General features: G+C 40.9%; 1 protein-coding gene across 4 annotated transcripts; it reads right to left on the reverse strand.

The window, feature by feature from the left end:
- Positions 1 to 26,904: 26,904 nt before the first annotated feature.
- On the reverse strand, positions 26,905 to 57,193 carry kiz (kizuna centrosomal protein). Of its 4 annotated transcripts, XM_010879202.3 has the most exons (15): positions 57,013 to 57,193; positions 56,364 to 56,426; positions 53,617 to 53,779; positions 52,111 to 52,188; positions 49,516 to 50,125; positions 49,025 to 49,304; positions 45,474 to 45,593; positions 44,312 to 44,476; positions 42,880 to 43,030; positions 40,219 to 40,390; positions 39,769 to 39,819; positions 38,351 to 38,440; positions 37,991 to 38,060; positions 30,590 to 30,636; positions 26,905 to 28,393 (listed from the first exon to the last, which is right to left on the reverse strand). In XM_010879202.3, the coding sequence occupies exons 1-15, from the start codon at positions 57,075 to 57,077 to the stop codon at positions 28,290 to 28,292; spliced, it is 2,229 nt and encodes a 742-aa protein (XP_010877504.2). In that variant the 5' UTR covers positions 57,078 to 57,193; the 3' UTR covers positions 26,905 to 28,289. The 4 variants fall into 4 exon arrangements, 3 of the variants coding, with proteins under 3 accessions (XP_010877504.2, XP_019909337.2, XP_019909339.1); XM_020053778.2 differs by lacking the exon at positions 56,364 to 56,426; XR_828404.3 differs by lacking the exons at positions 26,905 to 28,393; positions 30,590 to 30,636; positions 37,991 to 38,060; positions 38,351 to 38,440 and having other exon boundaries at positions 40,091 to 40,390.
- Positions 57,194 to 72,089: the final 14,896 nt, after the last annotated feature.

The following is a 72,089-nucleotide window of genomic DNA, read 5'->3' on the forward strand; positions in this document are numbered from 1 at the left end:
GTGAGTTTGTGTGTACGTGGCTGTGTGTGTTGGTGAGTGCGTGTAGGGGGTGTGTATAGGTGGAGGTGTATAAGTGGGTGTGTGTGTAGGTGGGTGTGTATAAGATGGTTCATATGACATAATAAAATAACTATAAATCTTAGCCTCTTCAACACACATACACACACACACACACACATACACACAAACACTCACACACACACACACATACATGCACACACATACAAACATAGATAAGAGCATGAGGACTAACTCTCAATAGAAAATGTCTGGCAAATTAATTGAAGAAGGACCTAAGCGTTTCTGCAAATTTGACATTTGGTAATCTCCTCAGCCAACAGAACGGAAGAGTCTTAATACTGGAGGCCAAGGAGCCAAAGAGGACCACCCACTTTCTTTTCAACGATCATCTTGCAGCAACCTGTGTCCTCTCCGGCATTCACCAGAAGACACTGCTCTCTAGAGGGAATGGCAATTAGACACCCGTTGTCCTCCATAATAAACTTCCAGACTAGCTTACGATCCACAGTGTAAAGACCATGTGACTCCTGGAACAAACAGGATTACACGTGGAATCTCCATGTTCCATTTTTCTGTCCTACTGCAGAACCACTCCAAGGGTGAAGTCATACAACACAGTCATCTACCCCAAACCGTTCTTTGTTCATTTGTCTGTGAGTTTTGACAGTACATGATGCCGATTCCCACGGCTTCGCTGCTTTGACAAATTTTGTATATTAATATTGATTGGACATATGCTTTGTAATAAAACTATATATTTTTTTTATATTAAAGAACATCTTGAATCTACCAAAAATACGACCCCCCCCCCCCTTCAAAAGATATCCCTCTTTTGCCCATGACCAACAAGGAAGAAAGGACTGTGTCATGGGCCGCCAATTAGGCCAGGAACCACAAAGAAAAAAACATGTTTCAGACAGCATGCAGACAGTTTGGTTCCTGAATGCTGCTGGAGTGTTTACTTGCCCTGCTTTAACCAGCTGGCCACACGAGAGGCAGAAAGGACACACTGACTCCACCCCACATGGGGTAGTGACACAGAAAGGGAAACCGAACTCTGTTTTAGCTCCCTTGTCACAATGCACTGCATCCAATCAAAGAATACCCCAAAAGTCCTTTTGTCCTATTGTGCGTGGGTGGACAGGGACGAGGGGGAGGCTAAGGTGCACCCCTCCACCCCTGTAGATATACTGTCCGGCTGGCCAAGCGGCCACACTTCACAGCTAATTACCAGACTGATTCAGTGGCCAGTTGTAATCAGCAGGACTGACAGTTAAAACTGCCCTAATCAGATGTAATCCTTGCTTTGTGTCACTAACCCCCCTAACCTTTCTCCTGCCCAACTCCCAAAGGCTTCTTGTCCGCTCTGTCTGTATTGATACGAGGAAGGGGGGTATGATTTGGGTTTTTGTTAATCAATACTTGGCCATCTATGGCCAAGGTACTGTTGTGATAAAGCTTCTGTGACTGGCATAATTGTACAACTTGTTCGCATTTATTTATTTTCGTGGTCTCTGTATTGACTCTGTTGTCCTTGATTATCATCAGTAATAATACATTAGTGATATAATGCATTGCAGTATACTACATGTACAACATAGTTTTCAAAAAAGTTGGGACGCTGAGTAAAATGTAAAGAAATACAGAATGCAATCGATTGTAAATCATTTAAACCCTATATTCAATAGAAAATAGTACAAAGACAACATGTCAAATGTTGAAACTGAGAAATGTCATTGTTTCCTGAAAATTAAAAACTTTGAATTTGATTCGAGTGACACATAAAAAAAAAGAAGAAGCTAGGACAGGGCCAACAAAACACTGCAAAAGTGTCTAATGCAAATAAAACATGGTGGAACGGCTCACTATTAAGTGAACCTGTAACAGGTGCATTAAATGGAACACGGAGGCAGTAAAACCTGAATCCAAGTGCAGAGGCACAGAACAAGGGGCAGGCAAAAACGTTGTCACTAATACAGGCAGAGAGCATCCAAAACACACAGGTAGGCAAGCAACATGGCAGAGGTAACCAAATGAGGCCGGCTGCCAAACGTAGCCGGAGAAAGGCAGGCAGAATAGTCAAAAATACAGGTGGGTCAAAAGCAGGCTTAGAATTACGCTCGGTACATAGCAGAACTAACAAAACTTTGCAAGGGCAAAAGGGGAACATAAGGCAATATATAGGAATGCTAATGACGAACAACAGGTGATAGGTGAAACAGGTGTTATGGTACATAATATCTAAAAAGACTCGGAGAATCCAGAGCAATCTCTGTATGCAAGGGACAAACCAGTATCGGATGGCCGTAATCTTCGGGCTCTTAGACAGCACTGCATTAAAACAGATACAATTCTGTGGTGGGCATCACTGCATGGGCTCAGGAACACTTCCAAAAACCATTGTCTGTGAACACAGTACGTTACAGCAACCACAAATGCAAGTTAAAACTCTACCATGTAAAGAAGAAACCTTATATAAACAAGATCCAGAAACAAGATGGACTGAGGTGAAGTGGAAAACTGTCCTGTGGTCTGACAAATCAAATAATATTTTTGGGAATCATGGATGCCGCGTCCTTCAGATTAAAGAGGAGAGCAACCATCAAGGCACATTTCAATAGCCAGCATCTGTGATGATATGGGGGTGCATTATTGCACATGGCATGGATGACTTGCACATCTGTGAAGGCACTATTAATGATGGACAATATGTACAGGTTTTGGATCAACGTATACCAGATGATGTCTTTTTCAGGGAAGGCCTTGCTTATTTTAGCAAGACAATGCCAAACCACATTCTGTACATATTACAACAGCATGGTTTCGTAGTAAAAGAGTCTGGATGCCAAACTGGTCTGCCTGCAGTCCAGACCAGTCACCCACTGAAAACATTTGGCACGGTATGAAAAGCCAAAATAAGTGGTAAACATGCCCCTGTCCCAATTGTTTTGAAACGTGTTGCTGGCATCAAGTATTTTTCCAAAAACAATACCATTTCTCAGTTTCTCAGTTATGTTGTCTTTGTACAATTTTCAATTAAATACAGGAATAAATTATCTGGACATCATTGCGATCTGTTTTTATTTGCCGTTTATGTAGCATCCCAACGTTTTTGGAAACGTTGTTGTATGAATCATGACCACTGAACGAGGCAACTCAAATTGTACATGTTTTATATTATTAATTACCAGGTCGGTCGAACCCTCAAAGGTGATGGGTTATGTTGTTTCCAAAAAAGTTGGGATGCTGTGTAAAATGTAAAGAAATACAGAATGCAATCATGTGCAAATCCTTTAAACCCTATATTTAATAGAACTATGTTGTTGGTTAAAAGCAATGGTATGTGAAAGAGTAAACAACAGGTATGACACATTTTTTATTGAGTTTGTAACTCCTTTATAATATGAATAGGATATAGATATAACATAGCTAAGGATTAGTCCAGACACTACATCACATGCCCTGGTGCACTATTGCTTAATTAATTGATATCTGGCCCTCTATTTCAGGAACTGTGAGTAGACTTATCCAAGTTTAATAATTTCAATCTTAACATTGGTGGTTTAGCATTTTACAAAGTACTTGAGATTATGGGCAGGATATGGTATATGGACATCTCATGGTTTTAAATGGAGCTATTTGTAAATTGAAAGCTATGACTGGCTTATTACTTAAAGCTTTTAGGAATTTCCGTTTTATGGCAGTCATTGTGCCTGTTTCATTACAACCAGTAGAGTTAATTGTTAATGCACAAACACTCAGAAATGGGTGTGAGTAAAAAGATCCTTATGCACAAATTGGTCTAAAGTGATCATTCAGAAAATAATCTTTACTTTGTAAAAGAACAAGAAAAAAAATACATTTATGAGGCATTATCACAACCCGGAATGAATGGGAAAAAAAAGACAGAATCTATTAAACAATACAAACTCTACCGTGTTATTTTACTCAATTGACTATAAGGGCTGGTTTCCATAGAGGGGCTAATGGAGGTGGATGTGCTGTAACAGTCACACTACATTGCTTTTGGAAATGTACTAAAATCTAGATGTTTGCTACATCCATTCTCATAAACTGGCAGCATACTCCAGATCCTGACCAAATATAAGAGCCCAATGCTAATTCCCTCCCTCTGTGACTAAACGATGAGCCTGACATTTGCTTTCTGCAGTGGGAGAAACACTACTCAGACACCTTAAGAGGAAAAATTAGGTTGTAAGAATGTACAATGCGATTGAATTTTAATCCGAGTGCTGAACTGCAGAAAATGGATTAGGTAATTACCGTACTTTTCAGGACTATAAGGCCATAAATTAAAATCTCCAACAACTTCTCAAGTGACAACTCATCTAATCAGAAGGACAATCATGGAGAGGCCTAGCTGTTTACTGATTGCTCTAATCAAAAATGCCTTCTTCAAACACTAGCTAATTGGCGAGTTTACCCACGGAAAGGGAAGGCAGACATGGAGGGGATACTGTCGTGATTTGAGGAACCCAAATATCCCTATTTGCATTGAGTGCCACCAGAATGCACTTGACTCCCACAAGTTATCAGCAAACCAGACAATTATTCATCAGCCACAAATTGGCACATCAAAGTCAAATCAGAGAATTACCGCCAGGAACACCCCAACGCCAACGGCTGAGAGAGGAAAGGTAGCCTTTGATTGACCGCATTGCCCTTCCTGAATCTTTGGTCCACATTACCGTACTCAACACCCAGCACAGACTCAATACTTCACCACAGCTGAACTCACATTATGGTTATTTCAATGACAAATGGAGATTTTTCAAAGATAACACACAAACGAAACCAGGTCCTTCAACAAACAACATGAAGGCATTATAAAGCATTCATAAATGCCCTAAATCACAGTGAATCATGCGATAAACAGAATTAAATAACGGATCTCCCGATAATAATGAAGCAACAATAATGTCAAAATAACAAAGGGTTCTCCCCACCTCCCTTTCTGAAAGCTATTCAAGCTGGAAATATGTGACTCGTCTCAAATTCCTTGCTGATGCTCTTAATGCATGAACTAACCATCTATGACATCAAATTAATAGTTTTATCCACAAGGCTCCCTCTGTGTTTGTTTGCATTATAATGGTTAACAAACGTTAGAGTAAAACAAGCTTATTTGTTGTTCCTGATAGGGTACAACAAATAAGGTATTTAGAAGTAATATTCTCCAAGAAGCAACGGTGCACGGCATCATTCGTTTCTAAGTAAAACAATGCAGTTAGCAACTACGGATTGCAGTAAGAAAGAGCCATTATTTGAAGGGTGAATACAGTGGTCCCCTGGTGGTAGTTACAGAGCATTAGATGACAGGTGCACAGTTTAGGAGTCCTGGTGCATTGTTATTCAAGCAGTAGTCTCCCCCATGTGTTCCCCACACAGTTATTTGGCCTCCAAATGTAGAGTATTGAATACATGACATCCAAGTAAAGTTTTAAGAAATAACAATACTTACATAATCTCCCAATGCCTTTTAATAATATAAGAAGGCACCACAGACCATAGCCCTGGAAAGCAATGGTGCTGGGTTTTCTGCTGTGCTGCTGTAATTAGAAGCATTTAAAATTGGCATAAAATGGGCTCAAATGAGAGCCAGGGGGATACAAAGGTTACTATTCAACGTGTTCATGCTTCTGGGTCAATCAAGCTATCACACCAACATTTAAATCTTAAAGCTTAAAATCGTTAAGGCTATCCTAGTAGATGTTTTTTTTATCTGCTGGCAAAGGATTGGTGGTTTAGGGGTTTTCTGTGGCTTGCTACTCGGTCTGGATTTGTGAGGCTCTAGTAAAGAGGTAATTTGTTAGTTAACCAGGCAATTATGCTTGTAAACTTTCTTAATAATCTATATTACCTGTCTGGTAAGCTAACCTGAAGACTGCATAAAAAATATTTTGCAGTAGAGTTAAGGTGGAGCTATGTGTAGTGTAAAAAGGTTTGTTTCAAGCATCAATACCAGTGCATGTCTGCATGTTTCTAAGTAATTTTTTGGTGTAGCCTTGAATGTTCAGTGATTAATTAACAAGAATTCAATTCTACCTTATTAGGCACGTTGAAAATTGTTCACAGCGTATAAAAGGTATCAAAAAGAAACATGTAGTAACCTATTCCAAACCAGTCTGTAACTTAGTCTGGAAGTGACTATTGCAGGGCTTTTAGGACATTAACTGGCTTATATTCCATTGCACAGCATTATAACGTTTGCATAATGACAGACCCTTGGAAAGGTTTGAGTGTGAATGGTTTACACCTTAAACCATCAGTGATAGCTTGCACAAACATGTATATGTCATCTCTTTTGTTCTATGATATTTATAAGCCCCACAGGGTCACGCCCTCCGCATCCACCTCCTCATAGTCCGGGCCAGGCTTTCTCTCTCCCCTGTCTGTCCATGTATGTGGGGCTTTCCCCCACTGCCCCTCAAGTCTCCACACCTGCTATTCATTCCCTCATCAGCCTGCCTATATATACCCTGGTTTCCATCCGTCCGGTGCTAGATCATTCACTGCTAGGTAGTAACCTTCACAGCCGCTCCAAACCATAGTTTGAGAACCCAGTTTAGTGGTTCCTTCCTACTAACCCTGTTTGTTCCCCGTTACCAAGACCCACCTTACCCAGCCTCCAAACTCCTCCACCTGCCCGCCTGTCAACCACCTGCTCTGCCTACCCGCTGTCCTGTCTGCCTCGCCCTACCTACCCACCTACCTACCTACCTACCCACCTACCTACCTACCTACGTGCCCAGCCCCCACGCCTCCGGCCTGGCCTCAGTCCTTCCATCCCAGCCACCATTAAATCAACCTTTTCGTTTCCCTGATTGTGTCTGGTGTCGTGCGCTTGGGCCCACTCGCGGCTGCCCCCGTAACACACAGGACTAGTTTAAACATATTTATTTTATAACAGAAAATCCCAGGAAAGTCTCTGTTATATTGCATTTAACTCAAATATTGTACTTGCTGTAACAAACTACACACAGATGTGTCTGTCTAGGTGTACTATACTGCTGAGACAACATTTGTACACATAGGATCAATTAAAAAAAAGTAAAGAATATTATTTTTTTACTAGCTTATAGTTTGGCAGATCACATTTTGATGTGACCTTTCAATATCACTCATGAATGCAACCGATTATGTCAAATTGTTTTTTGCAAGCAACACAGCCCTAGTTTTCCTGGAAAGAAAACGGCTCTGGGATTCAAAGCATTAAATGTCAACAGATAAACAGAGCCTCCAGTAGAGCAATACAGTCAGCTTCTGCATTCAAGTCGGTGGACATCCATGTGCGCAACTGTGTGTATTGTGTAACGGGATATTGATAGCACTCATGTTTGGATGTCTAGGGAAAAACACATTTATAAGGCTAATTATCAAAATGCCTCTTCCTCTGGAGCGCTACAAGCTAAGTGCACTTCTTCGGCCCTTCCGCTTTGATGATACAATAAGACCAAACTAGTTTCCCGCCTCAGGAGCAATTGCTTTCCACTGAAAGCACTGTGCATGACGTGTCTGTTGTGAGCACAATTTCAGAGGACTTTGTGACTTTCCTGCCTGTTACCTGTCTTACGACCACAACTTTATTAATGTATACAGTACATACAGGAACAATACTGTGTGAGACCCATCAGCCCCTCTATATTAAAGACCAGAGGAACACAAAGTTTGGGAGCGCCGGGGGTTTATCTGATGACTTTTTAGGTTAGTACACCACGCAACTGATAGTGAAGTTGGATTCGGGATATTCTATCAGTTTTTCCAAAATTCGCACCAATTGCGTTTTACGCTTAATTCACCAGGTAAGTTAAGTGGGAACTTGTTGTCATTTAGAACATCTATAGTTTTGTGGCTGCATCAATCAGGAAGAATACATACACCTTCTCATGCCATCAATTGAGCTCGCAAACACCCAACCTGCAGTACCACAAGGGCTTACTAGATTGTGACCACACGAAACAGCCTAGCCTGACATCCTGCTAATCCACCCATGAAACGCTTGAATCCAATTTGATATGCCCATTGTCGGAACCTTGGGAACTGTCAACATGCCCTAACAAGGATTTTAACTTCTGGCTGAAACAAAAAAGCTGTACTGAAAAGCTCAGGGTCTTGCAGCTAGAAACTAATTTTGAAGCCTGTCTGTAAAGTTGGGACTCAGGAGTGTGCTCAGGATCAGAACGTTTTGATTGGAGTAATTGCTCTTTAATGCTAATCTTCTTCAATGTGGAGTTTAATGCGATGGTGGCACATTTCTGGTGACATTCACTACAATAACTGTGGTGTAACCGTAAACCTGGCACGGCAATGTGGTGACTACTCTATGCTACCATGCTTCCTTGTTCTTAGTGCATGACAGGATGACTCAGCAACCAAGAGTCAAAATATTGCTGGCTCCCCAGCAGTTGGTAAGTTGAAGGGACATTTCAATCACCTTGACATAATGTACACTAATAATATTAAATTTGTATTAAAATATTTTCCAACGAAGAAAACATTGTTCTGAATTTAATGTAATAATAAAAAATTATGTCGAGATACAAAATATGAAAGTATTATAATGCAAATAGAATACACATTTGATTATAATCAGTATTTGTCATACTGCTTCAATTAAAAAGAAAGGGCAGCTTAATAAATGCAATTTAAGTTTTAATAACAATTTTTTAAAAATAAATTATAACAACAACTTGGCTGTTGTGTTTAGTTTCACTAACCTCAGTCATAGGGGACCTGTCATTCTACAAATACGTCATTCAGAAAATAGCTGGCATACACACTAGTTCATCATAAGGATTAAATATTCTAGTTCAGACTCCTGTGAAGTCAAACCGCTGTTAATATACCTCTTCTTACAACTCATTCCATCTCTGAACTGAATAGATGCCCTGTGCGATGTAGCTGTGGACATCCACTCATTCAGAGTTGTCTGCATCATGCTTCAGAATGCCCAGATTTACCACAACATTCCATGCATGGTTTTGGTACTCAAGTTGAAATAGTTGGTTTCAAGCGAACTTGAACTAACTTCACAACATCATAATGGCTTGAGGACAGACTGGGTTCAGATCAACACCAATATAAACTATTAAAAATAAATCCATAAAATAGACACCTCCACCTTAATGGACACTCACTGACTGGGAGGGAAAATGAGCAGGAGCTTGTGTTGAGGTTCACCCCTATCTAAGCACATGCCTGCATACCAGTGGTGGGTTGGCATTGAATTAAGAATCCAAGGAAGATCTTTAAGATAAAATTGTGAATGTATGATTTCATGGGTGTATGTTCTTCCACTAGTCTTATGAACATTACCTATAACCAGGATTCTATAACCAGGATTCTATAACTAGGATACCATAACCAGGATACTGCAGCCAAATACTTGGTTGCCTCCAGACAATCCATGCACATAATACCTTTTCCCCAACATTTTCATTATTCTTTCCTCAGACATAATCCAGAAGTAATCTTCACAAGTTAGCACCAAACTGCTGTTGCCTGCAAGACAGCGTAAACTAACAAACATGAAAGGACTTAAAAAGGAAAATGACTGAATCAGCCAAATCTGCACTCAATTCTCCACTGAGCAACATATGTCATATATTTCTTAGCCAGACATATCCGCACAACAACCTTAGTGTCATGGGCTAATAATAATTTTAGCCATAGCGGGTCGATAAACCCGGCCAGGCTATATGGGCCAGGTTTTTCAAGCATGGCATTAGCATTTCAGAGCCATGTAAACGGCTGACCCCTATTCCCCTGGTAGAAAGCAGTGAGCTCTTGTGGCTTTCAGACAACACAGCATGTTAATATCAGTGAGCCCTCAGTCCCCCCCCCCCCCACTATGCTCTGGCTAATCTGCTTTCGTCACCTTTGCTAACATCTCTATTATCAACAGATTTGTGCCACCAAAAAGGAATTACATTAAAGTCACATCTTGTCACCCAGTTGTCCTGGGCATGGACTGGTGTATGTCAACATTTGTATTCCCACAGGGCCAGAGGGGGAAAGGGGTTTGGCTGAGGGACGTCAGTAATGCAATTAAAGGTCACCATCATGCACTATGCTGACGTCAAATAACATCTCTGTTGCATATGTTCGACACAGACACAGAGAGCATTCAACTCCCCAAGATCATTTAGTGTTATTTGTGCATTAAGGGAACTCTGAGCAGGGGTGTGAATTTGTGGCAGGCGGGGAGAGACACGTCTCCGTGGCAGTGGGGACTGCACCATGAATACATTTGAGCCCCTCTCCCTTGAGATCGCCTTCAATCACAGAGCATAAGGTGTCAATGCATTCTGCACAGTGTGAAAGCAGACTGCAGAGATGAGTTGGATCTAATAGGACACTGGAAGAGGCGGAGGACGGCCGACTACTTTTAAACCAACCCAGAGTCAGGGCTCACGATCTGGGCCATCTTACCACAATTTGTGCCTTGGAACCATATATACAAGATAGGAAATACATTATTTAAGGACTGAGCTGTGTAGAAAGTACATAAAAAATGGGAAATTATTTTAATTCATATCAATACAATTGCTCAGTTGCAACAGTATAAACTCACAGAAATCAACAAAAAAAAAAAAAAGCAGAGATTTGGCATCAGAAAGATAGAAAAGCTATTGATTTGACTGCTTGGGCCCAATGTTAAAAGAGTTGAGTAAGCTAACAAAGGCAGAGAGAGAAGCACTAGTACAGCAGGTTAGACTTAATCCATGTCTGCTAATTCAGTGCATTACAATGTTAAAGGCAAACTCCATTGAAAACAAACACCTTGCTTCCACATACTGGCTAAACAATACAAAGCAAACAAGACAACAGTAAACATCTAGACGCCAACGGATGACGAACAGAACCTTGGGCCAAACAACAGTGTACTTTTCAAAATGGTGGATCTCCGTTACAACACATAGGCAGTGGAGAGCGTCATCCCGACGTGTGTGTAGCTGCAGCCACGGAACTATGAATGAAAAAATGGCAAGAAAAATTGACACCATTAATAACCATCAATATTATATCAGTTGAAAATATAACACTTCGGCCCACAATGCCCATTGTCAGATGAATTATACAAAAGCAATATGGAAGCATTCACAGTATCCCAAGGGGGCCAATCAGGTCAGAGATGGCCAGAAACCTGTAGTCTTAAAGAGGTTCGGTAGATTACCTCATATGAGTCATCTGTTTTAGTGGTGTACTCAGTAACCTCACCTGTTGGATGAATACAGCACAGATAGAATAGAAAAGTGGCAGAGGAAATACAATTGCGCCATAGAAAAGATGTGCTGTACAATAATATGTAAGATTCTCAAGTACACTGGTTACTATAGCCTGCTGGCCGTGACTGGGTTAGTGTCTTGGAAGTGGATCCAGAAAGTCTCTCTGGACCTTCAGTGTTAGTCGATATCACCTCCAGTTTTGTTTTTGCTGACTTTCTCAATATAGAAATCACATAACAACAGGCCTCTTTGTTTAAAATGTAGATCCACGCGTCGATTAGGATCTGATTCATAGTAGATTGGGATGTAATGCCGTCGCTGTCATGCCCGAGGGCCAAAGCCCAATGGAGCCACCCTCAGCTACTATTGCAGGGATGTCCATGGCCATCGGTACTCTCATACGATGGCAGGCCTTACAGTCATCCTTGTGGGCTTTTTTGTCTTGTTATGTTAGATACTCGATGAGTTGAAAATAAACAATGTAAGTGTTCTTTTTGGGAGTCTATTCTATACTGGAAGGCTATTTAAACTTAGTAGTAGTATAAGTACTCATGGCAGAATTCAGGCAGGGCACACATTATTTTAATATTTTTTTGTCATTCCTCATATTAAAATGGCATACACCATTGGCAACATTTGTAGATTTGCTTGTCACTTTCATAGAATTGCTTACTGTATTTTAAAATTGCAGAAACTTGATTATCTCCACTGTCAAGAATAGTCACAAACAGTTGCTTAAAAAAACAGTTACTTCAGAGTTTCCCAGAACCATAAAAATCTGGTATTTAACATGTATCTCTTGTATTCCAATATGTTTTCCTTCAATCAGTACATATTAAGTGCTAGTATAATGAGTGTAAAGAGTTCTACCAAAGTACATTGTTGTTCATGAGATTTCTGAAGATCTGTTTTGGACTATATTCTATGATGGGTTGGTAAAGACCCTGTGAGTGCAATGAGGCATACATCATTTCAGAGCCTACAGTGTCTAATAATATAAAATGTACCCAACAACTCAATTGCACATATCTATGGAACCAGGCAGGATGAAAAGCCATTCCAAATACTTATTACATCCCAGAATATTCAATTCATAATTTACATATCAATTTTTATGCATCTAAAAGCAAAAACTCTTCGCTAAGGCATTTTCCATTTGGAATAATAGGGGGTTTCTGAGATCTATTTTAATTGGCAAAACAAACACATGACTAGTGCATTAAAGCAATTGTTTATTACCACTGAATCATAGGGTATGTATAATTTTGCCGTAAATGGTTATTAACTGATACAGAAACCATGGATTTGTATAATAGCCAGTAATCATTCCACCTCAGAATGTGTTTTTCCCTGATATACAGGGTTAAAGAATGACTCCGTAGTCAGTTCCATTTAGTAGGTCACAGAAATTGATTTGCTGCCCAAGGAATGTTTTTTTTTCCTTTTTTTGCGGTACTCTGGCATTCTGCTCACATAATCAAGGATGAGCGCTGCCTGTCTACCCAATCCACTGCTTCGTCCCACAGGGAAAACTGACTTGTAACAGGAAAACCTGCATGAATACTAATTAGTCTACTTGGCTTTAACAGCTTTGGTGTGCCCATCTCATAGGAATTTGCAGAATGTGATGCCTTTCCATGTTAATTACCCCATCTGAACATAGGAATAGGGAGGAGTGAGAGAGAAAGAGGGGGAAATAGAGAGAGTGGGGATCCTGGGAATACCTATATGCATGGACTCTGCTCAGTCTTAAATACAGTTAATTATAATGGGATTTTGAACATTTCAAGCAGGAATCAGGTGGTCGGGAGGCACTTTTCAGGGACTAAATCCCCAGACAAGGTCTCACAATTACGGCTGTCCACTTTGACATTCCTGCCCCAGATTCAGGAGAGTGAAGGAGTTGTGGAGAGTGAGGGAGGAGTGTAGAGAGAAGGAGTGGTGGAGAGAGAAGGAGGGGTGGAGAGTGAAGGAGTGGTGGAGAGTGAGGGAGGAGTGGAGAGTGAGGGAGGAGTGGAGAGTGAGGGAGGGGTGGAGAGTGAGGGAGGAGTGGAGAGTGAAGGAGTGGTGGAGAGTGAAGGAGGGGTGGAGAGTGAGGGAGGGGTGGAGAGTGAGGGAGTGGTGGAGAGTGAAGGAGGGGTGGAGAATGAGGGAGGAGTGGAGAGTGAGGGAGGGGTGGAGAGTGAGGGAGGAGTGGAGAGGGAAGGAGTGGTGGAGAGTGAATGAGTGGTGGAGAGTGAGTGGGGGTGGAGAGTGAAGGAGGGGTGGAGAGGGAAGGAGTGGTGGAGAGTGAAGGAGTAGTGGAGAGTGAAGGAGGGGTGGAGAGTGAAGGAGTGGTGGAGAGTGAGGGAGGGGTGGAGAGTGAGGGAGGAGTGGAGAGTGAAGGAGGGGTGGAGAGTGAGGGAGGGGTGGAGAGTGAGTGAGGGGAGGAGAGTGAGTGAGGGGAGGAGAGTGAAGGAAGGATGGAGAAAGGGGGAGGGGAGGAGAGTGAGTGGGGGTAGAGAGTGAGGAACAAACAGAGAATGCCAAACCAACAGTGAAATAGGGTAAGCCACAACAGAACTGAAAATGCAGTCTGCCGTGAACCCACAGCTTTACTCAGCGGCCAAGGAGTTTTATTACTAAACCAAAATAGCCCACAAGCTTTCAGCTCCAATGAAAAGCTATTGAAGGTGAGTGGGCAGAACCTGGTTAGGAAGGTGGGCAAAGCAAAGCACCACCTAGGAAAATCATATTGGGCTGTAACGGAGGTCATCTCTGTTACCTAGACTCCCTGGCTAATAATGCATATTGTTGGGTCACATGCATGAAGTTAAATCATTCGTACTATTTATAGCATACAGTGGTCGCTAACAGCGATTAATAATGTTCAGACTTAGAACACAGTGGATTTAGATTATTTATTGTATTTCAAATCTGTTGTGTTGGTGTTGCAGGGTGGCCACGTCTGCGTTGGCTGGTGGATTGGCCTGCAAGGAGAACATAACATTACTGTTGTCATGCCAGATTGTAATGTGCAGCATTCACATTGTGCCGATGTGCCGTTTGCGGGATGTTTAGAAGTGCCAATATAGTTGGGTGAACTAAATGTTCAACGCATGTACTTACTGTGTGTTTTGATCCTCCAGAGTGACCGGTAGTTCAGCAGTGTTCGGGCATAGATTCCCCAGGAGCCAGTGCATTGAAAAAATGGGTTCCACGTGCGACCAAAGGGGATATATTCAGGGGGATGTTTTGAGATGTGATTAATTAATGTAATGTTGATGCAGATTTATTTTGGATAACGTGTGGGGGTTAAGATATTAGAGGAATTATTTATTGACCAGTGTAATCATTATTTAAAACAAAACCTGTAAATGTTTTAAATAATTATTGGTGTGTACATTGTTGTGACCCAGGCGGTTCCCTCTAAAAGAAGGCAGTTTTTTGTGTTTGGTGTGTATGTGTTTGGGTTTAAAATGTTGTGACCTTGTTCGGTGTTAAGTGAGGTGTGTAAATAAATGCCCCTGGTGTATTGTGCCTGATTCTGTAAGATGTGTACTTATATGATAACAAAATTCAACCTTCATTCTTTCTAAACCGCACAATGCTTTGAAACTTTGGTAACGGGAAGTCCACGAAAAAGTAGTCCGCCCTGTTAACAACATTTGACCTAGTGGAACCGAAAACTGTATGACGATCCTGTGTTTCTTATATAACCAATAGGCTGAATGTAGGCCAAGTTTAATCTTGTTTGAAAGACTTCAACTGCCCTGCCACTGGGCGTCCTCTTCCCATGGGGAATAGAAATGATGACCTGATGATACGTTGATATTCAGATTGATCAATCTGTCTCTGTGTCCATCTGTGAGTGCATCATTTAATCTACTGCCTTAATATTCAGCACAGACAAGTGCACAAAGAAGTCCCGTGTGGACTCAACCTGCTTTGAGATAAGACTTCTTTGTGTTCAATGACCGACAATATATGGAACCCATGACCACTCGCCATCTGATAATGAGGTATATATTGGTTAGAAGAGAATATCCCACTTTTATGAATCCCATTCAAACCTGCTCATACATCATCCTAGGCTTTGCTAATCGGATTTTCATTTGGCCTTTTGTGTTTGAGGATCTCACCTGGACTTTCCCGAGCGAGCTGAGCAGGCCGCGGTATCCATCCGCCCAGGGCCGGCACGCCTAGCTGTGCAGAAGGCCCTTCTCTGGAACCCACGCTTTCATTCACAGACATCATTCATGTGCAAATCACCCCACAGGCCATTATCCCCCTAGCTTGCGCTTTTTAGATACTTGTGGAATAAAACAATAATGTTATGGTGATGTCACGCTATCTTGATATTTTGTTCTGTGACAAGTGGTAATAAGTCTAAACCAGATCAATACATTTGTCAGGTACAGGATGCAAAAATACAAGCCTTATTTCCATACTTTAATTTAAGAAGTGAAATAATATTTTCTTTGACTTTTTTATTGATTACAATAAAGCATTACAATGTTGTGCTATATTCGAAAAAATAATAATTCTTATGCTAAAGACGTGGATCCTTTGTAAGAAAATACCTTTCTAACATAACCCAATCTGTACAATGGGGGGCCTGAAATCAGTTCAGACAGCTAACAAAAAGAATCCCCCAAATGTTCCATGTTTTTCCATCATTGATAAACTATGCACGCATAAAACCACAGCTGTGTACTGACTATGGATCTGTGTATACCTGCCATTCCAAAATTTGCAACTGGCTTTTCAACCGGACGCTTGTGCTAAATGCCAGCAAGACATATGTTATTTACATAAGCCCAGCACTCTGGTATACTGAGTGATGTGTTTCATGTCGGGAAACAGGATTTACAAGCCAAACATAAGAAAGCACTCGGCAGGGAGCATCTTGTACAGTGAGGGGATGCCCATAAGTGGTGCAAAACATCTCAGAAGAGATAACCCTTAATGACAATCATGCCACATTCCTCTCAGGGAGAACCAGATGCAGACCCTCTACAAAGGTTGCCAGAGCATTAATTTAATTTACTGCATTCAGGACCCGATTATCTATTGCCCAAGCAATTCCCCTTCCTGGGGAATACCTAGTAAGGAAAGCCTTATCCCAGGAAGACAGTAGTGTAAAGAAGGCAATCTTCTCCTCAACACGGTCAACGCCAGAAGAGAACAAGTACAGCCCATGTCTCTCCTGGTCTCCAACAGTATATGTGTTAAAATGACCAAAAAGACACCCCACAGCTTTGTGCTTAACTGGGGGCTAACAAGTTGAATAGCGGACAGGGACATGTGTTCCACGGTCCTGGTCCTCCTAACAGAGATGCAGACCATTATTATAGCTCAGGAAAATTGTATTCTCTCTCTCTCGAGTTATGATGACATTAACTCATCCCCAGGCTCGAATTTGCCGGCGCACGAGGCCAGCGGGACTGTCAGGAACTTGAATTGTGTCTAAATGGAGGCAGGAGAGTCAGGGTCGTCACTAAACCTGTCTACAATCTTAACAGTATTGAAAGCACGGTCCAGAGAGCATCACGCACACACCATGAGGCAGGATGGACTAGGCACCCAGCCTGTAATCTGTGTCCGAATCAGACATTACATTCTGGGGCAGATTCCTGCTCTGTTCTCGCATATCATATCAGGGGTCTGCCCCATTTTTAAGAACATTCAAGGGTCTGTTCCAAGACCAGAGGTTGAAGTGAGTTTGCATGAAATTCTACAATCTTATCCACATTTCTGGGCCATTTTACACGACTGAAGAGCAGAAATACACTCACCTAAAGGATTATTAGGAACACCTGTTCAATTTCTCATTAATGCAATTATCTAATCAACCAATCACATGGCAGTTGCTTCAATGCATTTAGGGGTGTGGTCCTGGTCAAGACAATCTCCTCAACTCCAAACTGAATGTCAGAATGGGAAAGAAAGGTGATTTAAGCAATTTTGAGCGTGGCATGGTTGTTGGTGCCAGACGGGCCGGTCTGAGTATTTCACAATCTGCTCAGTTACTGGGATTTTCACACAACAACCATTTCTAGGGTTTACAAAGAATGGTGTGAAAAGGGAAAAACACCCAGTATGCGGAAGTCCGGTGGGCAAAAATGCCTTGTTGATGCTAGAGGTCAGAGGAGAATGGGCCGACTGATTCAAGCTGATAGAAGAGCAACTTTGACTGAAATAACCACTCGTTACAACCGAGGTATGCAGCAAAGCATTTGTGAAGCCACAACACGCACAACCTTGAGGCGGATGGGCTACAACAGCAGAAGACCCCACCGGGTACCACTCATCTCCACTAAAAATAGGAAAAAGAGGCTAAAATTTGCACGAGCTCACCAAAATTGGACAGTTGAAGACTGGAAGACTGTTCCCTGGTCAGATGAGTCTTGATTTCTGTTGAGACATTCAGATGGTCAGAATTTGGCGTAAACAGAATGAGAACATGGATCCATCATGCCTTGTTACCACTGTGCAGGGTGGTGGTGTAATGGTGTGGAGGATGTTTCCTTGGCACACTTTAGGCCCCTTATTGCCAATTGGGCATCGTTTAAATGCCACGGCCTACCTGGACATTGTTTCTGACCATGTCCATCCCTTCATGACCACCATGTACCCATCCTCTGATGGCTACTTTCAGCAGGATAATGCACCATGTCACAAAGCTTGAATCATTTCTATTTGGTTTCTTGAACATGACAATGAGTTCACTGTACTGAAATGGCCCCCACAGTCACCAGATCTCAACCCAATAGAGCATCTTTTGGATGTGGTGGAATGGGAGCTTCGTGCCCTGGATGTGCATCCCACAAATCTACATCAACTGCAAGATGCTATCCTATCAATATGGGCCAACATTTCTAAAGAATGCTTTCAGCACCTTGTTGAATCAATGCCACATAGAATTAAGGCAGTTCTGAAGGCGAAAGGGGGTCAAACACAATAATCCTTTAAGTGAGTGTATATTTTTAAATAGCCTACCATAGAAAGTGACTGGACACTATGACACTTCAATACTGGGATCAATAAAAAAAAAAAAATCCTACCTTAAATAAGACCACTGAAGTGGAGAAAGAAAGTTATTGTCAGAAATATTTCCAATGGTGCTGACTCATCCAACATTATCATAGGCCTGCAGTTGCGAAGGTCTCCACCAGCGGTCCATCCTCTTAGGTTTTCTCATTGCATTTAAAAGTAAATCCTTTGGTGACATTCCTGACAAGTCATTGATATGAGTTGATTGCCATAATTTGTGAAGTTAATCCCTATCGTTTTTTGTGTTTGTTTTTAATCTGGGATTAACTGAAAACTTAATCAGACAATGGCTGTCGCCACTGACTATGTATCTGAGCATAATCCCTAAAATTCATAAGACAAGGGGCACCATTCTTGAGTTCATTGATGCCATATTATGCAAGATTATGCAAACATATTAACAAAGTCTATTAAAAAGTATTGCACTCCATGAAGATTAAAAAAGGAACAGGAGCAACAATATGAATCCATTAATTGACTTTAAGGAATTGGTCTGAGAATTTGAATCACTGCCAGATAACATGAATAAAGCATCGTTTTAAATGAGAAGATGGTGCTTATATATTAACAATGGATAATTAATCAAGGCATTATCAGAGCGCAATAGTCTCATTAACTTACTTGAAGGATAGAAACAGTATCTTTTACCACAGTTGCCAGAAACCAGGATAGATAAAATTTGATCTAAGATCATTTAATGTGAATCAATAATGTTGAATGAACACTGCAGCAACCACAGTCAATACTGGGCTCTTATTAGCCAAATTGTTCTTTTCTGTGAAAACGTAAGGTCAGGAAAAAGGCAGGTTATGGCTGAGGGTGGGCCTGAAATATATGTAGTGAAAGGAGAAGAATAGTAGAGTAGTTAAGAACAGGTCAAAATTTAAATTATTTTCCAATTGTTTTGTTTTTTATGAAACAGATTTATTTTTTATTCTGAGCAGGAAAAGTTCTTACCTGGCTTAAACTCCCAAGAAAATGGTTTATGAAATTCCTTTCTTTCCATTTATAACCTATGAAATGATCAGTGTATTTTTTCATATAGCTCATTACATTATTCCTGGCAATGTGGATAGAACAGCCTGCTATGGAATGGGCAAGCTAGCTAATTCAAATTTTTTGACATGCTTGAAAAGTTTGACATTGGAGATTAGACTGAAATTCTGCTGGAAAGGAAAAGCAGGAAGGGTGGACATGAATGATGCTTGGTGTTATTTGTATATATTACTTAACTAAAAGGCAGAATTATACACTAAATATGAACAGATGAACTTTGCATGTCATTTGTTTCAAGGATTATTTGTCAAATGCACTGAACAACACAGTGTCATCATGTACAATGATATTCTTATGACATAGCACCTAAAAAAAAACTAAGTAGTTAGAGTTAAGAAGAAGAGTATAGTAAGCAAAAAATATAGCTAGACAAAAAATAAAAATAAAGCAACAATATACACACTGTAAAATAGCAGCAATCTGGGTAGTATTTTGATAGAGGAGCAATCTGGGTAGTATTACTGAACATTTAGATATGGTAAGTATGGCAGTAATATGCATTACATTGTGACCTAGCAGCAATGATAGAGTTATTGAAATGCAATAAGCTTATTGATGGTGGCATAGCACACTACAACTATTTAGTGAGAATTAAGAAGAAAATGTACACACAGCTTTAAATATATCAAGAGGATAATGAGATCATATACATAACACTGTACATAGCAGCATTTAAAAAGAGTACTGCAGATTAGCTGCAATATTGGTAGTAGTATTGAATATTGTACAAATGGCAAGTATGGCAGTCATATATACTGAAAAAGAATCGATTTTTAATATTCTAATGTCCATTAAAGTACTTGATAGGTCATCAGAGAATCTGGAATGTTTCTGTGTGATCAGTATGATCATGGGTCAGTGTTACTGATTAAGGAGACTTATAGCCTGAGGGGAGTCTGGAAGCGCATGCTCCGATGATTCAGTAGCGTCTACCAGACGGCAGCAGTGTGAACCGAGTGGCTGTGATCTTTGATGATGTTCTGTGCTTTCCTCAGGCATCGTGTATGGTAGATGCCTTAAACGGAGGGAATATGGCAGCCGATGATGCGCTCTGCAGGCTTTACCGCTCTCTGGAGGGACTTTCGGTCTGCAGCGGAGCAGCTGCCATATCAGGCAGTAATGCAGCCTGAGAGGATGCTTTCAATGGTGCAGCTGTAGAAGTTGGTGAGAGGTTTTGCAGACATGCCAAATGTGTTGAGTCTCCTCAGGAAGTATAATCGTTTTTGGGACCGTTTTCACTGCCCAGTTTGCTTGTCTGGACCAGGTGAGGTCATCCTTGATGAACACACTGAGAAACTTGAATTCGGAGACTCTCTCCACTTCAGCTCCATCGATGTGTATGGGGGCATGATCCCCGCCCCCCGCCCCTTCCTGAAGTCCACGATCATCTCTTTAGTCTTACAGATGTTGAGAGAGAGGTTGTTGTCCTGGCACCATGTAGCCAGGTTCCTTACCTCCTCTCTGTAAGCAGTCTCATCGTTGTTGGAGCTGAGACCAGGATGGTAGTGTCGTCTGTGAATTTTGTAGCTGTTGGAGCTTTTGGATGTCCTTAATGTCTGCCTACCCAAAATAAGTCTTTGCTGTGGTAGTAGATACCTCAGTCTGACCCTCCCTAACGTAAACACCTCCTTTGGCCATCATTCTTTTCTGTTTTATGCTGCCAAGGACTGGAACAAATGTAAAAAAAAACGCTCAAACTTGTATCACTCCTTACTCCGTCCAACAAACTGACCTCCAACCTAATCACTGCACCTCCAAAACAACTTCTCCAAATGGATATACTGTCAGCTCAAACAGTGAACAACAATGCACCTTATTATTATCTGTATATTTGCATCACATTTTATGGTATATGTTATTGGTGTAATTTACTTACCTATTCCATTGCACATTGTGTGCTTGATTGTATTTTATGGATCAGAGAATGCTAACATATCTTGGTTGGGATTTGAACTTTTTTTCCTGGCCCCATTATATTTTTTGGTTTTCTCTGATTGGAGGTTAGCCCACAACCTCAACAAGACGGATATGCTATTTTTCCAGGTGAAGGCCTGTACAACCTTACCTTACATAGGTACCCATCTGTGCACGTGTCATCTAACATCTGGACTACTGAAGTGTTCAGCCTTCTGGTGTTGGTTTGTTAGGCATAGCAGCAATGGACCTTTAGACTATGCTCAAACCTTAAATCACTAACCAAGCTCAGTTCTGCCACCTCTAGTCTCTAGGACAATTCAATTCACAAATACAGTGGATATAAAAAGTCTCCACACCCCTGTTAAAACGCCAGGTTTATGTAAAGTAAAAGAATGAGACAAAGATAAATCATGTCAGAACTTTTTCCAGTTTTAATTTGACCTATAATGTGAACAATTCAATTAAAAAACAAACTGAAATCTTCGAGGGGAAAAAATGAAAGATAAAAACCTTACAATAACCTGGTTGCATAAGTGTGCACACCCTTAAACTAATTCCTTGTTGAAGCACCTTTTTATTTTATTACAGCACTCAGTCTTTTTGGGTAGGAGTCTATTAGCATGGCACATCTTGACATGGCAATATTTGCCCAGTCTTCTTTGCAAAAGCGCTCCAAATCTGTCAGATTGTAAGGACATCTCCTATGCACAGCCCTCTTCAGGTCACCCCACAGATGTTCAATTGGATTCAGGTCTGGGCTCTGGCTGGGCCATTCCAAAACGTTAATCTTCTTCTGGTGAAGCCATGCTTTTGTGGATGTGTGCTTTGGGTCGTTGTCGTGCTGAAAGGTGAACTTTATCTTCAGCTTTCTAACGGACGCCTGAAGGTTTTGTGCCAAAATTGATTTTGCTGATAACTATTTCAAACTATGTCAAATTCACTTAGTATTATTAAGTTGTGTCTTTAAACATAGCTATTTAAAAATAAATATACTTACTGTACGTGGCTCTGGATAAGATGCTGAATGTCTAAAAGTGCTTAGTTAAAAATGTAGATAAAACCTATTTATTACCAAGGCTTATTTTTTCCATGGTCTTTAAAAGCAGTGGTGATGACTGAAGCAAAACAAGAATGTTCTTGGCATTGTGGTTTAATGTAGGTCACGTTTATGTATGTTTGCACGTGGGAACCATGTGTACATCCACACAGCCCAAACAGTACACAGTTACAGTCACACTAATAGTGTGACCAGATTTTCTAGCGAGATCTATTATGACTAGACTGACTGAAGTGCAGGTGGCATTTAACACACAACCAAATGTACGAAGGATTTGCAGAAATATACTTTGATTTGCATCAAAGTCCCCATGCAAAATTTCAGTCTATTACATAAAACGGAATAAATCTTAAATCTGCGTTTGCTGAAGTCACTCCAGAATATCTTTGGGGAGGATGACATCATAAAGGAACATTAATGAGATTTTCTAGCATATTACAAGCAAATATTGTGATTTGAACCCTAATAAAACAGCAAATCATTGCCACCAGGAAGATAAGAGAATTCAATCATGAAGGTTCACTGTGTTGCTGAGATAAGTTTAAATAATCAAAAGGTAGGTGGCAAAGGGCACAGGAGTCTACAAGTGAGGACCAAGGACTCCGAAGGATCTGGAGAGATTCTGCATGGGTGAATGGTCTCAGATCCCTTGGTATCTGCTCTCTTACCGAACCAAAATTTAGCAGAGAAAGGTTACTTTGAGAAAAATATATATTTGTTTATTACATTTTTTTCTTAGAATTTGAGCTGATAAACAACTTCATTTTTTCTAGCCATTTTTGATGATCTTTACAAGTGTTTTAATAATTCAGGAGGCCGTTGTTTAACAGGTTATTCAACCAGAAAAGGGGTCAAGGTGAAGGGAAAGGCTCCACCATGAACCAGGGCTCTGAATTCTTAAAAGCAACTGTTTCTTGTTTTCGGGGAATTTAGTGTCTGTAAAATGCAACAGGTAAAGTGGTCAAAATGGATTACAAAAATAATCTTGAGTTTTCTTATAACTCAGATATAGGAAATATATATGCAGCAACATATAAATATAATCACTTTAATCTACAGAGGATCAGGACAAATGTCACACTCCTTTTTCAGCATTAGTCGCCAGAAACTCTAATCTCAGCTAAAGTAAATTTAACACAAAATCTGTCAATCAGAAACACGACTGCTTAACTAAATGGTTACTGATATCTTTGAAACAGCCCAAGCTTGTATAATCAAAAGAACATCTTTTGTGTCCACAATGCACATACCCAGAAAAAACTACTGTATCAGCGACCAGATCAAAATGAATTAATATGTAATTGAGGACTATTGAGAGAGATGAAATGACCTTGCTGCAAATCATTATTCTCTGAAAAAAATAAAAGTGGAGTAAGGGGGAATGGAAGCTGCACATTCAAAACCATCTTGCCCACTGAGTATGCAAATAACGTACTGCAACCATGTCATTGTTGGTGAATGTTTAACTTACACCACTTGCTCTCATCTGGATGTCCCTTCTTTCACTGACAATTCTACATTATTTTCAAGACAAAAGACCACAATGCATTTCTTATAATATGACAGGCAAACAAGAGCAAACAAGAAGTTGAGACAAATACGCGTTTAACATGGAAACAACACATCGAAAAGGTGGTGTGATTTTGAAGCAACTGTTTTGCAACCAGAAAAGGGGTCAAGAGGTGTTGGAGAGGGAGTGAGCAAAACAGTTGAAAAGGAAAGTTTTGAGTAAGGAACAGAAGCATTCAACTTGCAGTGGTCTCTTAATTTTAACCTGTCTGTTCCTCGCTCAAAATCTTCCTTTTTGACTTTTTTGGAAAGGAAAAGGTCTAGAGGTCTCTTAATCTTTTCCGGAGCTGTATAGTGTTGTTTGGTGTTGTTTTTATTTCCCTTGTAAATACTTTATTATTGTTAACATATGTTTTTAATTATGTGGTTCTTTCTGTTGTCTTGTCCTCATGCAAAGGTATTTAAATAACAGTGAAATAAAGTATGCCAAAAAGCCCAAAATTACGCTATTGCTTTGTAGTGTTAATATATGAATACTGGACCGGGCCTGTTTCATTGGCCTCAACCTAACATACACTCAACTAAAGGATTATTAGGAACACCTGTTCAATTTCTCATTAATGCAATTATCTAATCAACCAATCACATGGCAGTGGCTTCAATGCATTTAGGGGTGTGGTCCTGGTCAAGACAATCTCCTGAACTCCAAACTGAATGTCAGAATGGGAAAGAAAGGTGATTTAAGCAATTTTGAGCGTGGCATGGTTGTTGGTGCCAGACGGGCCGGTCTGAGTATTTCACAATCTGCTCAGTAACTGGGATTTTCACGCACAACCATTTCTAGGGTTTACAAAGAATGGTGTAAAAAGGGAAAAACATGCAGTATGCGGCAGTCCGGTGGGCGAAAATGCCTTGTTGATGCTAGAGGTCAGAGGAGAATGGGCCGACTGATTCAAGCTGATAGAAGAGCAACTTTGACTGAAATAACCACTCGTTACAACCGAGGTATGCAGCAAAGCATTTGTGAAGCCACAACACGCACAACCTTGAGGCGGATGGGCTACAACAGCAGAAGACCCCACCGGGTACCACTCATCTCCACTAAAAATAGGAAAAAGAGGCAAAAACTTGCACGAGCTCACCAAAATTGGACAGTTGAAGACTGGAAGACTGTTCCCTGGTCAGATGAGTCTCGATTTCTGTTGAGACATTCAGATGGACAGAATTTGGCGTAAACAGAATGAGAACATGGATCCATCATGCCTTGTTACCACTGTGCAGGCTGGTGGTGGTGGTGTAATGGTGTGGAGGATGTTTCCTTAGCACACTGTAGGCCCCTTATTGCCAATTGGGCATCGTTTAAATGCCATGGCCTACCTGGACATTGTTTCTGACCATGTCCATCCCTTTATGACCACCATGTACCCATCCTCTGATGGCTACTTTCAGCAGGATAATGCACCATGTCACAAAGCTTGAATCATTTCTATTTGGTTTCTTGAACATGATAATGAGTTCACTGTACTGAAATGGCCCCCACAGTCACCAGATCTCAACCCAATAGAGCATCTTTGGGATGTGGTGGAATGGGAGCTTCGTGCCCTGGATGTACATCCCACAAATCTACATCAACTGCAAGATGCTATCCTATCAATATGGGCCAACATTTCTAAAGAATGCTTTCAGCACCTTGTTGAATCAATGCCACATAGAATAAAGGCAGTTCTGAAGGCGAAAGGGGGTCAAACACAGTATTAGTATGGTGTTCCTAATAATCCTTTAGGTGAGTGTAGGTATTGATCTCAACCTTTACCATTCCCTCTGTCTGACCAAAAGATCCTCAATTTCTCTTTACACCTCATACGTACCTCATAAAATTAATAAACAGATCATCTCTTTCAACAAAATCAAAGCAGTCTAACCTCTGATGCCATTTGCACTGCCCTGTCCCAGGACCATGTCCCCAATTCGCCAACTCGCTAACAAGTTCAACATTTATTCTCTGGCCCCTGTCCAAAATAAATCTGTTTCCTCCTCCCCCCTGGAAAAGCAGCATGGCTGCCACCTGGAGTGCCTGACTAGTCGGGGCTCACCGTTCATATTGAGGCCTCTCCATCAACAGAGATGCCCTCAGGGCTGCTACGTCCACCTTCTTCTGCAACATCATCAACAGCTCTAACTTGCCTTCCCAATAAATGAATCCCAGTTGGATCTATCCCCCTTCCTATTTTCCCACTGGCCACCCTTGAATCCCAGAAGCCAACATTTGCCCTAAAGAGTCCACCTATGCATATCTCAAGACTCCGGTCATCCAACGCCACTACCTACTCCCTGGATCCTCTTCCCATGGTTCTCCTTAAAGTGTGTCTGCCTGCTCACTGTCCATACATTAAATGCACTGTCCTCTCCATCTGCAAAACTGAAGCAGTCACCACCATCTTAAAAAAGCACAGACTGGACAGCGCCATCTTCAATAACTTCTGGCCCATCTCAAAGGACTATTGCCTCTCAACTACAAATCTACCTGCTAACTCATCACTAATTAAGCCTATTCAATCTGGTTTAACTCAGGACCAACTCGTCCCTTCATCAACCCTCCCCTGGCACATGGAATCATGCTTCTCTATGATAAAAAAGCTAGAAGCCTCAAGACTGTCTTTGAAAATGTAAATCTAGAGGAATACCTAGAATGTTAACGCTTTCAGGGAGTAAATATCATGTATTAGGATATAAGCGCCAAAGTTAGACCAATCTGTGATTCTGGCAGGTAGGCAGGCTCCGGTGGGCTCTGGCTCAGCCTCCAAAAGGCTACACATACAACACATTCACATCGCGCAACACTCTTTCCTCCCTTTAACCACCAGTCACAAATATACTACTTAGCGTTGCTTATTTAAGAAACAAACTGCATTGAATGTATTAAAACACTATAAAATTGTCCTCAGCAAGGTCATTGAATCTCCCTGATATGTCATGATTCACAGCGCCTGCTACTATGGTGTTAAAAGCCAAACGAGGTGTACAGGCACTGCCTCTCACAGAAGAGTCAATCAGGAAAAGTTCTCTTAAAAAATGTTTATTGTGTTGTTACGTATTAGTACAATACACCTCCACTCTCACAGATCTATCTGCCACACACACGAGTATCTGTTGACATGCTCCTTAACATGGATATTATGTTAGGGAGCCTTTTAGCAAACTCTAAATGATTCCGCTACATTCCCTTCCTGTGCGAGGTCAGGGCTGGCTGAAGCCATTACTGGTAATGAGTGTGGAGTCCTACTTTACAAGGTTCAGGCATATAAAGTCACCTAAAAGCTGACTAATGGAATCCTACCAATATACTGAATGCCAGGGGCTTTTACAATATTACAACATAACATGGCGTTTCAAATGTTACAGTTTAACATTCATATGAATCGAAAAAGCAACCTCCTACAAGAAATAAGTAATGGGTTATTTATAAAACTTGAGAGTAGGTTTAGGGCCAGTCTGGGGAGATGATGTGTTGATCACATGATTTCCCAAGCATGTTAAAGGTACACTCAGCCAAATGACGGAGATGCTGAAAATAAACGGCATAACGGGTCCATTTTTGCAACAACTGAGTGCAGTGGAGCAAACCCATGCACATGGGCTGAAGCAGTGTGTGACTAGATGAGAGCAAGGTCTTGGATATTGCTCATTGTTCTACGTGGTGCTCGGTCTACGTTTTAGCAGTGTAATTACTATTCACCGTCAGTTACACGTATTGACACCAATAAAGACTGCATATTCTTCAAATACAATAATGAGCATAAGCACAGTCTGTCCACTCACGCTATGAGGTGATCACAAAGCATTTACACAAAAACACAAACACGATTGTACTACATTATCATTTGAAAACGAAAAGGCACAGGGAAATGAAAAGGGGAAACAAGCATACGCCTGCTGTTCGCCGTATATAACTTCAGCTTTACTGAACATTTCCAAAAAACATACATTGTGATCAGATGTTTCCATCATAGGTCTGTCTTTCTGGGTGACGGGCCACTTCAACAGGTGTGCAGGTCGTTCTGTAACATCCAGAGTGGCCATTGTTCTTTGCCATTTTACAGGTGACTCACATCACTACAGTAGATGCATTCCACTCGGAGAGGACTGCAGCATTCCGAATGCATGATTTCAAGCCTAGTGTAAACAAATCGCTTTAAAAGACCAGTTTAATCTATTTCAAGCTGTTATTATGAGTTCTAAGAGTCGTTCAGATGGAGAGACTGAAACAAGGTTAACATCTGTGTGTTTGAAAACTCTTCACACACTTTAACCACAGTTAAAGAGGCATCAGGTTATTATTATTTTTTTAATGGTACAGTATGCATAGAATTTATAATGTGGAAAGAGTCAGCTAAGGGTTACAGATGGGGAAAAATACGGTATGGAGATTCCTTTTCTCAGGCCTGTCAGTCATAAAAATCATCAGAGTCGTCATTGTTCGTACTGTAGGGCTTAGGACGTAAGGCAGCTTCTATCTCTGAGTTGCTGTCGTCAGATTCTCCCCAAAAAGCTATAAGAAAATCATAACAACACAGACCCAACATCTGAATCACAAAGCTGATTTAGGAGATTTGAAAAAAGCTGAAATGTGGGGTAATTGAATACAAACAAGAATTGAAATTATCATTGTAAAATGAATTCTAATTACAAATGTAAATCAATTAACATAACCTAATGTCTCGTGTAGTTCACAATATCCCCTTTTCTACTTGGTAAACTAATACAGAGATTGAGACAGCAGTACTTCTGTGGACGCATGAGTATGTAGAATGGCTGTGGACACGTGAGTATGTAGAGTGGCTGTGGACACGTGAGTATGTAGAGTGGCTGTGGACACATGAGTATGTAGAGTGGCTGTGGATACATGAGTATGTAGAGTGGCTGTGGACACAAGTAGTATGTAGAGTGGCTGTGGACACATGAGTATGTAGAATGGGTGTGGACACATGAGTATGTAGAATGGCTGTGGACACATGAGTATGTAGAATGGCTGTGGACACATGAGTATGTAGAATGGCTGTGGACACATGAGTATGTAGAATGGCTGTGGACACATGAGTATGTAGAATGGCTGTGGATACATGAGTATGTAGAATGGCTGTGGATACATGAGTATGTAGAATGGCTGTGGTAACATGAGTATGTAGAATGGCTGTGGATACATGAGTATGTAGAATGGCTGTGGATACATGAGTATGTAGAATGGCTGTGGTTACATGAGTATTTTGAATGGCTGTGGTTACATGAGTATTTTGAATGGCTGTGGATACATGAGTATGTAGAATGGCTGTGGTAACATGAGTATGTAGAATGGCTGTGGACACATGAGTATTAAGAATGGCTGTGGACACATGAGAATTTAGAATGGCTGTGGTTACATGAGTATTTTGAATGGCTGTGGATACATGAGTATGTAGAATGGCTGTGGTAACATGAGTATGTAGAATGGCTGTGGACACATGAGTATTAAGAATGGCTGTGGACACATGAGTATTTAGAATAGCTGTGGTTACACGAGTATTTAGAATGGCTGTGGTTACACGAGTATTTTGAATGGCTGTGGATACATGAGTATGTAGAATGGCTGTGGACACATGAGTATGTAGAATGGCTGTGGACACATGAGTATGTAGAATGGCTGTGGATACATGAGTATGTAGAATGGCTGTGGATACATGAGTATGTAGAATGGCTGTGGACACATGAGTATTAAGAATGGCTGTGGTTACATGAGTATTTAGAATGGCTGTGGATACATGAGTATGTAGAATGGCTGTGGTAACATGAGTATGTAGAATGGCTGTGGTAACATGAGTATGTAGAATGGCTGTGGATACATGAGTATGTAGAATGGCTGTGGATACATGAGTATGTAGAATGGCTGTGGATACATGAGTATGTAGAAGGGCTGTGGACACATGAGAATTTAGAATGGCTGTGGTTACATGAGTATTTTGAATGGCTGTGGATACATGAGTATGTAGAATGGCTGTGGTAACATGAGTATGTAGAATGGCTGTGGACACATGAGTATTAAGAATGGCTGTGGACACATGAGTATTTAGAATGGCTGTGGACACATGAGTATTTAGAATGGCTGTGGTTACATGAGTATTTTGAATGGCTGTGGATACATGAGTATTAAGAATGGCTGTGGTTACATGAGTATTTAGAATGGCTGTGGATACATGAGTATGTAGAATGGCTGTGGATACATGAGTATGTAGAATGGCTGTGGATACATGAGTATGTAGAATGGCTGTGGATACATGAGTATGTAGAATGGCTGTGGATACATGAGTATGTAGAATGGCTGTGGATACATGAGTATGTAGAATGGCTGTGGATACATGAGTATGTAGAATGGCTGTGGATACATGAGTATTTAGAATGGCTGTGGACACATGAGTATTTAGAATGGCTGTGGTTACATGAGTAATTTGAATGGCTGTGGATACATGAGCATTAAGAATGGCTGTGGTAACATGAGTATGTAGAATGGCTGTGGACACATGAGTATTAAGAATGGCTGTGGTTACATGAGTATTTAGAATGGCTGTGGACACATGAGTATGTAGAATGGCTGTGGATACATGAGTATGTAGAATGGCTGTGGATACATGAGTATGTAGAATGGCTGTGGATACATGAGTATGTAGAATGGCTGTGGATACATGAGTATGTAGAATGGCTGTGGATAACTAACCTTTAGACTGTACTGCAGAGTAGCTTTGGATTTGTTTATTTTCTCTCCTGAAAATATAAAGAAAACAATCAATTAACCTGTGTTTTTAATAGAGAGTTACTCTAAGTTAATAGATCGGTAGTCTCTGACATTGAGAGCATTTACATATTTAAAACGTGTGGACAGTACTTGTGTCCAATAAGGAAAATGCTCAAATAAACACGTGTTCCTAACCTCATACAGTAAATGTTGGTCAAGCATGTAATGAGCAAGCATGGAATCTGTCAAGGACTAAAAAGGATATCAGTGTCACAGTCATTGAAATCCTAAAAACACCAACAATAAAATGGCAGCAGAGATACAGGACCATTCTAGCTCTACACATGTTCCATCAATCAAATGCACAACAAAACTTATACTAGCGCCCTCAGCAAAATGTGTATGTAACATGTTACAAGGACACCAATCCAGACCTTAAGGAGACAGACTTCCAAGGCTAAGCCTGTTTTAGAGGCACACAGCACCAAAGGAAACTTCCTTGACTCCTGTTCTAATCTCGCTGAAGGACTTCCCCAAGACGCCTCTTTATTCAGAAGTGGTCGAAAGACAGGGTTGCCGGATTCCCATAGCATCAGTGATATCGCTATGGAAATGTGTGACCCCTGAAAAGGCTTTGAGGTGCCTTGATGCATATGCAGTAGGCCGATCTACTTTTAAAGGCCTCCTCTTCAATTTACATCATCACAGTCCCTATTCACAGCCAACACAATAAATCCCCACCACCTAGCTGCTTATCCAATATCCATATGACTGTTTTTACTTTGTCCATTGGCGAAAATATTTTCTTTGAAAAAGAAAATAAAAATAATAGGACCGAATTATTTTCCACAAACACACACAGACACACGCACACACTAGGCAAATGCAGACACACACACACACGCACACAAACATACACTAGGCACATGCACAGACACGCACACAAACACACACTAGGCACATGCACTGACAGACACACACACACAGACACACACACAAACACACACACAAGGCACATGCACTGACACACACACACACACACACACACAAACACGGCATGGCTGCATCCCCCACCCACTTGAACACACAGCACAGTTGCACAGGCACACACGGGGTGTGTTGTTCTATCTGCATCCATGTGTCCCTCAATTCAAACGCATGACCCCTCTGATTGCCATCCTCACAATTACCCCCTTCTCCTCAAGCTCAGCATTGGCACAGCCAAATGTGACTGCTGTATATGAACTCAATTATGTTGTTTGTGATCCTATTGAAAGCCACTCCATCTTGAAAACTATACGTTTCTGCTCGTGCCACATCACTCAAACAGTTATCTAAATAAAATAAAGCAAATAAACATCTTAACGATAATTTGTAACAGCGCGACAATTGCTTTCTAACACATACATTAAATTACATAGTTGGCAAAACCATTATAGTGAATGTATTATATTCATATATCAATAAGATTCCAGACAGATAATTGGATCAGGTCTACATCTACGCCAAGGCTAGAGAAGACAGTATACCTCTGAAAACCTTTGGCCGTCAAGAAAACCAATGTGAAAAAGTGGAAATGGGGGTTGAGGCAAGGATGCAATCACAAATAATCAGCCGGCCTGTCTGCAGTGGAAAGGGCATGTACAGAATGTCCCCCTGAAACCCACAGCAAGCCTTTAAAATCAACCTTTTTGGATCAAAAGATACAGAATAAGATACAATGGAGTAAATTACACTTTATGAAAGGAAATTATTTCTTATCAGTCTGTCTGACGAAAACCATGTCACCACAAAGCAGCGAGCTGGGACTACATTAAGACAGCTACTCAGTGTTCCTATTTGGAAAGTGAAGCAAAAACCTTAATTTTAGCTTCACTGTCCACACAAATACAGAGAAAATGGAAGTTAGGTTAAACCAATGAATAAAGATAGTACTGACAGTAACTGCAGCTATGAAAGAATCCAAGGGAAGCCGTAACCCTCGCAGTTGACATCTTTAAGATCATTTATTTTAAGTAGTAGTCTTGGCAGCCGTTATGCCAGCTTTTAAAATCTGCCTGGTCATAAAGGAATGTCAACAACTAAAGTTAAGAATAATTCTTCATAACCCACAGGCTGCAGGGAGCTGAGTGGTCAGACTGTCTGTCATGAAACTAGACCAAACCCCTGGGCTGGCAAGGTGAATTCCACTGCTCTGTCCCTGAGCAAGGCAATTAAGGTAGTTAAATGTCTCTTATCAGACACAGTTACCTGGTAAAAAGAAAAAAGAAATTCACTTGTACCACACTCCTGGAATTTTTTGGGCTTATCATTGAAAGGCTATTTCATTTAAGTAATACTGGGACGACAACTGTAATTACACACAGATAATCAATAGTTACATGGTCAAGTTACTGGGAAGGGCAACCTTAGAAATGTCATTTTTCACAAGAACTTTCCTGAGGACATCTTTGTGAGCATCAAATAAAATGTATCACTAACAAACCAACGGGCTACTTGAAAATAAAAAAGTAAAACAATGAATTGTCCCTGCTACTGTTGCGATGTACACAGGGCTATCCTTGAGATAAAGTAGAGCTGGGACAACAAAGAGTGTGACAAAAATGCCTGCTCTGCTGCTTTCCATCTACCTCGCCGCTACCCCAGCATAGCATTTAAAAATCCCCTATAGTTTTAAAAAGGGATATACTTGACACAATTCAACATGCAGTTAGGGCATATACACACAGGTTAAGATATTTAAGCCACAATGAAAACATACAATAGTTTGTTAACGCAGGCACCAGAAAACACGCATAGTCCATATGTTTACATATTCACATTCCCTGTGTAATCCACAGCCATTTCCAGCAACATGTCAATTCTTTTCCCCGCCACTGTAATGACTGTGGTAATAAACATATGCTTCCAGGGAGTAAATTGGACTATTCTTTTATATAACTTCCCCAGCCAGCATGGGAATGATCTATCAGCTGTTCCACTTCAGACAGAGACCGGGCTGATTTTCAAGACAGGACCATTACCATAGGAAGCCCAGGAAGCCGCTGACCCCTTCAATCTAGCATTTCATTTCCATAAAGATTCATGCCAGTTCATCTTGCAGAGTTTGCCTTAATTGAGGCAATGATCTGAATATGTAAGACAGACTGTGCTGGCCACGGTTTTCTTTTTTTTCATAGATCTTGGTAAGCGTAATGTGAACAATTATCCAAATTATAGCTACTATTGAAATGCCTCCTTCATGGCTTTTTTCATTATTCCATATTTATTATTGTTTAGCTTACATTTATAAATGTAAACAATACAATACGATTTTTCATTCACAACTTCCTGAAATGTGTTTATCCTGACGCAACCAACTGAAAATGGAAAAATTGTATATTACATTGGTAAAAAATATGCAAATGTATGTGTGATATATACATTACAATCTCACAATAATGCAAATGAATTTTTTTATTATTGCTTATCTCTTTATACAAAAAAGACAGATCCTTTAACATACGCTATCATTTCAAACTGGACTGAAAAATGATTGTGAATTCACATTTCTTTTGGTTTTTTGCAATGAGTTCATGGGCATGAAGGCAATTTGATGATGTGCTTCAATAATGGAAAACCTATAAAGGGTTGATTCAGTCTGGAAAAATAATGCTTACATGGCATTTTATATACTGTTGGCACAGGCTGGAAAAGAATGCTGCCTTTATTTACACTGTCTTTTTTAAGCTCCCAACACCCACACAGAAATGCTAATAGCACAGGCACTTTAGCACAGCGTTTGTCTAAAGGTAAAGGAAAAAAAAGAGGGAGACCCATCACCCCATCATTCCCATCAACTCCTACTCCTTTCCCAGCTATGACCCACAGCAAAATTGTTTAGGTCTGTTTAGATGTTTAAAACACCACAGGATTACAGCAGGATGTAGCACTCGGTGTGGGGGGTGGGGGCAAAAGTGTGAGGCAACCATTTGGGCATTCGCAGTTTCCACTCAGGGCTCTCTAACATATGAGTGCCCTCTACTGGGCGTAAAGAGGTACTGCAGCACAGGAAACGCGCTAATAATGTACACTGAAGCCCTTTGATAGCAGGTATCTTCTGTCATTGGAATCACAGGTGCTTGACAGAATATGATTGCCAAATAAAAAAGATGATTAAAATGTAATTAATGTCGACAATATTTATTGAGATTAAAAAGTTTACAATAGTGATTATTAAAGTATCTTTGTTAGGCAACTTCCTGAAATGTATAATTGTATTCCAATAACTTTTTCCACTTACGCTGAACAAAACCATATCGTGTCATGAACAGAAGTAAATATTGTGATATTGTGTAATTAACTAAGCATTAGACAGATGCCATGGTTAGGTTTGGTTTCAAAGCCTTGGAGAAGAGGAACTGAATGCAGGAGAGTGACCTCCTCTGGCAGAAGCCTCTTAATGCTGCCTTCCTTTCTGTCAGTCAGACACTCTGGTTATCACTGCCTGTTTCTTTTGCGGCGTCACACTAATACACCGTGCCATATGGAGCTACATCTATACTGCTTACAGTTTCAGTGAAAACAAGCTATTGTTTTCAGACTGGGCCTCTGGAATTCACACTTGAATAAAGCACAGTTTGTCTTCCTGTCACCATATTATTTTTCTGCCGAAAGTCCTTGACCACATTTCTGTCAGCTGGCTCCCAATTAGGCTGTTAGTTTGTCTGAATATTCGTTACTCTCTCTACCTGTTCCATTCCGGTGCCAACTCTCTGCTTCTCCCCCTCCCGTTCTGTGTTTTGAGAGATACCACACACACACACACACACACGTCGCTTCCTCCTGCCTCTTCAGAAGAGGGCTACATTCTGATGATGACACATTGACTCTGTCTGTGCGATCGGGGTGTGAATGCCTGAGCACATCCCGCTGTCCAAGGGAACGCTCCACGCACCGGGCATCAGAAACACAGCGACAGATGACAGGACAGGGAGAGAGAGCCTGGTTTTTGTTTATATCTTTTATCACTTTATCCTTAGATCAAGACCACGCTAAGAGAGCAAAAGAAGAAGGGAAAAATAAAACAAGAAAGGAACACCCTCTGAAATGCCTACAGTAAAAAAAATACAAAAAATAAGACAGCACAATGATTGTTGCACCAGAGGAAGCAGTGGCATGCCCCCCCAGACAAAGGGAAACAAGTGGTCTTTACATGGAGTGCAGCTGCTTATTAAGACTCACTCCTTGGTGCATTATTCCTTTCATCCCCACTCAACCACAAAGTGATTTTGCTTTACCACTCACAATAGCGGCAAAAGATTTCTAATAGATGAATCCTTAATAAACTGTTGCAGATCCGTGTGCCTGGCCATGATTTATAATACAATAATCTGAGCATTCTATAAAGTATACTGCTGAAAAACACTGTGTGGTGGAGGGAGGAAAAAAACGGAATATGAAAGACCTCAATTCTCTCCAATGTCATAATAGTGAAATGAGCACAAATAAAAGTGTTAAGAGTATCTCTTTGCATCTTGTATAGACTGCATGTATTGAATCTGTAAAGCTTATTAAGGCAGAGTCATTGCTATGCAAAGCAGCACCCAGTGCCTTTCTCTTGCTTTTCAGTTGAGTGCAGTGTTTGGCCAATAGGACTGGCCCCCCGCCTCTCATTCTGCATTCATAACATGCAACATTTGCACAATGTATCTCTCAAAGGCTCCTGAATAGAGGGCCTTAATACTCATGTAAACAACTGCAAACCAATTACTTAATGAATCGGGCCCACACATAATGAGGAGCCACACAAAGGGCTATAAATGCATTTTTTGCACCAAAGCCTCTGCTTTAAACTACAATGCCTCAGCTGTAGACGAGGCTTAACTGGCGAATCATAATTATTGTCTAAGACAACAGAGAGGAAGCCATTTTTTTTTTATTTTGAGTCCAGCCACAGCATCTTTTGATGTCACTCATCGGCTCACTGACAAAATAAAGCAAATAATAAAAATTAAAAAAAAGGAGAAGGGGGAAGAGAAGGACTGAAAGAGGAAAAGACAGAGAGAGTGAAAGGCAGAGAGAAAGACTGATGGAAAGGGGAAAATAGATGAGGAGAGAGAACCAGGGAAAGAGAAAGGCAGGGCAAAACATGCTGCAGTGCTATGCTTCCGTTCAAGTGCCGAGCTTCCAGACCACTTGTAGAAGCAATAAAGCGCAAGAAGTGACTGTGGTAAGTGGAATGCTTAAAACGTAAGCATACGGGAGCAGAGGAGAAAAAAAATGACAGAGGAAAAGGGAAAAAAGTATGATAGTGACCGCTCATAGCGACAGCTAACACAGCTAACTACACCCCTGAATAGATTAGGTGTCAAGCAAGCAAAACTACTCATTAGTCCTATTTCAATCATTTATGCACAAGACCAGTGGCCAATCAGATCTATGGGGATATTTTTTCCCCTATTTCCTCTATATTTACGTTTGTTTTATCGCCTTAGATTTAGGCTTCCCATGCGCCTTAATGACCGTGGAGACTGAGCCATCTGAGAGGGTCTGGAGTCTGAAATTGGCTCATGTTTATTAAAGAGGTTCAGTCATTGGGCTGGCACTGGCAGACAGCAGCGCCTCAATAGAGCTAGGCCATTATGCCCTTCCCTCGGCTAATAGGTAGACTGGGAGAGCCCGCTGGCCTGGCCAGGGAGACGCACACTTTGGGCCCTTGTGTCAGTGTGGTGCCCAGTAATCACATGAAATCAGAGAAGATTATTCCTCATAACGTTTACCCAGCCATTACCTTCCCAAATGGGCTCCCGGTGAAGAGGTTCTCCGAGGACCGCGCAATTGCAGATTTTGATGAAGTCGTGTTGATATTCAAATGTGTGAAAACATGAAGCTATTTTTTTTAATTTTTTTTTTATGTTCTTTTCCTACCACTCAACATTTTGATTTGTGCAGCCCAACGGGAATTCAGGACCCAGGAAGGTTTTGGAAAAAAGTGGGGGGAAGGGGGAAAAATACATCATCTTATCTTAAAGATGTCATCTTAAAATACATTTTGTGATTCTTACTTTCAAAAGTAAGTCGCCTCTGACTATATTTGTGGAGTTTCAACACACAGTGCAAACTATTTCAGGTCCAATTGAACTTTTCAAACTAGTTTAGGTAGCAACAGTCTGCCTCTCTAGCTAGCATGCTGAAACATGAACCCTGTAAATAGTGACAGCAGCTTTTAAGCTTTATAACAGTCTGGCCTTTTGATTTCATCTACGAGTTAATGGGAGGAACACCCTTGATCTAATGGAAATTAACAGGGAATTATGAGAGCAACATGCAAATGTACATCATCCACTTGGTGTCTGGTGGCCTATTTCCTATAAAGGCAGTGAATAACAATAATGTTCGTACCAAGCGTAAGGGTCTTGATGAGAGGAGCGCTCAACCCTCCCAGCATCCTCTTCATAGACATCATTTGTTCCTTAAAGAGCAAACAAGACAGATCAAACATTTTGGTATGTGCATCTAATTACACAATCAGCCATGTTCTATGCGCATGCAAATACGTAGCGGAAAAGCACTTTTGACTGAATAAAAATAAAACGGGTACACATGCTGGTTATGTTGCTTCCCCTGTCCACGGTACTGTAGCAATTCTTTCTGGGACATATGGCGACTGTTGACCGATGATTAGGTCACAGGCCCTGCTGGAGGGGTGGTGTGGAGTGGGGTTGGTGTGGGGGGGTGTGGTGTTGGCCGGTCACTCCTCACCTGACAGCTCCTCATCCTCCTCCTCGTCACAGATCTCCTCCGGCCTCTGCTGTGTGGCAGACTGTTTAAGCAGCTGATAGGCTTTTGTCTCTGTGAGAAGAAAAAAAATCGGAGTTAAATATTGACTTGAAGACACACGTTTCCAACTTTCAGAGGCGGTGTGTTTGTAGAGACAACACGCTCCGATGACTGGCTCTCCGGTCCTTCTGATGAACACTAGGTGAAACCACAGCACAGGGCTGGCTAAGCTGTGTATTTAAGCCGTGCACATACACACACCAAGAGCAACAACAGTTTCCACAAGACAATCCCCCCTCGGCAGTCTCTGTATATCAGGTTCCCAAGACACCTGACTCAAAAGACATAGATTAATTTTCTCGAAATAAAACACAAACTACTTCCACATGCAGTAGAGTAGGTATCGTATTTGAGAACGACTCCGGCTTACAACCAGAAGAGCAGCTGTGTGACATAAACAGCCATTTGTCTCAAGAACACACCACGGTAAATCAAAATATAATAATAGCAAAATGTCTGGTTGTTTCAAGGGAAGGAGATTTCACATCCAAGCATTCCATCTGCGGGAAAGAATTCTTTAAAGACCGCCGATATCAAATGAATGTCTGGCCTTACACAAATGATGAAGCAATTTCACATGGCAGTCTCGGACCATTTTATTTGTTTTGTTAGTTGAATTGTTTGCTCAGACTAACAAAATGTATGTCACTTTGAGCATATAGGTACAACCACAAACATTCTTAAGTCATTAATATCCGTTTGTGCTGACAGTCTGTGGTAACAGACAGACATTACTCACTGTAAAGTTGCCCAGCAGCGGCTCCAGCCATGAAACAGGAAATGTCTCTTTTAAAAAAAAAAAAAGCATTTTGCTTTTGATTAGTTGTGATTTGAAACTGGACTGGTTCAACGGTTCTGCACTCTTAGGGATGCTCACACATGAAAGGCCCAGTATGACACCCGATGGCAAAGTGCAGTAATAGTTTGTTTTACATTTCTGAGTTTCTGGTGTGGACTGGCACCCAGGCTGCTTTCAGGATGCCTCCACATCTCATCTTTTCATGTCTGCTGCTGCACAGCATTGTTTAGAAGATAATGAGAACCAATGACAGATCTCTGGTTACACCATGGAGTCCGGACCATTCAAGTCCTGCATTATGCAGGGTGCAAATTATCAATTTGGCCGCGCCTCTGCTCTGGCTGGCTGAAAAAAAACTGCACTGTTTCTCCAAGATAATTAGAGGAACTGCACAGCTCTTCAGGTGGGACTTTGACCCCAGATTCACCTTGATCCTCCTGCCACAGCCACCCATTTAAAAGAGCCCATTATGGGCTGCTGTGGGAGGAAAACCAACGCCACACAAGAACTCTGAATGCAGGGCTCAGTGCTGCCTTTTTACCTCTAATAGGAATACTTTGGTCCTGGCTGTCCTCTTCACCACTTTGTAGTCCTGTAAGAAAAGAGAGACACACAGAGCTTGGAGACAGCGGAGACTAGGCTGGACATCTGGACTTCCCTGAATAGACGGCCCTAAGAAGACAGGCTACCAGGGATTTGGAAAGAGGCCTATAGTGAAGGGTTGTGATTCTTTGTCATAAGGGCAAAGTTTAATTTCACGGCAGTGATTGATTGCTTAAACAGAACTGGCAAAATTCTATAAACGCTCAAATCCCAGTCCTGGCCCCGCCTCATTGGATGACGGCTGACTAAAGTTGCGATACCTGCAAACGCCTTCCCATCGACCATATTAGGATCGGGGGACACGGACGACACTGGACATCCTCATCCTCACATCATCGCTCATTAGTTGTTGTCGGGAGGCTGCTTAAAAAGGCGGGGCGGGCGTTACCATAACAACTTTGCATCCCTGCAGTGTGCTGCTCCTCAGCAGGTCTGGCTGGTTGGGTCTCTGCAGTGCGGTCGTCAAGGAGTGACGGCAGGACACTGGACGGCGTCTCGCTCTCCACAGTGGGGCACTCCTCACTCCCCTGGGACAGAAGTGTCCTCAGCAGCACTTTGGCCTGCACCCATGACACATTAAAACCGCATTCAAAAGGCTCCCACATTGTGAAAGGAGCATCAAATTGAACCCCCCGCCGATTAAGCAAGCAATTCACCCAGGCCAGGCTTTGGTGTCTGCCAATCTCCACACACATTTTGACAGTAACAAAAAGAAATGAATGGAAATTCCCATTTAACAAAAACAGATTAAACTATGTTTCTCACTTTTTTTCCACTCTCTTTCAACTCCCCCTTTCTAGCTCGCTCTCAAACACACCCTCCTCTCACCCGTGAGATTAGACAAGCGCCTAAAGAATGCAATCATCCTCACTTTAACGTGAAATGGGTTGATATCTCCACTTGGCGGAGAGGATGGAAACAAACTGCTCTCTTCCCTCCTCTCCAGTTATTTATCTCATGGGTGACGATGATACACAATTAACAAGAGCCGTTCTGTGTGATGAGGGAGATGCAAACCCTAATTCCTTTCACCATATCAAGCCAGCGATCGTCATCTGAGAGATAGGACCACTGGTGTCTTCAAAGACTGCTTCTTAGCTCAAAAGGCTGTTCACAACTTTTAATGAGCACTAATATGAAGGGGATGATCAGGCGGATTTACAAACAGACAAACTTTAAGTACATTAAATATATATTAGTTGTTATCGGCAGGTCATTGGGAGACTTACAGTGTGCACAGGCTTTCATATCCTGAGAGGGGAACAAACACCAATACCAGTCTGATCTCGTCCTATTCAGCACTATTAATCCAGATCTCTATTATTCATATTTCTTTTTAAAATATAGTCAAATGTACCACGGACGGGAGAGAGCTCTCTCAAAAAACAGCATTTTAAATATCAATGAATGCAACTGTTGGTCCTTGAATAGTCAAAGTGCCTCTTTGAGTGTGCATGTGAGCTGCATGCTCCCATTTGTTACAGAGTGGTGAAGGCTGTGTGGCAAGACGTGAATGGAAATTCTGTTTGCTCTCGTGTGGGAGAGGGAAGGAGAATAAGCTGTTCTGTGTGTATTTGTGAGAGAGACAGAAAGAGCGCGAGAGAGGGAGAATATAAGAGATGGAGAGAGAGAGTAAATGAAGAGAATAAAAAAAAAAAAAAAGAGAGAACGGTTTACACTCAGGCCTTTCCTGATGCACTTGGACATGATGATCAGGATTGTGTTCATATTTTCAAGGGCCTCTCTTTGCCTCTCTGTCTTGCGTCAGGGAAGTCGCAACAACATCTCCAGCTCCCATCACAAGAACCAAAGTTAAAACGCAGCCCTTTCAGGAAATCAAATGTAAACAAGATTGGATATAAATCAGTTTTGAAAAATCACAATTAAATGAACTTCCGTGTCCGTGAAGTACAAATATTCCCCAGTTCTATATGAAATGCTAAGAGATGCATTTGTATAGGCCTTCACATTGATTTGGTTTGTGACACAAACACGTGTGTCATCTACAATGAGAACCCTTGAGGAAACAAACAAAGAAAACAACCAAGAGAGGATTTAGGAAGGAAAATGAGTTGCAAGGGTACCTTACTTTTATATCCATCTTTCAGCCTTTGTGGGCCTTGTGAATAGTCGCTGTAATTTCATGGCTGGTTTAATTGGGCATACTCTGCTACAAGGTCAATGAGAAGGGGATTTCAAAGACTCCTGGCTCTGTTGTGAACAAGGTCTAACGCCTGCCTCATTCACACTGCCCTGGGCCATGGCAATACTTCAGCTAATAACAAATTAAAGGCCTGTGTTTTTCAGGAGAATAAGCCACAGAATGAAAGGAACCCGTGTAGAGCCTGTTATTTGTAATTAGCACATGGGTCAGAGTTCCCCTTTGGTCAAGGTCAAGGTGTGTATTAATCTGATATGTGGGAAGCACTAGATTTCAGACACATAGAGACAAAGAGCGCATAAGTGCTACTGCCTTTTTAGTATCCAATGTCTTTACAGTGGCTATAACTGTCTTTAAAACTGAAACTAACTTACAAAGCCTGGGTTCTGATATCCTATCGTCCTGCAAAGGTACAATTATAGAAATAAAAAATGTAGGCTATATGTGCTTGCATTTCAATTGCTGTTCTGTCACTTCCAACTTATAAAAGTTAGGAGCATAACACATAATTTCAGAGACCCAGAACCACTGGTTTCCAGAAGAACCAATTTCCCTTTATTTCATTGCTCAAAAATGTTCATATACCCGACAAGTAATGTTATCAGGCGTAAATGTTAGCTGGCTAATTAGCTAGGTAGAGTGACTGAAAATGGAAATGGCTGTGAGTAGTTTGAGAAAAACCTGCCACATTGGTGTATCCCAATCTGCCACAGTAAAAAAAAAAATCTCAAAATTCCAGCTAAATATTCAGGAGCAAATGTGACCCAAACGGTAGCACTTTAAAGGCCCTGCGTGCTTGCTGTGCCTGATGGCGGCGATTCACAAAGCCCTGGATTTTGCACTGTATGTCAAAGAACCGGTACTGGAAGTGGATTGTGAAAAGCATACCTTGGCGCAATAGGAGGCGTTGCACGGCAGAAGCAGTGGAGTGAACAGCTGAACGAGGCGGTCGTTGGTGAGGACACGGTGGTGCTTCAGAAAAAGCGCGTGCTTGAACCAGCGATCCCACAGAGGAGCAGCATCAGGGGCCACACTGGAGCTGCAATGAGGAGGGAAAAAGACGCAGTATCCTGGTCAGAATGGATGAATATGGAACATTGGAAGATATAACATTAACATACTTCATTACAGAGATGTTACCTCATTGTCTGTCCATGTACAGTAAACACATCAACATTAACAACCATGGATTTTCCTCATTCGTTTATTGTGGTAATTTTTTGTGAAAAACCTATTAAAAACCTGTAGCCAGAAGAAGCACATATAGTACAGCCAAATAAATGGTGGCATGGTTGCGGCATCTTAAAAAAAGTAACATATTTGATATTTATGAATTGAAGTTAACCAAATGACATAAGTTGGCTACATACAGTGAAAATGTCAAACATCCATAGTAGGGTAAAAGACATCTCAGGATACTTTCTTTTCACGTGAACACAGGCAAGCAGAAAAGGCCTTTCTGAAATCAATGAAGTATTCAGGTACTGCAGAGATTGGAGCGATGGTTCAAAGTGGACCTCCTCATCAAAAGAAAGTCACAGATAGGGCATTTAATTTGCTCATGACCTTCAGACACATTGAGTTACTGCTGGAGGTTTCACAATTGACCTTTCCATTTGGGAAGGATGGAGACATGTTCACGGCCATTCGATCCAATCTCAAACTGTTCTAAACGTGTGTCTCTGCACCTTCTCTGTACTCCAGTCATATTGTCAAGAAAAACACACAGAAATGAAGCTGCTCTTTGTCTGAAAAGTGGAATTCATCTTTGAATCAGTTAACTTTTCATTTTGACGATGAGATTGGTTTTATGAACTCGGTCACTTGTAGAGCACTGATATCTCTGCTCTGAATGACTCTGTTATTGCACACATTTATCACAGGAGCAGAGAGTTCAAAATGTCCTCATCTTGACTCACTCAGGGTTGGTGTAGCATTTAACAAATAATACTAAGGGACCCAGTAATACAGCTTCAATTAAAGTACATTTTTTGTACCTACAATCTTAAGAGCACATATACGACGTCTTAAATAATTATCAAATAATAATACGGACAAAGAAAGCTATAAATAATTTTCAGATTAAAAAATAAATAATGCAAACACGTGGACATAAGGACCAAAGAAAGATGCATCCTTCGCATGAAGGCTCAATTTCAAAGGGTCTTAACATTGCAGGCCAGTATGAAACTCAAGATCATTTCAACTGCTTCACCTATCACCCGCTTCCATTTAAGACCGAAATAATTCATCAAATGATACATCTTGTATATTGAAAAACAATGACATCAAAAGCCTCAGAGTTCACAGAAAGCCTTACCTTATTTTCCTGGGCTCACTGGTGGACCAGTTAGCGCTAACTATCTCTTCGGTTAACAGGCATCCCTTTGAGGTGCTCCATGACAACCTCTGAAGCTGATGAAGGACGACTGCTCCACACGCATCAAGGTCCTCTCCATTCAAGCCTGCCCTGGCATTACAAAGGCTGCAAATATACAGAGCAGAGTGAGCCATCGCCATGGAAGCCGGGGTTTAGCCCAGCAGCCCACAGGTCAGTCTGTTTCCAGTACACCCCACATGGAGAATGAGCCACACCACACACAGGAAACACATGGCAAAGGTCACAGCGGGTCACCAAGCCTCACAACTCGCTGGCTGACAACTAGGTGACTGTAGTTCTGATCATTCTGGCCAAAGGGTCATACTTTGGCATGTTTACTTTATGTTTTTAAATGTTTTTTTTAAAACACTTACAAACATTATTACATTCAGACATTTTAATAGCCATAGTTCTTTACACATGTATTTCATATTTCCTAACTAGTGGAGGAGAGGGGATGAACAAGCTAATTTTTTGCTAGGGATGGTTACATTGCCTTGGAGTTAACACCCCTACTTCTACAATAAGTGCTGTGGGATCTTTAGTGTCCAGATAGAGTCAAAACACCAGTTTAATGTCGGAACGACGGCACCCTATGCAGGGCAATGTCCTCTTTGCTTCCCAGGGGCATTGGGATTTGATCTTGAGACCTGGGGTGAAACTGCCCCCTACTGACATTCCAACACCACTTCCTGCAGCATCTGGTCTCCCACACACAGATCCACTCTGCTTAGTGTCAAATGCAAGTCAACAATGATATTTATTAATAATTGGCTTTAGATCATTATTATGTAAAGTATCATTAATCATGTGGTCGGTTTTATTTCAAATGCCACTTAGACATTGAAATGACCTTAAAAATATCAGAAGGGCCACGACTCTGCTGTAGACTGTGGTTACTATGACAATCCAGTGTGTTTCAAAAAAAAAACCTCAGAAACCAAGATGTACTGCAAAAGCATTGTTGGTGCCAAGTGATGACACTTCATTTAAAGTGAGAGCACTTGGGAGCCGATTAAAATTCCTCCAGGTCCATGAACACTAGTTGACAATGAAAGGATTTGTACCCAAAAATGATGAACAATATCAATACAATTTCTACCTGATTGCTTTATTGAGTTTGCCATCACCAACTGATGAGACCAAGTACACACTTCTTTCTCCTTTGTGGATACGTTCCTCAATGCTGTCCAGTAGATGGAGGAAGCCCTCCACTGACAGCCTGAAAGTACACAAACATCACAATAACAAAGAGAAAACTAAATGGCCGACTGGATTTGCAGTCTCCTAATTACAGTAACTTAATTTCACTTACTCAAAGACTAGTTCTGATCGTCCATGATCTGTGGGTGTGACAGACGTGTACAGATACAATATTTATGTGCCTGTTTAAAAGGTGAATGTACTATTGCAGCATTTGTATTGATCGACATGTTACCCAAGGTCAGAGATGGGCCTTCAAACTGTTAATGTCAAGTAATTTGGCGTAAATACAAGGCAGAAAAAATAAAGTGTCTCAGAAACATTCTTATAATAACACTGAGGAGGTTATGTGAATAGAGCAAAACGGCTTCAGAACCTACATAATTGTGATGCCTGAATGTTTCAAAATAACAAAAGGTGCCTGGCACAAAATCTTCTTTAGGGCCAGGAAGAGAAAAAGCACTTTGCCTTAAATATTATGAAAATTAAGTTTCATCCAAATTCAGAAAGCCTAACCTTCCAACAAGGAACATTTCTTTTGGTGCAGGACTTATACTTTAATCTGGCCATGTGAGTCTGTAAAATGAGAAATAGATGCCTAATGCATGTGGATTTTGGGAATCCATCTCTTTCTAGAGCATTAAGCTCTGGGTGGCCCTTATTGAATTCCCCAGAAACCCCAGCCGCGATCCTGAGCCCCCCAACATAAAAGGGGCAAAAAGAATTTATGACAATCTATAATGGGCTCCCAGGTTAGGGGTCAGCAAACAATTGCTTCTTCCCTTTTGCAGGTTGTTTCCTGGTAACATCCTGATTAAGCTGGCAGCTTGAATTATATCCATGACATTCTGTAGTGCACAATCCATCTGCGCTAAGTCCTCTTCAATGCAGCTGAAGTAGCACGGGCAAAAGCTCTGCCTTTTTTCCCTCCCGTCAGCATGGGCCTTGAAATAGTCATCATCTTTCTCTCCACTTTATTTGTCAGTGCTTTTCAACAAGGGACCTTTTTAGAAAAAAGTGAATTTGTTGTGTGCACCAAGCCTCTCAGCATTGTTGTGAGGTCTTCATCACGAGGTCTCCAACCACACGTTTGGTGTTGCTGCGTGTGTGTCTCTTAGTCTCGACATCATTCGGAGTGCATTGTTAGGAGGGGTGAAAGGGTCAGCCTCTTGGGAGTGATATTACACTGACACTGCTTACAGTATACATTTCAGCATGGCTTCCCTCATGTAATGGTCTCACAAGAGTGACTGGTGTCAGATTACTTTCAGGGGATTTTTTTTTTTAGACACAAAGAACGGGGGAAAATGCTGGAAAACACCAATATTTGTATCAATCAAGAACACGCTCAGTATTGAGGGTTTTTCCATCAGCATAAAGGACGCAGAGAAAGTTCGGCAAAGATCATCACCTCAAACTGACATGGAAAACCAATCTCAAGATGTGCCAGGTTGTTGATCTTATTCCTGAAAGAGATTACTGTACACGGTAGAAGATTCAGGAAATCGTCAAAAAAAAAAACATCTACAGTATATATATCCCCTGTATTATGTCTAAATAACCAGAGATTATCATTAGACATTAACAAAATGCATCAGGGATGGGTATTTCACAACGCAGTAGTGACCCCTTGTTGTCATCACCAATTATGGTACTGATAACTGCCAGCTTTCCCCAAATCCTTCTCAAATAAGAAGTTAACTACAAAGTATGGTCAAAATATCCTCCATCCAGTGACTATTCATAGAGTAAACTCTGCAATCACGTGTGGCTACAGATCCCTGCTAACCAAACATATGCATCTCTTACTGGGGAGCACAAAATTCTCCGTATTGCTAAGATGGAAACCTCAGAATTCATCTGCACCCACAACGCCCGCTACAACTCTTTCCTGCCAAACCTACCACATAGAACTAGTTCCAAAAGCACAAAGACTCCAAACAAGGCTCTTGACTAAGGGTTAATATTCAGCATCATCAATATATCCCTTATACAGCCCAGGCTACAGAATATCCACATGATTTCAATCCACATGAAAATCTACATGCAAATCTATACAACCCATATGACCGGTCGCCACAAGCACAGAGACATCACACAAGGAATGAATTTGATGAGTACAACACGGCATCCCAGTTTGAAAGCCATTATGATGAACACTGAAGAAAACCCAGGGTATTTCTGTTCTCTGCTCACTCACCCAGGTCACACCAGGGGGAAATATAATGGAATAATGTAATGAATTGCCAAGGCCTGTTTTCCTGCCTGTGAGCTGAATGGGAAGAGCGATATAAACTCTTAACCTTGACGTTGAGTGAGGCTGTGTGGTGCTGGAGACTGCTCTGAGCTTTACATCAAAGCCTTGTTTTCCCCCTTATACACAGGGCTCCAAGTTAACAATGGAGAGCTCAGAATCTCCCCACCCCATCACCACCACCACCACCACCACCACCACCACCACCAACCTCCCCGACAGCCTCTCTGAAAAGCACAGTGATGAGTTCAAAGTACATCCGCCAGGTTTTATTTACTTTTCATGGAAAACGCTCACTCTCATCTCTTTAATACCAAAAAGGACGAATTGCTCCGGCCCAAAAAAGCAAATAACTGAAAATAGTTATACACTATCAAAAACCGGGAAAACATTTGTCTGACTGGAAGGCAATGTAAGGCCCATGTACTGCGGGATCTAAATCCATTCATTGCAAAATCAAAATCTCTGACAAGCCACAGTTACATATAAGTACATGTGAGTTCCACTCCCAAGCAGTTACTCACACTCCCTTTACTGTGCAATCCATCCCAAACGATCCTTAAACCAGAGGACACCAAGCGCTGGATTTCTTGGTGTAAGTGCCTGTCCACATGCCCACCCTCCAGAACACTCTATGGAGCCACAAATGTCCTACTTCCTGAGGTCTCTCAAGCGGAAAATTGCTCTGTTAGAGCATTATCTTGGATTACGGCAATAATATTTGTCACGGGACCTGAGCCCCCTGCTATAAGGTGCACTGACACTGAAGCGGCTGCTGCTGAGCGGCACTGAGTACGCAGGCGGCGTGGTGCGTGACTCCCAGCATCCTCTCTGTCAGCTGCAGATGTGGTGCAAGTCAAATGTCTTGAGCAGGATGCCCAGTGCAGCCTGCTTATCCTGCAGCCCAGTTCAGCTTGGCCACTCCGGAACATCCTGATGTAGAGCCGAAGCTTCGGCGCTTTAAAATGCCCCTCTAATTCGCTCGTCCATAACTGCCTGAATTCAACCGATAGACCGCAAGGGAAACGTAGCAAAAGACAGCGGAAATTAAAGGGACTGTGTATGTTACGGCTGACTGAGGGGTTGCCTCGAGTTGGCCTTGAATTTCATAACAGTTAGTAACAGGTCACTTTATTTTCAATGCAATGAAACACTTCACTACTGTCGAAATGTAATGTAAGCTAACAAACACATACCTCTGCGCTGGCATTTCTGGAGATGTAGATTCTCTACTCGATTCTTGTCTGTTCATAGAATCTGAATCGTCAAGAGGTTCTTGACTATGTCGGCTGATGCTTTCCTCGGGTGTTGCATTCCTCTGTAATGGGCCTGGTGGGCTGTCGGTCCTCCTGGTGGGGAAGTCCACGTAAACCACCTTATCTGGTACTTCAGCCAGGGAGATGGACAGGTCATCACCACTGCTCGTCGCTGACAACTCCACACTGGAACTTGATAAACTGAGGCTTTCATTCTCCTCTGAAAACACATTAGTCACTGTGTGTGTGTATATACACAACCTGATTAGTTAAAATATAACAAAACGTATTTCAGCAATTCCTAAAAGACAATTTTCAGTCAAACGCCTAAGGAATAAAATACCATGTATTACAGTCAAACACGGGAGAACAAAGATTCTGGAAATCTTCTACAACGTACAGTAATCTCTTTCAGGAATGAGATCACCAACCTGGCACATCTTCAGATTTGTTTTCCAAGTCAGTTTGAGGCGATGATCTTTGCAGAACTCTCCCCGCTTCTTCCTTTATGCAGTGCTGATGGGAAAGCCCTCTATCCTGAGTGGATTCTGCAGGTGAATTCCTGTCACACATACGGCTGTTGGTGCTGGCCAATGGGCCATTCATCTTAGGCCTTGTCAAGGTCACTCCAAGTGTAGGTGGTTGTTCATCGCCTCCAAAAGGCACACAAGCGCTGACTGTTAAGGCGCGAAAAGATGGAACCATTGCCGCCATCCTTTGATGTTCGTCACTCAAATTACTGCCGCCGGGGGAATCGTCTGAGCCCGAAATGTCATCTGATAAACGCGCTCCGCTGCAGGCAACAACCTCTCTGGAGACTTTGGAGTCCCTCAAAACGTCCCTTTGGGAGCGCTCCGAGGCGCGTGAGCCATGGCTGGGCGAATGGCGCCCTGCGCGTTGCAAGCGCACACTTCTGGTGGCGTCTTCAGTCGTGGGGCCTCTGGAGGTCTGAGGACCCATGGAGACTGCAGATGGTCGGTTTAAGCCTCTGTCTTGGGATGGGAGGGACTCCCCCTGATGAGGTCCATGTAAAACATCTCCCTGAAAGACAGGACGTACCCGATGAAAGAGGAAATCATCAGTCCCACCAACATTCCACAGGGATCTCTTTTGTGATATTCGCGGGCTAAAGTGCTTGCTTTGGCACTGCGCCGGTCGGTTATGTTTATTCAATAGTAACACATTGTTTTCCCCATGTGGGAATTATTCTGTGATTGGTTTAAAATTAACCGGCCCTTATAATATGCAGGAATTATTAATTTAGCTAAATAAAGGACCGATTCAGGGATTTTCTTACCTATAGATATCTGGCCTAAGGATCTAAGTGCATTGAGTAACTCTAATGAAAATACCTACTGAGTGAACTTGCTATATTAACCTCAAGCAAGAGCAATATTTTTCTCTTCACAATCCCTATTCCAGTTTGAGCAATGAACATTTAAATGAATATGTTATTACAAGTGAATTGGGAGATGATCATACTAGCACACCATCAACACTTCGAGAAGACAGTTGTGAACACAGGATCAAATGGTCATGGATATCCTCCACTCACACACAGCAGATATTTCAAGTTGGTGTTGGTATAATGCTACCCCGACATCATCTTCCAGAATCCTGTTTATTCTCCTCAAATGCAACACTGGCCAATTAGGTTATAAGGGCCCTTCTCTTGAACAGCGAATAACTGAGAGTTTTAAAAGTATACATTATTCTGTTGAAACATTCAAGGTCATATATATATATATATATATATATATATATATATATATATATATATATATATTTTTTTTTTTTAAATCCCTCTTTCAAACAAATGTTACACAATCAATGTTTTTAACTTCTAATCTTATAAGCAATCCTCTATAATACAAGTTGTGATTCATGTCTGCTATGGCACCAAGCAGTGGGGGACAACAACAAAAAAAGAACTTCCTCCAAACATAATAACAAAAAGCATGGCTTCTGTTTCTTTTCTGATAAGAGTCTTAAATACCAAACAGTTAGCTGCTTAATAGCATTCACTGTAAACCATGCAGCTCTGCCCAGCAGATCCACAAAGTAGGTAAAAAAGAGGAAAAGTTAATTTCTTGGCTGGGTGATTCCATCGGTAGCTGCAGGGCAAAGTAGAAAGTGTTTCACTAAAGTAGCAATTGATTCTTCTATCAATCTGCGGCACGCGCGTGCTCTTCCAAGGAATGTATTAAATATGAAAATCATATCCCGTTATCATCGGTCTCCAGCTTTCAGCCTGGTAAGCTTCCCTTAATGAATGCTGCAGCCTGAGGGACATGCCCACTGCCAGCAATGGCTTGTATGCATAATGGAGTGACGGTACCATTTTGCTCATTACAATATGACCAAGCTGAGGGGGGTTTTGCACACAGTCACAAGTGACTGCTCTAGACAGCATGCTCCAAGTTATTATGAGATGTCTTAGACATTTCATCTAAAAGAGCTTTAACTGCTTTAAGTGAAGGAAGCAGCTATGGGCTTGAACTACATGGCTTATACACAGATGCACCAGCCAGGATTAGACACCTGCACCATAACTGATACACGGTTAAATGTATACTCCTCCACAGATCTGCTCTGCATAATGTCTACTTTTCTTTGTTGTTCCAAAGCTGAAAACACAGCTTGATAAAGCTAAGATTTGCATTGTCCTTATAGTCATTACAAAAAAAGAGATTTGCCATAAGAAGAGCATAGTGTGTGACTAAAATATATTCGGACAAATACTGTATGTATATATAACACAGTACGCCTTTCCCTAAGGCGATTTTATAGTGTTCAGCGGATTATCCATATAAATAAGCACACTTCTATAAAACAAATTCAGGAAAGAGAGCACACTGCAATAACAAACCAACAGAAATATTGCTACAGCTAATATGGAAAATAGGCCTAGATTGCAAATTATGTGATGCATGCTTTTAAAGTGGGAACTTATACTAACCACATTTTAGGCAAACATTTATTTTATAATGTACTTTATTTATGATTTCCAGAGATTACTGTGTTACCTTGTCCGTTTCCAGAGCTGTCGTTTTTATCTTCTGCCCTGTTGCCATAAATCTGGAAATTCTATTCAAGCATTCAACCTGGGAAATTCAGGAAAAAGCAAATAAAGCAATCATTTACAAAATGGTCCTCATAACATTTGTGGTCAGTGCATCAAAGTTGAATAATATACACAATGATAGTGTATTCTTATTATCACAAAAAAACAAATGCACCCGTTATATCACAGTACCTGAAACCTGAAACAAGGTTTTTTTTTTTGCATTGTGCTCAATCTGTCTACATGAGGTGCGAACAGTAAGACATGAAAAAGAGGAGCTGCTCAAACCCAACGTGTCCAAACAGGAGAGTTAGTCAACGTGGGTATTCCCCAGTGAGTGTCCTCCACGGTTCCTGCCAACACTCTTAATCAATTATCTGAGTAGCCAGACTGACTGCCCTAATCCCAACTCCAATTAAACAGCCTAATGGTGCAGTGAAGGGCACTGGGATAAACTCCAATATCCCGGGCCTTTTCTTTCAAACAATACTGACTGCCACACAAAAAGGTTACTTTTGTTTATGAACATCGCTCTCAATACACTTGTTATCTATTTGCACTGATTCTTTCGGCAAGCAAAAATGAAGATACAAACTATTATGATTACGATAACAAATGCCATTATTTGTATGTGTCTGTGTGTGTGTATTGGAGACATAGGCTGCATTTTGCAGTAATGTAGAATGCAACTTTTTCATTGCTGAATTAGTCTAGTAAAATGTTCATGCCTGTATATAAAAGGCACCATTACTAGCTGGTTTATTGACTGAAAATTAAGTCATGAGACACGTGAAGCAGATGAAGGGAACAATCTGATGGACATGTTTTTCCACCAATGAACTACAAATATGATTGACTCAGACAAAGCATAACAAGAAACAAAGAAACTGCTTAAGGGGGTGGGGGATAAACTCTGGAGCACTTCACTGTCTCAATATTGGGCAATTAATTTAGCGAGTCATAATTAACCAATTTTGTTGATTTGATATTAAGCCTTTGAGCACTGTTGTTGAGTTTTAAGTGATAATCTGAGTCACTCATTCTTTTCTCTCGTGCTCATTTGCTTGCAGTGATAAATTGCAGTGTTTGAGTGTTGACTATTGTTACATCAAGCAAATGGGTGTAAATATCACAAAAAAAATTGATACATTAACTTATTCCAGATAGTTATTGTCTTGTGAAATGGGCTTGTAAAACACATATTCACAATAACTTGCCATTATCTGGAACATAATGGAGATTACAGCATGTGCATCCAGCATACTGTAGATTTACTTTACAGTGATTTTCGTTTAATCATATTAAGGAATCAGCAAAGTGTGTCTCAATAAATGAAGCATTTAATATTAGTCAATGTATTTTTTTGTACTTCAGCTTTTAGCTGACATTCATTTTTTCTTTGAGCCTATTACCAACTGCAGCTTCGGCTCCACTAAACAGATGAGACACTGGAGAGTTCCAGTCTTACCTTGTGTTGACGCAGAGGGTTTCTGTCAGGGTAGAGTTCCTTCATGCTCATTTCCATTAACTCCACATCTCTCAAGAGCTCACGGTTTCTCATTTTTGCTTGTTGTTCTCTCTCACAGATTTCCTTGAGATAACCACGAAGTTTTGTACACTTTATCTGAAACCTTCAGGCAACAAAAACATTGATTATTGAGGGAAATTTTGAAAAAAGCTAAATCTGCAGAGGTAGGCTATTCCTTCACACAGTATTTTAAAACAATGGTTACAATGGAGAATGTTTATCTATGTTTTCACTGGCCTTCCTCATAAGTCGCTGAAAAGGTGGGAACTTTAAACATTAAATAACAGTAATAAATAAATGCTTTCAATTGCAATCATATCAAAGTGTCAACCATGTAACTCTAATTTACATATCAAAAAGACCTGTATACATTGAGTTGATAAAAAAAAAAAAAACACACACACACACATAAATCATTTAAACATTCTTTGATAAGTTGTTCAGTAGGGGAATGACAAAACCTTTTAAATTATATATAATATTACAAACTTTGAAAACACCAGATACAATTCTTTAAAAATAGCCCATACTGTGCCATTGATTTCCAAATAATGGAAACCATAGAATTCCATGCAATGAGGCAGTTTTAGGATTGTTACTTTGGTAAGGGACCCCCAGAGAAAAACAGGGCTTTAAAAAGATTTAAAGATGTGGGGCCTTCACAGAATACACATATTGAAGCCTTTTATCGGATTTGGCCACAAACAACTTAATGGAATCCTACTGAACAACTTTAATTGTTGTTAGTGATGTAGAAAGCAAAATCACATGATTCAGGTGTGCCATATATATTAAAATGTACAATTACTATAAAACATAATTCACAGATTTGTGGAAACAATATTCTGGAATCGCTGTCCAAATCGCACATTTGTGAAACTGTTCCAATCAGCAAAGGTACATTTTCAACTCCTAAAATGTCAAATCTTAATGCACGATAATAGTTATGGATATTAGATGATTAAAATGTTGTCAATAATGTCCTATTTACTTTCTTGATAAATCAGAGGACTAGAAACTTAATCCATTACAATGCAAGATCACAGAAAAACCAAACTGTTTTTGCCTGATGAGAGCACTAAACTATTACAAATGTCAACTCTAAATTAAAATATATTGTAGCTATTGCAGATAGTTCTGTTACTAAAAAACTACATTTAATATAACTGACTTCAAAATATGCAACAGTGGATGATTTCACAATGTTGCAATCAATTTTACATGGAAGATAAATAGTACAGAAAATTACAAAAGTAACTTTGATTATATTTCATATAGTTATATCAGCTCATATGCATTACCATTTAAAAGAGTAAATACTGCAATAGGCCTAATGAGCATAACATCTTCAGGAATCATTGATTACAAAGTTTTGGGGAATTATTTCTCCCCAAGATTAATATTTTTACAATCAATCACAACTGGTTCCTTTTGTTGTGTATTCTAAATCACTATAAACAGTTTTAATATATTTTTGGGCAGACAGAAACTATATTTCATACTGGTGTGCTGATGAAAACTATTTTCAAAAAAAGATCATACTGATTTCTTTGACACCAATATACTGCAAAAAAGATTCTGTGAGGTTAATTATTGAATTTTGTACCATGTATTTACAAATATTTTTAAACAGCGTGTGTAGAGATTGGTACCTCTATCAAGTTACAATCACTAATTATATCTGCCTAATTTCTTGGAATATGATGGCTAAGCTACCATTATTCTAATATCACAATATTTGTATATTATATTTTTTGGGTATATTTTTTTGTATCTATAATTTGAAAGGTATATAAATGTACGTTAGATGTACTAGTTAGTCTGTTGGTAATTTTATGTACATAGTCATTCTATTGCATCTATTGCACAATAATATTACCAGCTGAATTCTGAAACCTGCTTAACACTGCTTGCAGCTAGTATAAGACTGACACTGTTATCACATCCCTATTTTATCACCAACAGGTTTACATTTTGTATTACAGATTATTTTTATTCAATTTTTTCTTTTATTGTATTTCTTATGCCTGCATTGTTGAGTAGGTTTCTGGAGACCAAGCATTTCATTGCCAATAACGCTGTTGTTAAAATGTAATCACAAATAAACTTGAACTTTCAGAACCACTTGTCAAACAAAGTTTAAAATCTTTTAGTTTGCTGTTTAACACATTGTATAATGGTTTACAAACTGTTCTGTTGATCTGACCAATCCAATGTTCCATCAAATGAAACATTGGATTATAAATCTAAACTTTTGAATTATACATCATTAGTGTATAACAAGTAATACTGACATTGTTTGTCATAAGTAAACAAAAATTAAGGGGTTGGAGGGGGGAAAGAAGATAAATATTTAGGCCTTCAAATCACTGAGACACAATTACTCAAAATGACCCAGACAAAACCTCTTGGCTAATTGACTACATTGCATAGTAACAGTTGTACTCTGAAGTCGTAAACTGAACATGCTACATTACTTCAACAATGTCATGCCTACACAGGTATACTCCCTTGTGTAAGTATAACATATTGTATATTTCAAACATATGGGGGAACTGCTATTAGGATTAATAATGAAAAACGTTTGATTTTTTATATATTTTTTTAAAGCAAATAAGCTAAACTGTTATCTACCTACTGATCTGTAGCTTAATGTGCTTTTATTGTTTTTCTGATCAACTACTTACACTCTCTTGTCAGATCTGCAATAAGCAAACAACTCCTTCTCCAACTCAAGTCTTCTCTTTTGCCTAGAGGAATACAATCAATCAGATGCTGGCTACAAATAAAATCGTACAGGAATCAAACAAATAACTGCAATTCGCGTAGTACAATCACAGCGTAATAGTGCAATCACAGCGTATTTTGTTTAAAAATGCCTGGTCGTGCAGAGATACAACCCAGCACTGTACAGTTCCGAACGTTAGCCAAAACAAGTTACATTAGCTTGCTAGTTAGCTAACTAACGTTGTTGCTAATATTAATGCAACCCACATGCTACGTTAACTCGCTAGCTAGCTGACATTAGCTACTGGGTAAAGTAACCTGCGTTGTTGTAAGCTCACTGTAGTTACCTATCATAACGAAAAATTGCAATACAGCTAATGCAATAATGCAATACTGTAAACAGTTATTCAAAAAATCTGGTTGCTTGGTAAAACAGAACCACAACAAACGAATCAAAAGTATAGCATGTATAGCCAGTTACTGTATTCGGCACTGCGGATGACACAGATAAGGCAAATAGTGCAGGTTAGAGGAGACCTCTACTGCAAACTGTGGTGTTTAAGGCTGCCTGGCGCTACATGTTCTAAAAGGATCACGTTTAAACGTTACCTTTCGTGGATGTTTTGTTGAATAGATCCAATTCTTTCATAGTACTGGTCCTCACAGAAAGCCATAGCAGCAACTTTCCTTGGGCTTTGCACCCCGTTTTGTGCAAGCTACTGTCAGAAACGTGTTTATGTTGGTTGCCATGAGCACCACTTCCCAGAGATCCCCTTCCCTCGTGTGCGTTTCCGGCTGATAGATACTGTGAACCTCCAATCGCATACTACAAACTACTCCATGTACGTCCTTCGTGGGTGATGATGAAGTGCGTAGTGTTTAGTAAGCTAGTATACCAGTATTGGGACCGATTGGGATACACTGCCTCGTCACAAAATTGCGTCTCAACGTTAGATCATTTTGTCGCGCATAAACAGAACGCCAGTTTGAATATTTAGCTAGACATCGTAAGCATTGTGTTAAACGTGATTTCTGAAACATAGAAGTAAAATCTCCAGTAATTTGTTCAACTGCAAGAGTAATTCGGCATTTACATGGTGAACGAAAATACCTTAAAAAAGCAAGAACTGCTGCACGGCAAAAGCGACGCAGTGCAGTATGTGTTGCTATGATCATATCTTTTAACAACTGTGTATTCCAAGTTGTTAGTGTAGTGTGACATATACAAAATTGATTAACATAGGATGGATCAGGGGCGACTGGTCATTAGGGGAAGGTGGGGCACAGCCCCACCTGTTGTCAACAGAAATAACTGCTACAACATTTTTATTTCTCGAAGATTACTTCCTATAATTTATTATCTATGAATATAGCATCTTCCTAAATTGCATATAATTTGTGTTTGGATTTTAATTCATATTCATTGGTCCCTGCCTTGCTGCTTCAGACTGCGTTCTGCCGATTCAAGTTTGCAGTAGTAGGCTGTGCCCCACCTGTTGTCAACTGAAAGAACTGCAACAATTTATTTTTTTGTATTTCTCAAAATTTACTTCCTATAATGTATTATCTATGAATATAGCATCTTCCTAAATTGCATATATTTTGTGTTAGGATTTTATTTCATGTTCATTGGTCCCTGTCTTGCTGCTTCAGACTGCGTTCTGCCAATTTGAGTTTCCAGTAGTAGGCCATAGGCTAAGCATAAATGTGGGGCTAGCCCCTCTCTCACAATGCAGTGTACATTGTTTGTGTTAAAATATGAATATGCATGCTCAGAATGTTAGTGTGATCAATGTAGATCACACAAATTTGATGCCAAGTGGGGTTGACAGCCGGTAGCTCCACTATAGCGTCATTTCGTATTTCAGACCTGATTGGCTGTCTGTCTGGCGCCAACATTAGTCGGCAAGAAGAGCGAGGAGGGTATATTGTCTTAGTTACCTTGTTGGCTTCACATGTGAAAATGAATGAAGTGGATTTCTTACTCGAGCACCGGTTTGAAACCCTTAATTTGGAGGAGATACTTGAAGTAAAGCAACTGGGTGCCCATCAGCCACAGGATATTGTCATCACTCAAACTGCTGGTAAAAATAACCATGGATTTAACATGGAGTGGTTTTTGAAGAAAAAGTGGCTAACGGTTAGCATACAAAAGAAGGAACTTCTGTTTTCCATGTCTGCTATTTGGTGGAGATGGTACTTGGTCGAGGACGGGTTACAAAGAAACATCTTTCTGAGAGGATTGCAAAACATGAGAGCAGCAGGAGTCATTTGGACAATCCTCTGAAATTGTGCTTACTTGGAAGGGTAAATGTCGCAGCCCAAGTTGACAGTGCATACAGGCGCTCCATTGAGCAGCATAACAAACAGGTGGGCGAAAACAGGTACGTTCTCAGTCGGATCATAACATGTATTAAACTGTGTTGAAAATGTAAAACCGCACTGCGGGGGCACGACGAGTCGGTGGATTCCCTGAATCCTGGAATATTCAGATGCATTTTCGAGACTGTGTGAGGGCGATTTGAGACTTCAGAGGCACTATGACGCTCAGCCCATCTTCAAAGGGACATCTAGCACTGTACAAAACGGACTGTTAGACAGTATGTATGAAGTGTACAGGGAGGAGATAGCCAAGCAAGTGGATGAGACATCATTTGTTGCCAAAAATGTCACTTTTACATCACCACCACAAATGTTATAGAAATTGAAGCGTGTAGAAGACGTGTTCATTTGGCAGCATATTTGGTTGAGTTTGATTCTTTGAACATAACTTGCTCATCTGAAGATTATGAGACTCATGGAATATTATGAAATTCATGGTATTACAAAGTGGATAAATATTGTTGTGCGCCGGCATAAAAGTACAGAGTGGATAAACATTTCTTAGCGACCTAAATTGGAACGACATAAACAGGCATACAGGTCTGTACGTAGTTCCGCAACAACATGTTTTCGGGCATGAGTGGGCCTCGCCCGCAGACATTCACATAGGTGATTGCCAACATCCTTGCACTTTGAACTAACTACATGACTAAATGGTGGTGTCGTATTTATTATACAGAATCTACACTAAACAAAGAAGAAACGGAAATGGCACAACAAAGAGATTTAGTGCTGCTCATTGCATTGCTGTGAGCAGAAAATAGGTGGGAGGAAGAAGTTAGTGAATGCGTTGAGAAAAAATATAGCTCTGCATGCTTTGGTTGTCTATCAATTTATTGGTGGATAGCAATTTAAGGTTTATCATTCCGCGTACTACTGAATATGAACTGCTCCGATTAGCGTTTGTTTGACGCCTGGCATCACAGAATAGGCGCGTTGTGAGGAATTGGTGGGTGTGCACAAAAGATACTCTGCTATGAGGGGTGGAGTCTATGGGGGGTGGAGTCTGCCAAATACACGGAGATGCTAGCTACTGATATGGATACCAAGCAAGTGAACGCCTACCTAACATCTGTTTCTCTGTGCAATTTTACATAGGTTTTCAGATGTCATGTAGGCGGCGCGGTGTAGGCGGCGCGGTGTAGCGACGGCGTTATAGACGTTGTCAACATTTCTTACGCCGCCATGTATATGGCAGATTCCACCCCCCATAGCATCTCCGTGTATTTGGCAGACTCCACCCCCCCATACTATGCCAGATACGGATACCCAAAACCCTTTTCTCATCAATGGAGAAGTATAAATCATCCAGAGAGAAGTACAAATCAAGCAGGGTTTTTATTGTACCATTAGCATAAATGACCTGAAGACATCTGCAGTCTTAATTCATGATTGACCAGTGTCTGGATATTCCCTATTTAAACGATCTCACCAGTCGTATGTCAGTTTGCATTGAGCTGAGCTCTTCTCTGTTCGTCATTTTTGTATTGTAAATTTTTTATTCTAATATTTTGAGTTACTGGATTTTTGATTTCCATGAGCTGTAAGCCATAATCATCAAGACTGAAACAAAATAGGCTTGAAATGTTTCATTTTGTGTAATGAATTTAAAACATATGAAGGTAACTTAGAATTTTTTTTAATTGTTATCATAGGTACACTTCAACTGTGATAGACGGAATCTAAAACAAAAATCCAGAAAATCACATTGTATGATTTTTAAATAATTAATTTGCATTTTATTGCATGACTAGTATTTGATCACCTACCAACCAGTAAGAATTTCGGCTCTCACAGACCTTATAGTTTTTCTCTAAGAAGCCCTCCTGTTCTCCACTCATTACCTGGATTAACTGCACTTGTTTGAAATGACACCTGTCCACACACTTAATCAAACAGACTCCAAACTCTCCACAATGGCCAAGACCAGAAAGCTGTGTAAGGACATCAGGGATAAAATTGTAGACCTGCACAAGGCTGGGATGGGCTACAGGATAATAGGCAAGCAGCTTGGTGAGAAGGCACTAACTGTTGGCGCAATTATTAGAAATTGGTAAAAGTTCAAGATGACGGTCAATCTCCCTCGGTCTGGGGCTCCATGCAAGATATCACCTTGTGAGGCATCAATGATCATGAGGACTACCCGGCAGGACCTGGTCAATGACCTGAAGAGAGCTGGGACCACAGTCTCAAAGAAAACCATTAGTAACACAATACGCCGTCATGGATTAAAATCCTGCAGCGCACGCAAGGTCCCCCTGCTCATGCCAGCACATGTCCAGGCCCGTCTGAAGTATGCCAATGACCATCTGGATGATTCAGAGGAGGAATGGGAGAAGGTCATGTGGTCTGATGAGACAAAAATAGAGCTTTTTGGTCTAAACTCCACTCACTGTGTTTGGAGGATGAAGAAGGGGTTGAGTACAACCCCAAGAACACCATCCCAACCGTGAAGCATGGAGGTGGAAACATCATTCTTTGGGGATGCTTTTCTGCAAAGGGGACAGGACGACTGCACCATATTGAGGGGAGGATGGATGGGGCCATGTATCGCAAGATCTTGGCCAACAACCTCCTTCCCTCAGTAAGAGCATTGAAGGTGCGTCATGGTTGGGTCTTCCAGCATGACAACGACCTGAAACACACAGCCAGGGCAACTAAGGAGTGGCTCCGTAAAAAGCATCTCAAGGTCCTGGAGTGGCCTAGCCAGTCTCCAGATCTGAACCCAATAGAAAATCTTTGGAGGGACCTGAAAATCTGTATTGCCCAGCGACAGCCCCGAAACCTGAAGGATCTGGTTTTGGGGGAGTGTATGGAGGAGTGGGCCAAAATCCCTGCTGCAGTGTGTGCAAACCTGGTCAAGAACTACAGGAAACATATGATCTATGTAATTGCAAACAAATGTTTCTCTACCAAATATTAAGTTCTGCTTTTCTGATGTATCAAATACTCATGCAATAAAATGCAAATGAATTACATAAAAATTCATACAATGTGATTTTCTGGATTTTTGTTTTAGATTCCGTCACTCACAGTTGAAGAGTACCTATGATAAAAATTATAGACTTCTACATGCTATGTAAGTGGGAAAACCTGAAGATTCGGCAGTGTATCAAATACTTGTTCTCCCCACTGTATGTACCAGAGTGGTGGAAAGAGGAAAGTGTGGAGAAAGGAAGAGCACATGATCCAAAGTACAACATAACATCTGTGAAAACACATTATTCTGAAATGTGCAGCCAGACAGTCATTGGATGGTGCTGTATCGTGCAGCATGTCAGTTATCCCAAACACACACCCATAGCGATCAACAAGTATTTTTGGGTGAGACAGTGGAAAGATATTAACAGGCCAAGTTAATCATCCAATCTGAATCCAGTTGAGCATGTCTTTAATTGCTGAAGACCGAAGGCAGGCCTGGCAGAGCATCACCAGGGAAGATACCCAATATATTGTGACATCTATGGGCTGAAGATTTCAGGCAATCATTGCATGCTAAAGATTATGCGAATAAATTGTAAACATGACTACTGAATTATATATAATCTGTACAAATACTTTTGGTAAAATCAAAATGTGTAAATAGTTTGTCTAATATGGATAAAATACTCTCAAATGTAAGCGGACATTCTGCACTTTGACACCATAATCACATTGCAATTCCAAAGTACTGAATTTCATAAGCAAAAACAAAACCACAGTGTCACTTAGTGTCTTAGTATCTTAAACCTGTTGGGCATTTGTTTATCTTACATCACTAATAACATTAAAATGTTTAGGCGTACTACAATTTATGCTTCACACTAGTCTGGTCATGCTAAATTGTCTAATAAGACCCCTATTGAGTTGTTTGACAGCTATATTGGGAAAAGGCTTTAGTGGGGTTAATACATGAAGTCTGTGATGGCCCTGTATCTACAAATCTTTTTCTAGCCCTGTTGTAGCTGTGTGTGCAGTTGGGTAAGTCTGGATTAAAGCTGCTGGACTTCTCATTTTCTCTTCTGTGTGGCACCTACTTAGGTGATGACTCAGCAGCTCTGGGTTGCAGTACTCACCATACAAAGTTCAGAATTAACCATCTAGCTATGACTAGTCAGCCATGTAAAACATGTTAGCCAGTCAATCAGCATAAACAGCTGATACTACATTCACCTAAAGGATTATTAGGAACACCATACTAATACTGTGTTTGACCCCCTTTCGCCTTCAGAACTGCCTTAATTCTATGTGGCATTGATTCAACAAGGTGCTGAAAGCATTCTTTAGAAATGTTGGCCCATATTGATAGGATAGCATCTTGCAGTTGATGGAGATTTGTGGGATGCACATCCAGGGCACGAAGCTCCCGTTCCACCACATCCCAAAGATGCTCTATTGGGTTGAGATCTGGTGACTGTGGGGGCCATTTCAGTACAGTGAACTCATTGTCATGTTCAAGAAACCAATTTGAAATGATTCGAGCTTTGTGACATGGTGCATTATCCTGCTGGAAGTAGCCATCAGAAGATGGCTACATGGTGGTCATAAAGGGATGGACATGGTCAGAAACAATGCTCAGGTAGGCTGTGGCATTTAACCGATGCCCAATTGGCACTAAGGGGCCTAAAGTTTGCCAAGAAAACATCCCCCACACCATTACACCACCACCACCAGCCTGCACAGTGGTAACAAGACATGATGGATCCATGTTCTCATTCTGTTTACGCCAAATTCTGACTGTACCATCTGAATGTCTCAACAGAAATCGAGACTCATCAGACCAGGCAACATTCTTCCAGTCTTCAACTGTCCAATTTTGTTGAGCTTGTGCAAATTGTAGCCTCTTTTTCCTATTTGTAGTGGAGATGAGTGGTACCCGGTGGGGTCTTCTGCTGTTGTAGCCCATCCGCCTCAAGGTTGTGCGTGTTGTGGCTTCACAAATGCTTTGCTGCATACCTCGGTTGTAACGAGTGGTTATTTCAGTCAAAGTTGCTCTTCTATCAGCTTGAATCAGTCGGCCCATTCTCCTTTGAACTCTAGCATCAACAAGGCATTTTTGCCCACAGTACTGCCGCATACTGGATGTTTTTCCCTTTTCACACCATTCTTTGTAAACCCTATAAATGGTTGTGCGTGAAAATCCCAGTAACTGAGCAGATTGTGAAATACTCAGACCGGCCCGTCTGGCACCAACAACCATGCCACGCTCAAAATTGCTTAAATCACCTTTCTTTCCCATTCTGACATTCAGTTTGGAGTTCAGGAGATTGTCTTGACCAGGACCACACCCCTAAATGCATTGAAGTAACTGCCATGTGATTGGTTGATTAGATAATTGCATTAATGAGAAATTGAACAGGTGTTCCTAATAATCCTTTAGGTGAGTGTATGTGTATCATAATGTTTATAGTATGTGTATCATAGTCTGTTTATAGAATGTGTATCATAGTGTTTGTAGTATGTGTATGATAGTCTGTTTATGGTATGTGTATCAAAGAGTTTCTAGTATGTGTGTCATAGTCTGTTTATAGTATGTGTACCATAGTCTGTTTATAGTATGTGTATCATAGTGTTTGTAGTCTGTGTCTCATAGTCTGTTTATAGTATGTGTACCATAGTCTGTTTATAGTACAGTATGTGTATCATAGTCTGCTTATAGTATGCGTACCATAGTCTGTTTATAGTATGTGTATCATAGTGTTTATAGTATGTGTATCATAGTCTGTTTATAGTATGTGTATCATAGTCTGTTTATAGTATGTGTATCATAGTATTTGTAGTATGTGTATCATAGTCTGTTTATAGTACAGTATGTGTATCATAGTGTTTATAGTATGTCTATCATTGTGTTTGTAGTATGTGTACCATAGTCTGTTTATAGTACAGTATGTGTATCATAGTGTTTATAGTATGTGTACCACAGTCTGTTTATAGTATGTGTACCATAGTCTGTTTATAGTACAGTATGTATATCATAGTGTTTATAGTATGTGTACCACTGTCTGTTTATAGTATGTGTTTTCCAATAATTGTTACATTTACATTTTAGTAATTTGGCTGATTACCTATGCATATTTGTTTGTAACGATAAACACTGCAAAACTAACTTTCACCTTTGTTTATAATGGGAAGGGAGGGAGGTCTAGCTGTTTAGATAAGCTATGTTTGTTATTTTACAAAGCTCAGTAACAATACTCACTCATTTTACTGTAATCTCATATTAAATTGATGAGTGATTTATAGTATCTCCATCTTAAATTCCAAGTTAACTTACATCACAAATAAAGAGTGAGAAGCTTCCTTGAGTTAACAGATGACAACCAATTGATGTTCAAGTTGGCCCCAAAATTACACCTTTGTTAAAATCAAATACACTATCAAGCCTCTCACACATAATATCTAGGTACTGACTGCTCTAGATACAGTTGTGCTCAAAAGTTTGCATACCCTTGGAGAATTGATAACATATGTACCATTTGTAAAGAAAACATGAGTGAGCAGGCAAAACATGTCTTTTTTCCCTTATGGGATTCACATTCAACTGTAGGTCATAACCGAATGGCACAATCATAAAACAAAACATGGCATTGTCTTTTGTGGTAAAGTCTTCTTTCTGGCAACTCGACCATGCAGCTCGTTTTTGTTCAAGGATCGTCGTATTGTGCTCCTTGAAACAATCACACCGTCTTTTTCCAGAGCAGCCTGTATTTCTCCTGAGGTTACCTGTAGGTTTTTCTTTGTATCCCAAACAATTCTTCCGGCAGTTTTGGCTGAAATCTTTCTTGGTCTACCTGACCGTGGCTTGTTATTAAGAGATCCCAAAATGTTCCACTTCTTAATAAGTGATTGAATAGTACTGACTGGCATTTGCAAGGATTTGGATATCTTTTCATATTATTTTCCATCTTTATAAAGTTCCATTACCTTCTTACACATGTCTTTTGACAGTTCTTTGACCTGGCTCAGTATCTATAAAAGCCACAGGTGTGGGAAATTCACCTTTAATTGCAATTTTCACCTGTGTTTCACCTTGTGTGTCTGTAACAAGGCCAAACATTCAAGGGTATGTAAACTTTTGATCAGGGCCATTTGGGTGATTTCTGTTATCATTATGATTTAAAAATAAGCCAAACAACTATGTGATAATAAATGGGGTCATATGATCACTATCCTTAAATAAAAGAAATCAATGATGAAATTTCACAATTTCTGCAAATTTGCAAACTTATGAGCACAACTGTAGGCTTTAGATGAGGCAGGGTAACGTGCAACCAAAATGCTTCAATATTATTTAATATGAGGTCTTCTCGGAGCTTCAGTATGGCACTAGATGTTCACAGCAATACCTTACCATATTTATTATTCTCCATAGATATTATATCCATCTGTTTCTACTGCTACACTGTCAAATAATTATCTCAATGAGTCTCAGAGATTGCTAAATATGAATGCTATTAGATGAATGAAATATAGCTAATGTAATTAAACATTTTCTACTTGCTCAATGGATACAAGTATTTACAGTGGCTATGTTTTAATCTCTTCTATCAAGCCTATGAGAGATAGATGCGATGGTGAAAACAAAGAATGCAGGTAATGCTCCGCCCTTCCATCAGTCTGTCAGGAAGGAAGGCTGAGGATTGAACTCTGCTTGGCTCTCTGACCCTCTTTTTGTTTGGACCGACCATTTTTCAAATGAGAAGCTGAATCAGGAAGAACAAGCATAAAGTGCTTCACACCTACATTTCATCCCTGATCCCAAACAATATCAGGTTGAAACTCTGTTTAACAAGAGACCCATACTGTATTGGATGTACCAATTGACAGTGAGGTTGCCTCTGAAGCAGCGCAAGGTAATGCTCATTGCTGTCACTGTTACTTTACATTTTGGGGTGGTGGCTATAGACTAATGCCGGTCATATTAACCAAAAAAAATTAATCAGAGCAAATAAGTATGGTTCCTGTCAGAATTCAGATCAACATATTGAGTTGATAAAAGTGACTGTTGCATGTCTTCCATTATGAGTGAACAGATAAGCTGTCCTCTGTGGCTCTGATGCTCTGATGCTGCTGGATGCTTCCTGATGCTCCAGCAGCGTCACTATCACCACTGATCTTGCACTGGATTTCCCAGAGTTCATTGTTGACAGCTCTTTAATGTCACATTCTGATTGATGCCACTGTAGTGGCACATCATTTGTGTGTCTCCCACAGCTGAGGTGCAGCAAGTAATCGTCAGCCCCTCCAAATGCACACCCTAATCAAGCAATTTCCCCAATTCCAGACCCATCAAATTGCTCTTTAGCTGTTGAACTGGGGAGTTTTGCTATCCTTTTCTCATGCTAATCTCCCCTGTTCAGCATCTCTCTGTGAGGCTATTTGTTGTGGAATAAATCCTCTTGTTTGCCTCCTGCATGTATAATTGATATTGTTGCGGGGCCCTTTGTTTGTGCTGCACAGAGCTGAAAGGGACTATTCTGGAGGTGATGTAGAGTACGACTTGCAACATCACTCTTCTGCTGTGGCCAGAAAAGGTTGGTTAAAGTGATTAATCCTCCCATTAGATTGTAATGTAACAACGCCATAATATTACGGAACCATCTGTAGTATAAGCCTTAAGTGAAGAAGTGGAACACCAGCCCGCCTAATGGATTGTCCTTGTTAACAAATACGCATTCCAATCTTTTTCTAAACTTTTAACACTTCTATTGACACACAGCCAGTCTCTGCTTCACCTGCTTAATCTCTTATCTGACTCTTGAACTCCGAGCGACATGGTAGTCTCAAGAGATAGGCCCAAACATTCCACATAGTCCCAGACCCATACCATTCATGAAATCATCCAGTCCCATCTATCCTATTTCAGTTTTACTTAAAATTGAGTGAACATAAAACCATGTCTGTTCTTCATTGGAGAGTATTGTGTGGAATAGAAATAGCATAATAGCCCTATCCACCAACAGTAGTCATGTACATATTGAGGAAAAGCCAGCGTGTTATGTTTTATCAGTTGACGATTAATGGTAAAATGGGGCTTTATTATTTGAATTATAATATATGCATGGAAAATAGAAATGTGTCCTTTTCCAATTTTATTCCCACATAGTATTATTGGGCTCTTTCTTCCTGCCTGTCGTCTTGCAGAATAGATACTGTATGTAGGGTAATTGATATGCCTTAACAGAGGTCATAATTTGCATGACAATTAATGGCAGTAAATTAAATTGATATTCTGTGCACATCTCAAATGATTCCTTCAGACCTTTGTTTCCCTGCTTGGCAGAGCCCGGGTTCAGCTGCTAACCAGTTAGAAACATCTGGGTGGTTAATAATTTGATAAACAGCTTATAGAAACACTCCCCAAATTATATTTTCTGAAGACCCTGCTTTTTTTCTTGTGTCGAAGAGTTGGTTGCGGCTGGTCTTTTGTGGCTATTCTCCCATATCCAAATCTGTATGGCTTTTGCACACTCCTTTTACTCTCACTTGGATTTTAAAGCAGTTTTGGGGGTTAATTTAAACCCAGAGTCTGGCAGTGAGAGTACAGGTATAAGGAAATGTTTTAAAGGTTGGCTATTGTGGGAAATCTAGAAATAATCTATATCTTCATGTAATATTCATTCAAAACATTGAATAAGAACAAAGACATTGTGATGATTCAAAACATTGAATACATATGTACGAAGACATTGTGATGAACAATAAATACAAAAAATAAGCGAAATAATCTCATGGTGATAAAGCAGCAAGAATGGCATTTAATGTTCAAACGGAATCAATGTTTATATTAAGCCTAAGGGGTAGGCCATTTTTGACAGGAACTCAGATGAGTCCAACTGAAATAGGAAATAAAGTGATCCCCCCTTCCCAACAGAATGTATTCTGCATCAGAATATAAAAGCTTTCAAGTTCTAGGTATGGGCTAATTCAATGATCACTTGTTTCTATAATTGCCTTATGCCATCAGCAAATGAGATTTGACGAGCTTTCATCATTTTTTCAACAACTGGGTACTTCAGGTTAGCATGGCCATAGTTTGATTTTCACACAGTCATATTAAAAAGTCTAACTGTGGACATATAATGGTATGAGCTCTCTTTGGGAGAAACTGTCCACCAGAAAATGGATTTGTTTTATTGCCAATCATCAGATAGGTGTGATATTCGGTTTATTTGCTAAAATAACATTCATATGTGTGGAAGTGTGTGTGCAGTGCACATTTTTGCATGTTTACTAATATTTGTGTGGCTGCCAAGTGAATAAAAGGCACAAAAATCCTCCCTTATTAACTTTATGGCAAGCAAAGTTAATAAAGTAAAATGGAGTGGGGATTGATGAGACATAGTTTCTCTGAAAGCTTTTCTCAAGGGTGAAGATTAAGAGGGAATTGGACACAGAGCGTCTCAGAAACGAATGTCAAGATGCTGTGTCATTGCTGCCAGCAACTATAATTGTCCCACTACTCCAGAGGAGGGCTGCAGTACAGAGTAGTCCTCACACATACACACACACGCACGCACGCACACACACACACACACACACACACACACACACACACTGAATGGGTGTGGTCTGAACCTAATTTGAAAACAAAGCATTCTTTAGGTTGGCCATCTCATCAGGCTAATTATGGATGATAATTCATGCTTCACGGTCGTACACATGCTCCAGTGAATGTGAAGCAGTTTAATTGTGCCAAATTAATCTGAATTGAAAATACTCTGTTAAAAGCATGAGATGTCACCAGAATGTAACCTACCTTTAAAAAGAGTGTGAAAGGCGTCCATTATTAATGCACAACTGTAAATAATAATTTATAGTAGGCCATTTACAGATGACTATGAAATGTTTTAATCTCAGTGTTCAATGGGCAACTTGAGGCATTACGTTGACCGTGATGTTGCACTTGTTGATGATTTGAATAAGCATCAGCAAAGTCTCGAGAGCTGTCTAAGTGGACAATGGCTACAGTGTGGTTGAAACCAAGCCTTGTGAAAGACAAGTGTTGTTTGTAGGTGGCTCCAGTCATGCAGGTCTTGTGATGTCACAGGTTGCTGAGTGGAGTCATTCTCCATTCTTTTTCTGTACTACAGATCCTTGGCACAAGCATTTTTCTGGAGGGGGGATAGGGACATGAGGCGGTAAGTCTACTGTTTTACTGATAGAAAGATGACAGCAGTATCAGTGTCAATGTGGAGGGCAGTGGATGACAGCAGTATCAGTGTCAATGTGGAGGGCAGTGGATGACAGCAGTATCAGTGTCAATGTGGAGGGCAGTGGATGACAGCAGTATCAGTGTCAGTGTGGAGTGCAGTGGATGACAGCAGTATCAGTGTCAATGTGGAGGGCAGTGGATGACAGCAGTATCAGTTTCAGTGTGGAGGGCATTGGATGACAGCAGTATCATTGTCAGTGTGGAGGGCGGTGGATGACAGCAGTATCAGTGTCAGTGTGGAGGGCAGTGGATGACAGCAGTATCATTGTCAGTGTGGAGGGCGGTGGATGACAGCAGTATCATTGTCAGTGTGGAGGGCAGTGGATGACAGCAGTATCAGTGTCAGTGTGGAGGGCGGTGGATGACAGTAGTATCAGTGTCAGTGTGGAGGGCAGTGGATGACAGCAGTATCAGTGTGGATGGCAGTGGATGACAGCAGTATCAGTGTCAATGTGGAGAGTAGTGGATGACAGCAGTATCAGTGTCAATGTGGAGGGCGGTGGATGACAGCAGTATCAGTCTCAGTGTGGAGGGTGGTGGATGACAGCAGTATCAGTGTCAGTGTGGAGGACAGTGGATGACAGCAGCGGTGTGTGTGGCTGGCTGATAGGCTACTGAGATCCCTGGTGTTGAGGGGTATTATATCCAGGGCCCACCTTGGCCCTCACACGAGGTTAGATGTTGAAGCCAGCTAGTTAAAGTGGCAGCATGCAGAATTGCACCTTCCTGTTTACCAGCTGTGTAACTGACAGATGAATCATCTGCAGTTGGGTTGGTCAGAGGTCCGTGCAATCCCATTCAAGATCTGGAGCTGGTGCAGATTCCTTAACTGTCCCTCAGACGGATTTATGAGGAGCATTCAGGTATTTTTTTTGTAGTATCATTGTTAATACAGCTACTGCTTCTTACATTTCTGCAGCAAATAATTATTAGTAGTAATAGAATCATGTAACCATGGCGATAGTCTCACATAGCCACACCTCCAAGTCACGTTGAAAACGCCTCCCTTGGAAGGCAACCAGGGGCTATAATTAGGGTGTGTCAATACTGATATAAAGTATCACATCCTTTTACATTAACTGCAGGTACGACTTGTTATTGGGAAGCCTATCCCGACAGCCATCCGGCTGTTTGACCCCTCCTCTAGCATGTCACATCCACATCAGGGCATTAAGGAAGCATTTATTTGCTGTGTGAAGGTAATGGAGCCCCTCGTTTCACACTCTCTCCAGCTCACACTGGGTTGACAGGGCCACTGGATGTTGTGCTTATCTGGGTTTAATCTCAGAGGTCAAATTATCCTTGAATTTTGAACAGAATTCTGAATTGTGGAGGCAGGGATCAGTCCTGAGCCCACGCCACAGCTCTGCTCTGTTTTAAGCCGTCCCAGTGATGTAAGGCCGGCTCTTATAATGAACCCTGTCACTGCTGTCTGTGCACCAATATCCCTGCAACACAGCATGCATATTGATTGCAGATTGCGAGTGTGCGAGAGTGTTACTGTGTGTTTACGCGCGCGAGTGTTTCACGCAAGCGTGTGTGAAAGTGTGCGCGTGTACACGTGCGAGTGTGCCTGAAAGTGCGTGCCAGGCTTGTCTTGCTCCTGCGAGGAGACGGGGAATCGTGTTACTCTCCCACTGATTAGAAAGCTCATGCATAGGAAATCACGACGAGACGCTGGTCCCCATCTGCCCGCAGTGCAGGTGAAAACAATTTACACATCAGCGGGCTAATGGATACATTCATAGGGAGCAGAGTGTGTGAGAGAGAGGGAGAGAGAGAGGGAGAGACTGAGAGGGAAAAGAAGGGCAAGGGGGAGTAAGGGGTGAAGAGGAGTGGTAATGGGCCTGGGCCAGCGCAGGCCAGTTGCCCTGGTCAGACGGCCACGCCAGATAGCAGTGTATCCCATAACACATAATCGCCGGGTCGTGGACTAATGAGCGTGGTCGCGCCCCACCGGTGCAGGATTTCGCCCGTGGTAAATACACTTGTAAACAATTCTCTGGGTGAACCATGACACTGACATGTTGATTCAACAGGTAATGAGGTGCTCCCAGAATCAATACTCCCCCGTCACCCCTTCCCAGCCAGGCCAGTGGAGAGTTGCTAG

The sequence above is a fragment of the Esox lucius genome, chromosome 15 (assembly GCF_011004845.1).
Source record: "Esox lucius isolate fEsoLuc1 chromosome 15, fEsoLuc1.pri, whole genome shotgun sequence".
NCBI lineage: Eukaryota > Metazoa > Chordata > Actinopteri > Esociformes > Esocidae > Esox > Esox lucius.

Bases quoted from the DNA above. Each gene is read 5' to 3' on its own strand.
- kiz (XM_010879202.3), bottom strand. From the start codon at position 57,077: ATGGCTTTCTGTGAGGACCAGTACTATGAAAGAATTGGATCTATTCAA. The intron at 49,305-49,515 runs GTTGGTGATCTC...ATGTGTTTTCAG, and splicing joins CAAATCTGAAGATGTGCCAG to AGGAGAATGAAAGCCTCAGT. The intron at 28,394-30,589 runs GTTAGTTATCCA...ATTTTCTTATAG, and splicing joins CTCTGCAGTACAGTCTAAAG to CTTTTTGGGGAGAATCTGAC.